Raw genomic sequence first — 72089 nt, forward strand, 5'->3', positions numbered from 1 at the left:
TCAGTGCAAGACTCGGAGAGGCAATAGAGGCTGCCGGAGGGCTCTCAGAAAGTCAGTATGGCTTTAGAAAGGCTCGCTCAACCCTAAATGCACTGGAAGCCGTGGATCGCATAGCCAGGCAGGCCATAGAAGGCAAAAGGTGGCTGGGATGAAATAAACAATACTGTTTGGTGGCAACTCTGGACATCAAAAACGCCTTCAACTCGGTATCCTGGAGCAGAATAATGGCCTCACTCGGGATGCTGAACATCCCAAAGTACCTGCAGGCGATTGTTAGCGACTACCTGAGCGACAGGTGGCTCCACTACGATACGGACGAAGGACCTCAACGCTACAAAATCACAGGAGGAGTGCCACAAGGTTCTGTCCTAGGCCCATTATTGTGGAACACCATGTATGATGGTATCCTGCGACTAAACTTTCACCATGGCGTAAACGTTGTTGGCTTCGCGGATGACGTCGCGGTCATAGTGGTAAAAAAGTCCATAGCCGAGGTAGAAATCTTTACGAACGCAGCAATCAGCAGGAAAAGTGAGTGGGTACAAATCGTGGGACTTGAACTGGCTGAGCAGAAAACCGAGGCGGTACTCATCAGCAGCAGGAAAAAAGTGGAAACGGCACGAATCACTGTGGGCGGAGCCCAAGTGAAGACGAAAAGGTCTATAAAATACCTAGGGGTCATGCTGGACACCAGGCTGTCCTACAGGGAGCACCTGCAGGCGACTCTTAAGAGTTACGATGGCAGTGTCCCGAATGATGCTTAACCATAGAGGCCCTAAATCCACGAGCAGGAAGCTACTGTTTAACGTATCAAAGTCGTCCATCATGTATGCAGCACCAATATGGGCCGAGGCGACAACAAAAAAAAGCTACACAAAGGGTATAGAGTCGGACTACAGAATAGGAGCTCTTAGGGTAGCCTCCGCCTTACGCACGGTCGCTACAGTGGCCATTCTAGTCATCAGTGGAATAACACCAGTCGAGCTCGCAGTTGTGGAGGCCAAGGAGAACTGAAAAGAGAGAAAAGTAGCTGATACACAGGCGGACCACCGCTTAGCAAAACTAAGGTCAAGAACAAAGTCCCTTGAAAACTAGCAGCAAAGATGGGATAGGGCAGAAACCGGCCGGTGGACGCACCGACTCATCCCCAATATAGCGGCTTGGGTAAACAGACCACACGGCGAACTAACTGACACAGGTGCTGAGCAGACATGGATGCTTTAAGGAGTATTTACATCGCTTTTGCCACGAGACAAGCCCAATCTGCGATGCCTGCGGAACAGTGGAAAATGCCGAACACGCACTAACCACTTGTGTCAGGTTTGGAGAAGAACGCCTAAGAGCTGAACAAATCCTGGGGACCCCGATCACAGTGGAGGGACTTGTACCTAGTATGCTGGAGAGTCAGGATAACTGGACAGCTGTATGCAGTCTGGCTGCGGAAGTCACGACTGAACTGAGACGGCTAGAACGCAGAAGGAACGAGAGGCCCTAAACAGGCCAGCCAGCCTTGCGAAGCAATGCTTCACGGCAGTCCCGCAAGTCTGGATATCATATGTATATTTATTTTTGTCTATGTATGTAATTTATGAATAAAAAAAAAAAAACATCGCTTACGTGGTCATCTGAATGGAAGTAGCATCTTGGAATTTGTATCGCTGCAATAATCGACAACGAGCGTTTCCATTGTGCCCATTTGGGTACGAGCTCGAATGGTAGGCGTTCATCCCAGTTGATGCTACTTCTTGTAGCAAGATTTTTAGCGCGATTGTGTAGCACGAAATAAATCCCAATGGCTCGTAGATTGACATTAGTACCTATAGTAACTCGCGCTTAGTTGGGGGCACTTCTTCTCCCAGTACATTGCGTTTCAGCCGAGCAAATTAAAAGTTGAAAACGAACTTGTCAGGCTCGGGCATCCAGTACAGACCGAGCACCTTTTCCGTGGCTGCAATTTCCACCTGTAGCGGAGAGTTTTTAGTGGCGTCCAGCTTGCGGAGGACTTCTTCCGAGTTTGATGACCAGTTGCGAATGTTAAAGCCGCCCGCCGCATGGATTTGTTTCACTTACCCGTCATTGTGGTGACGGCTTCAACGCTGACGTCGCTGTATAGGAAATCGTCCACGTAATTTTTAATGGCATTCGCGGCCGTTGGGTAGATTTTTTGGAAGCGCTCTGCATTGGCGTCGCGGATATAGTGCTTGATAAATGGGGCGCAATTAATTCCGAATGTAAGGGCGCTCATAGAGTTGAAGGTTGTCCAGCTTTCTCGCTTTGCTTGAGGAACTTGCGTTGCGGGCACTTAAGCCTGTTGAGTGCGTTCGTGTAACTATCGGGTAGTGGTGCGTTGGCATCCTTCCAGGGCAGACCGACTTCATGTCGTCCATCGTTGAAAACGCCAGTTTCCTACAATCGGTGGCTCAGGGCTTGACTATCCATTCCATGGCCGCAGCTACAAACGTGCACATTAACCCGCTCTGTTGCTGGTCCGCTTGAGTTGCAGCTTTGTAGTGTCCATCCTAGCCTTGTTTTCGACGCTATGGGCTGACTCCATGCTCCTTCCCATATCTTGAGGGGCACAGCCAAATGCCAATTGTTGGCACCGATGAGAACAGTGGGGCGAGCATTTTGATATGATTTGATTGGGAGTCCTCTTAGATATTGGAATCTTTGGGCGAGCTCACTCATATCGACTGATTGCGCGGGCAGGTTAAGGCGCTCTACGCTGTGTACATCCCTCAGCTTGAACTTAGATCCGGTGCGGGCGCTGGATATGTTAAGTGAGGCTCGTTCGGATGCGTGGTCGGTGTGCGTAGTATTGTTCGTCCACCTTAGGCAAAGGGATTGCCTGACGCCCTTCACGTTCAGTTGCTCGAAGACCTTTCTGTCGATAAGGGTGACGGAGGAGCCCTCATCTAGAAATCCAAATGTATGTAGTGATTGTTGATTGTAATGAATATTAATTGGAACAATGCGGAAATTTGTGGTTTCCATATGCCGATGAGTTTGGAGCAGTCCGTTATGGCGGTGAGGGACTTCGTCGGTGATGTCGGACGTTATAGCTGGCTGCAACGCGTCTGGTTGTAGCCCTCTATGAATCAACGGATGGTGGCTTTGACTGCAGCCCTTGATGCTGAACACTTTTCTCAGGAAGCACTGCCGACGATGCCGGTTTCGGCAATTATGGCATAGTTTATTGACGCGTAAACCGGGGCCATAGACTGGAACTCCGGGCAGTTATGAAGTTTGTGGTCCGCGCTTTGGCAAGCTATGCACTTGGCTCTGCTATCTTCGTGATCCCTTTCCTCCGTATGGTAGTGCAGAGTGGCGTTCCTCGTGTTGTAGAACGGCGTCGTAACCTTGCTGGCTGCCTTAGCAATTTCGTATAGCCATTCACTAAAGATCCGTACTGATGATGAGTCTTCGTTCCTGGCATACTTTGCCCACTGCAGCTTGAGTTGGTCCTTAAGTTAGCACGCTTCCATCGTCGAGTAAACGTTACGTACGCCTAGAGCGTATTCAATAAGCGGCTCTAGCTTGTCCCTGGGAGGCGGGAGTTGTTTGACCTTGTTGAGCACCGAGCGGAGAATAAGTTCGGGCCGCCCAAAGCACATTTGCAAAGTTTTTATGATTTCTGGCACCATTGCCGGTAGCATTAACTTGCTCTGGACTACATTCCTGGCTTGGCCCTTGAGGCTTGCTTGCAGGCGCATAAGATTTTCCGCTTGAGTGTAGCCTGCGCTCTCGGTACTGGTTTGGTAGCTACTGAAGAACAGTGGCCAGCTTTCGGGGTTGCCGTCTAAAGTGGGCAACTCTCTAGGGATCGCTTGGCGGGCAGGGTTTTGTGCGGCTCTTGGTGCGATCTGCGCGGACGGGGTTTTATAAGCTTGCCTGAACCACTAACCATACAACATATAGACTGGTCATTTCATACAACGAATTTGGTCACAAAATTTTTCACTCGGGGGGCCCCAGTGCTGGAATCGGCAGGCCCCGACACTTCGTGTGCCTTCGGGTTTTTTCGCTCTCGTTCTAATTCTTATTTTGACGCTCGCGCTTGAGTTCGGTCGTTCAGTCGCAGAGACGCGCATTTTGAAGAAGGTTGGACTGCGCTTGAATTGGGCTTTGTATGTATGCGTGTTCATGCATTCTCATACAGGGGTGCATGTGTGCGATCATTTCATTTCGATGCAGCAAGAATATTTTGTATTCTGCTACTTTTCAGACTTGGTACCCTAACAATATGGGCGTATTCACTATTGGGTTAATGATAAAAATAAGAATATTATATGTTATAGTATATTTTTAATATTTCAGCATATATTTCATCTTGGTTTACAAATTCAAATCAGTGGTAGCAAAAAAATATTTTGCATATATGTATGTATTCCAATTAATAGAAATCAATCTGCTGAGATAGGAACAGGGCACATCGCAGTCGGTGTCTGTGCTTAGTGGTTCAGAAAACTTCAAACCAAATCAGCTTTGGTTGTTGTTCTGCGAGCGGATGGTGCTTGCAGAGCCTACCGACGATTGAATTTTAGGGGTGGGTACAGAAACAAGAACGGCTGTTTGGCTTTTGTTTTGTTTACATTTTTTAGGACACTTGTTTTGAATGATATGTTTAATGAGTTTTAATTGATTTTTTTTTTGATTCGCAGTGTAATTTTGTTATTTAATGATCTAGTTATATATATTTTTATGTTTGCTTATTCTTGAAAGTCGCCGCTTGAATTAGTTACCGATAAATATACATATGTACATATAATAATTTTATAGTTTTAATCTTGGAAAATAACAAATTGTTTATCCACTATAAAGTACAGACAAAAAAAATTTGAAGTGATTTTCTTAAATTTATATTACTATTTTAAATCAAGAAGTAAACTTTTAATGATTTTTAATATAAAAAAAAAATTATAAAATTAATTATCATTAAACATAACATTCAAAACAAGTGTCCTAAAAAACGTTCTTGTTTCTGTACCCACCCCTAAAATTCAATCATACGCTCGCAGAACAACAACCAAAGCTGATTTGGTTTGAAGTTTTTTGAACCACTAAGCGCAGACACCGACTGCGATGTGCCCTGTTCCTATCTCATTAGATTGATTTATATTATTTGCAATACATACATACATATATGCAAAACATTGTTCTGCTACCACTGATTTGAATTTGTAAACCAAGATTAAATATATGCTGAAATATTAAAAATATACTATAACATATAATATTCTTATTTTTATCATTAACCCAATAGTGAATACGCCCATATTGTTAGGGTACCAAGTCTAAACAGTAGCAGAAGACAAAATATTCTTGCTGCATCGAAATGAAATGATCGCACACATGCACCCCTGTATGAGAATGCATGAACACGCCTCCATACAAAGCCCAATTCAAGCGCAGGCCAACCTTCTTCAAAATGCGCGTCTCTGCGACTGAACGACCGAACTCGAGCGCGAGCGTCAAAATAAGAATTAGAACGAGAGCGAAAAAACCCGAAGGCACACGAAGTGTCGGGGCCTGCCGATTCCAGCACTGGGGCCCCCCGATTGAAAAATTTTGTGACCAAATTCGTTGTATGAAATGACCAGCCTATATGTTGTATGGTTAGTGCCTGAACCCTACCAGTCCCACATGGTGGGTGTGTTTGTCGCCCCGTGCGTCCGATTGAGGTTGTGTTTGCAGACGGTTCTCGATTCGCACGCACAACACTTGTTGAGGTTATACACATGTGTGGTGGCAGTCCCGCGTTGTTCAAGTTGTGTGTGGGGTTGCTGAATGGTGTTAAAGCCGTGTCGTTAATTGTAGGCCATTTCTTACATGTCGTAGGAGTCCACTTGCCAGCCACCGTAGTGGTGTTCGTTGTCAGGGTGCAAACCATTCCTTGGGCTGTGCTTACTGTTAAGGTTATGTAACCCAGATCACTTATATGTATGTATTATGTCACCAAAGATTTTTCACATGGAACACTTATTCCTTGGCTAGTTGAGACGTTTTAAAGAATGTTGAGTTGCCTGGCTGGGAATACGCTTTTAACAGTGTTATTTTTACTATTTGGTGCGCTTTAAAACGTCGTCTCCGAATATCAGCAGCAAACTGTCGCTAGCTTTGCATGACTGTACGTCGCGGCCTCACATACACCAAAGCTCCGCAAGTAACGGTTCTGTTATGCAGCTGATTTTGAGATGGAATACCCTTTAATCAGCCTTATTGGTTGTTTTTAAAGTTAGGAAGTTGGGTTTTTTCATAGGTTTTATTTTTGACCAACCAATATAATTTACAGAATATTCTGCACGGATTCCGCCCGAAGTTAGCTTTCCTTTCTTGTTTTAAATTGGATTTTACCTTATAGGTATCATCTTATATGTATCCAAAGATTAGCTGGTAAAAAAATAAGGATACGATAATTGGCTCCTATCCAGAAAGATGGACCATAGAAAGCATTCTGTCTTAAATCCTAGAGAATGTACCGTGAGAAAAAATTTATATTTAAGCCGATACATAATGGTGCAAGTCAGAATGGCTCCAATTATTGACCCACCACTGCTTGCGAACATGTTAGCGTCTGTGGGGTTTGGTCGTGGGAAGGGGTTACGTAATTTCGATCAATTTTTACGGTACAATATACAGACGCACGCATAAGCGTTCAGATTTTGGCTTCACGTCGTTTCTCGTTCGAATTTCTTTAACGTAAACAGTGGCAGAATATCCGAATTTACCGGCCAGCCTCTCTTTACTGCACATCTGCCGTCTCGCTCGCACGATCTTCCTCGCGGCGACCGAAAATCTGGCGAATATCAGTGTGACCGACTAAACGAATAGAAAACAAGAGAGAACGCTATAGTCGAGTGCCTCGACTATTAGATACCCGTTACTCAGCTAAATAACTTAACATAAATGTGCCTTCTTGTATGTTTTTCGCCGCTCGAATTAGCACCTTGTCCAGCTGTTCCAAAGTCATCCGTTAGATGGCGCTATTGTATTTCGCCATCTACCCCAAAACATTGGTAACACGGGCCATGAAAGGCGGAAATGTAGGCGCTAGCCAGGCTTAAGCGTTTAATGGGTTTTTGGGCGTTAGAGTGGGCGTGGCAAACTTTTATTATGCCAATCGATAGGTATTGACGAAACAAATATATATCAATTAAAATTTTCAAAATAGCATCAAAACTGTGGCCACAGCTTGTGGCCTGTGGGCGTCAGACGGGGCGTGGCACCATTTTGAAACAAACTTGCGCTGCGTAGGAACTCCTAAAATCTACATGCAAAATGCCAATCTTCTAGCTTTTATAGTTTCCGAGATCTCAGCGTTCATACGGACAGACAGACGGACAGACGGACATGGCTAGATCGACTCGGCTAGTGATCCTGAACAAGAATATATATACTTTATAGGGTCGGAAACGCTTCCTTCTACCTGTTACATACTTTTGCACGAATACAATATACCCTTTTACTCTACGAGTAACGGGTATAAATATCACGCCATAACGTCGTTATTTTCCGTCTCTACGCTTTCTACTTAGATTCCTGGACGCGAAGTCACACATGTAGGAAAACTTCTGCGCGCAGCTCGTTCACTTGAGTTTCTCTCGCTGAGGCCACCAGAAGTGCGCCATAGACAAAGACAAGTATTAAATCTAACTAAGTCCACGTGTAAACTGATTGACAAACGGTACCAGAGTGCTACGCGGCTCAACGTCAACCTGTAAATTGTTAACCAAAATGAACAGTGCGAAACCATAGTCTGAGGTCAATTTTGTAATTATTTCTCGAGAACTGATCGGTTACAATCCGAAATGTTTTTCAGAATCCACCCCCACAATCGATATTTCACCCGGCGCAACGCCGCTACCCCAACTTAGCTAGGGGATGCAGCCTGGAAAGCAAAGCCCGTCGCACAGCTTGGTCGGCGGTAGTTTTCTTTTTCACGGTATTTGAATAGTTTTGCATAAATGTACTAGATTTCTAATAATAGTCTTAAATAGGCTGAAATATGTGGAAAGCTTCTTTTGTAAGCAGGAAGTGTGTGGAAGTTAGGGTTGTTAACATCTCACATATACATATAAGTCATACTCTAATCTACCCTGAAGGAATCATCGACGGCTTCATTGAGCCCAACGAACGCTTCGATGGATTTTCCCTAAGAAGTACCGCTTGTGAGTAAACCCTTAATGAATCTCTTATGAATATGTTTGTGCCTTAATTATTGTCGATGCGAGTCCCGCGATAGCTAAAACCCCTTGCGTAAATTCTTATAGTTTATAATTAATAATAATAATAATTTAATTAGTTAACTTTGGTTACGTAGAGGTTGAGTTGGAAATGATTTGAATATACATTTAAGAATAATCTTGAAGTATTGGCAATAAGTAAAAAAGACCAGTCTGTCCTTAGTTTGTCTAAAACAACCTCTAAAGGGTATGTTAGAGCGTACCGCGCTTAAACTATTAAAAATAAAAGAAAACTATGAAAAAATCTTGTAATTTATTTTCCGAATGGATCGTCGCCGGAACAACATAATGTCTGAGGATTATTAAACAATAATTTGTTGTCAGATAAGGGGTAATCTATTAAATGTACAGGTTAGAATTGATCGAGAGAGCCAAGGTCGTCGGGAATAGACCCTATAATGCTCGGAGTCCTCGAGAAGAGCAAAAGCCCGTGGAGCAAATGGAACACTGTGGTGTCCGAGCCTGGAAAATATAAACATAGAAACACCCTTGAAAAAATTTTGATAATTTTTATGTTATTCCAATACATACATTATTAGATTTTGTAGAAAATAGTTATGATAATATTTTGGGTACTTCGCAATCATATACCTTGTATTAGGTTCCTTAACTTCATCATCCAATTTTATATTTTGGATGGCAAACTTAAAAGTAAGTTTACACTTTGACGTTCCTGATCGGTCTAAGGAAACTATGAAGCCTTTAAATAGGTCTTCCATTGTTTTGACCCTGGACTCACTTCTTGTACGATGTTCCCGAAGACTACGAAAAATATTATATCGCGCTGTTTCCGACATCATCCCAATTAAAAGACCTTTTTAAAGACACCTTTTTGATTATGTGAGCGCGATGTCTAAGTTCTCAATGAAAAGAAGGAAGCATAATGCATCAAAAATAATAATCACATGCCTGGATAATGGCACAAACACTGTGCTAAATCTTTTGAAGATATCAACGTCCAAGCCAGTAAGTTTTTTTGTACACATTCAACGCGGTCGAATCCCCTTAGCCTTTTATCTTGCTACTCCATTGGTCTTAAAATGCTACTGCAAAAGGTGTGGCGTAATGGAATAACTTGGGACGAAGAACTGCCGAATACACTACTCGCCCTTTGGACCCAATGGAATACCGTACTACTACACGCAGGAGTACTGGAGTTTCCTCGATTCTATTGCAAATTGTTGCCGAATGCGGATCGGATTGACTTGCATGCATTCCTACCACCGTATAAAGCGAGGAGACGACAACGAAACTGTATTAGTAGCAGCCAAATTTAAAGTCGCTCCTTTAAAGCCCCTCTCCATTCCACGCGTGGAACTCTTGGCAGCAGTAATGGGAGTAGGATTAGCAAAAAGGATAATGAACACTCGAGGACTGAAAATTGATACAACAACATACTGGTTAGATTCTAAAACCGTTCTTCAATGGCTAACTATGGACCCCCGGATGCGTCATGCATCGTTGCCGATATCGTAGACAACACCAACCGCAACCAGTGGCGCTGGGTTCCAACAAGGAGAACGTCGCCGACTTAGCTACGAAGTTCTTCAAGACTCCTGATGCATCTAGATGGATCAATGGCCCACAATTTTTGGGACAGCCGGAAGCCAAATGGCCATGCCAATGAGTCGATTTCAACATCTGTACTGATCAATCTGAACTTCGTAAACATGGCTTCTTTTAAGAGAACTTGATCAGTTTAATTTTGCAGTGGAATATTTCTCAGATTGGAAACGGCTGTACAGAGCTGTAACGACCTTTTTCCTCTACATCCAAAGGCTGCGCGCAAAATGCAGCGGAAAAGGGCTACACAACTCTAAAATCAAAAACGCTGAAAATTCGTGGATATTTAAACAGTCTCAGGCAAAAGTATATTCGAATTAGATCAGCGCCCTGAAGTCCAATTTCACCATAGATAAATCCAGCCCATTAATTGGCCTAAGTGTCTACCTAGATGCAAAAGAGATCATACGTGTAAAAACCAGAGCAGATCGCTTGAATCCACAAGAAGACGCCATGATATTGCCCAAGAAGTGTAGGATAGCCTTTTTGGTCACGAAGGATTACCACGAGAAATCTCACCATATGCTCCACGAGACGACCATCAACTACATAGCACGTCTGCGAGTTTTGTACAAAAATGTTCGAAAGGCATGTCAAAAATGCAAAAACTCCAACTCGTCGCCACAAGTGCCCCAAATGGCACTGATACCAGCCACCAGACGCGCATGCTTTGAAATACCCTTCACCTATGATGGGGTAGACTATTTTGGCCAGATATTGGTAAATGTTCGTAGTCACAAGAAAAAGCGATGGGGAGTTATATTTACATGCCTTACCCTTAGAGCTTTAGACATATAAGTACCATATAAACTCGACGTAAGCTCTTGCATAATGTGTCTCAAAAACTTTATGGCGCTCAACTTCAAAGCCACAGAGAACGTAGTACAGGAAGAGCTCAGGAAAATAGACTATATATTACAGTACAATATGCAGCTATAAAGAGGCGTTTTAATTCACCAGCTGCACCCCCCATGGGAGGAGCGTGGGACCGACTAGTCCGATCAGTATGGACTGTAGTAAAATCAATCTACCCAGCAATTTATTTCAATGATGAAACACTCCGAACGGCTCTCATGGAAGCTGAAACCATCATCAATTCCAGACCATTAACCTTTGTGTCCCTAGACCGCCGTAACTTATATTGTCAAGCCTGTCGCCAAATCGAATTGTCCAGTTTTGCGAATTTGGCAGCACCAACAGAGTATGGTTTTGGATAACCCGATATTATAAGGCAAAATCGTTGTTAATCTTAAATAATTTGTTGCTTCTAATTGGGATTTTATTTGCCTAAAAGCAAAAAAACTCCCTAGCATTAGGATTTAATAAAAATAATCAATAAAGAAATTTAGGTCTAGCGGCCGAAATTCAAAGACAATCAAAATAATCATGAAGTAGAATAACACTTCAAACGACTTTGCGGAGAGAAACTCTGCCCTTGAATTCCGATTTCCTTTCCCCGATCATCCGTAAGTCTGGCAGTGACCCTGAAATTTGACTTCTGTTAGATCTTGCATTTCTTTTGTTTTCATCCTATTTACGGCGCGGCTACTTAAATAGTTTTCGAACAGTGGAACAGTTCCTGTGGAACTTTGTAGAGTTCCACTCGAATCCTAATGGTTCTCAAGTCGCTCCCCGGTATGCTGGTCGCAGGGTCGTGCACTTCTAGCGATGCTCTGCTCTTTGCTCGTAGGACTGACGTGGGTTCAGCTATACCTAACATAAAACAAGAAAATAAGTGCACTGTCGGAAACTAATAAAATGTACCTAAAATTGCTGTAATCGGCTATACCCACTGCTAAGTTACGCTAAGAGGAACAGATCTTCAAATTACATTTTATAGATTACCGCTTATCTGAGATCAGATTATTGTTTAATACCCCTTTATATACCTCATTATGTTGTTCCGTCGTCGATCCATTCAGAAAAGAAATTAAACGATCATTTCGTTGCGTTATACAGAGACTTCATAGTTTTCATTTATTTTTTTTTCGACTTTAAGCGCGGTACGCTCTAACATATCCTTCAGAGGTTGTTTTGGACGATCTAAGCACAGACTGGTGCTGTTTTCTTATTGGCTATACTTTAAGATTCATATGTATATTCAAATCATTTCAAACTCAAACTGTAGGTAATCAAACTTAACTAATTAAATTATTATTCAAGACTAGCTTTCGCGGGACTCGCATGGACAATAATTAAGTCACGAACATATTCATAAGAGATTCATTAAGGGTTTACTCACAAGCGGTACTTTTTAGGGAAAATCCATCAAAGCGTTCATTGGGCCCAATGAAGGTGTCGTTGATTCCTTGAGGGTAGATTATAACATGTCTTATAGGTATATGTGAGATGTTTGCAACCTTAACTTGGACGCACTTCCTGCTTACAAAAGAAGCTTCCCACCCATTTCAGCGTATTAAAACTATTATTAGAAAACTATTCAAATACGGTGAAAAAGAAAAACTAAAAACTACAAACGGGTAACCACCGACCAAGCTGCGCGGCGGATAATGCTTTCCACGCCATACTCCGCTGAGCATGCAAGTTAATTTCCAGGATAATAAAAACCCAACAAATAAGTTTTGAACGTTTGATTTATTCGGAGTTCAATTTGAGACCGATTTTATTCATTTAAAAATACCCTGATCTAAGCTGTGGGTTGGGGCAGCGACGTCGACGTCGCGGAAGAGACCGCGGTGGTGGCCTAGTTCTGATGGACCGGCTGAAACTGCAAGGTTTGGAGAATCGGCATTTTGGTATTGCGCTGTGGCTGTTAACCGGATGCGTGTGTTTATGTTATTGAACTTGGGGGTTCTTGGTGTGTTTATGTTATTGAACTTTCGGGCTCTTGACCGTTGTATTGAAATGTTGCCATCGACAATGTTGCAATATTTCTCGGAAAAAATGTAGAAATATTTCTGTGATTAACTCTCCCTCCTTAAAAACCTGCTTGTCCTCAAGAGGTGTTAGAAATGCGGAATATTATTAAATTCTGGTATTATTTTTTTAGGAATTGATATAATATTAGTTTTGTTGTGGAGGCGGTTCTTGGATATGTAGGTTTACTTTTTCTTTTCTGTGAATACAGTTTTTTAATACGATCAAAGCAAGAACAATGGCGCAAATTAATGTAACTGTGGCTATTCGGTTTATTGTAGAATCATTCTGTAAGGTTTGTAAGTGCTTTTTTTTTTTGATATGTAGAGCTTCCAATGAATTCGTGGGATTTCGGGTTTCATTATTACTTTTTCTTTGTTTGTAAAATTTTTTTCCATTTATATTTATAGTTTCGTTTAAAAATGTAACCATGAATGTTCCTCTGAGTTGATGTGAAATATTGTTTGAATTTAGGCTGCCGTTAAAGTCATTTAAGAGTAGTATGCCAACGTATATTTCCTCTATTGGTTCAATGTGGTCCGAGTTACTATAATCACACAGCGATTCCTTTCCCTGAGCTAGTTTTGAAATACATTTTGAATTACTTTAATTAACAATTTTTCCTTTTTAGAAATTTTGACATAGTTTGAAGTTTTACAATCATGATACAAAAAGTTCATTAGTTTCTAAATGTATTATTAATTGGTTTCTGATGACAGGCTTTAAAAGAAAATTTTCATAATTAGTTGGTTCGAGTTCAGGTATTTTTATTAAGTAAATTATGGTTGTTTTATTATGTAAGACAGACACATCAACAAATTCCAGTGTTTTCTCAATTGAAAACGAGGTAATGTTATTTTTCTGAGATATTTTATTTATTTCGTTAAGTTCAGGTTCGTTTAATAAAAGAGTATTAATTACGTTAATTTTAGCCCATTGTATTGTGAATTTAATGTTTCCTATTTCTTCTTTCATAAGTCTAACTTGCGTTTGCCAGCTCGACGCAATGTCATTATTAAAAAAAATTTATTTTTATACCCTTGCAGAGGGTATTATAATTTTGGTCAAAAGTGTGCAACGCAGTGAAGGAGACATCTCCGACCCTATAAAGTATATATATTCTTGATCAGGATCACCTCCTGAGTTGATATAGCCATGCCCGTCTGTCCGTCTGTCTGTCCGTCTGTCTGTTTCTACGCGAACTAGTCTCTCAGTTTTAAAGATATCGAATTCAAACTTTGCACACACCCTTCTTTCCTTTGCACGCAGTATATAAGTCGGAACGGCCGGGATCGGCCGACTATATCTTATAGCTGCCATATAACTGATTGATCGGGAATGCCATAACTTTGGTGTTTGTTAAGTTAGGAAGTTGGGACTTCCTATGGGTTTTATTTTTGCCCAATCAATCCGACATATCAAATTTCATAAGGATCGGCCGACTATATTCTATAGCTGTCATATAACTGAACGATTGGAAATGCCATAACTTTGGTGTTTTAAAAGTTAGGAAGTTGGGATTTTTTATGAGTATTAAGAATGCATCATATGAATAATTTTGGAGAATATAATTTGCAGAATATTCTGCAAGGGTATTTCAACTTCGGCTCCGCCCGAAGTTAGCTTTCCTTTCTTGTTTTGAATTGAATTTGCTAGCATATTGGAAGTGGTTGTTAAATTATTTATTCTGTCTTGAAGCTGATTATTCATAATAATTTGGTCGTTGTTATTATACCCTTGCAGAGGGTATTATAATTTTGGTCAAAAGTGTGCAACGCAGTGAAGGAGACATCTCCGACCCTATAAAGTATATATATTCTTGATCAGGATCACCTTCTGAATTGATATAGCCATGTCCGTCTGTCCGTCTGTCTGTCCGTCTGTCTGTTTCTACGCAAACTAGTCTCTCAGTTTTAAAGATATCGAACTGAAACTTTGCACACACCCTTATTTCCTTTGCACGCAGTATATATGTCGGAACGGCCGGGATCGGCCGACTATATCCTATAGCTGCCATATAACTGATTGATCGGAAATGCCATAACTTTAGTGTTTGTAAAGTTAGGAAGTTGGGATTTTCTATGGGTTTTATATTTGGCCAATCAATCTGACCGACCAAATTTCATAAGGATCGGCCGACTATATCCTATGGCCGCCATATAACTGATTGATCGGAAATGCCATAACTTTGGTGTTTGTTAAGTTAGGAAGTTGGTATTTTCTATGGGTTTTATATTTGGCCAATCAATCTTACCGACCAAATTTCGTAAGGATCGGCCGACTATATCCTATAGCTGCCATATAACTGAACGATTGGAAATGCCATAACTTTGGTGTTTTTAAAGTTAGGAAGTTGGGATTTTTTATGAGTATTCAGAATGCATCATGAATAATTTTGGAGAATATAATTTACAGAGTATTCTGCAAGGGTATATCAACTTCGGCTCCGCCCGAAGCTAGCTTTCCTTTCTTGTTTTTAATTAAATTATTGAGGTTACTTTCTATCATAACTAAATCTTCGTGATCTGGGTTACCTGCGATATATTTCTAAGCTGAGCCAATCATATTTATTGACCTAGCTTGACGGCTTTTTGTTGTTAAGGTAAGTGTGCTTAGAGCAGAAAGTGATTGAATTATTTCGTGTGTCAGAGTGTGATAATGTAAACTATTTTTTAATCTGTTTGTTGAGTGTTCTCTTATTTGTAATAGTTCAGTTTCAATCTGTTTTAAATTTATGACGTGAATTAATTTTATTGTTGATATCTGTCATTTTCCTATACCCTTATGAATTGTTATGGTATGTGCATCGGTATAATTTGTTATGTCGGTGGTCGCGATTGCCATTGGTATCAGCGTTAATAAAATCAACATCCTGTAATTACAAAAATGTCTCATTAAACAACGGTATTTTAGGGTTATGGGCCGATCACTCACGAACGGACTGATAACCCCAAGCGGACAACAGCTGTAAACGTTATAGGTAATCTTATTTATTATTATATATATTTTTTTTTATTTTTAAGTTTTTTAGTTTCGGACTGACGTGGACAAAAATTTCCTAAGTAGTTTTCGGACTTAGTTACTTTTGATATTAATTTTATGAACTACCCTTCCTGCTTCTGTTAAAATAGTTGTATTCCTGTTTTCTTTGACAATTTCTTTTTTAAAACGTGGGGATAATTTACAGCCTAGTCTGGTGTTTTGTTTTACAAATATTTCTTGTCCTGGTAGATATGATTTTATGGGTTTCCTTTCATTGTTGTGGTTTTCTAAATCTATTAATTACTTTTGTTTAAGTTTTTCTATGTTATCCTGCCTGCTTTTTATACCCTTGCAGAGGGTATTATAATTTCAGTCAAAAGTTTGCAACGCAGTGAAGGAGACATTTCCGACCCTATAAAGTATATATATTCTTGATCAGCATCACCAGGAGAGTCGATCTAGCCATGTCCGTCTGTCCGTCCGTCTGTCCGTCTGTCCGTCCGTTTCTACGCAAACTAGTCCCTCAGTTTTAAAGCTATCTGCTTGAAACTTTCCCAAAAGTTGTCTTTCTATTGCAGGTAGTATATAAGTCGGAACGAGCCGGATCGGGCCACTATATCATATAGCTGCCATATAACTGAACGATCGGAAATGCCATAACTTTGGTGTTTTTCAAGTTAGGAAGTTGGGATTTTCTATGGGTTTTATTTTTGGCCAATCAATCCGACCTACCAAATTTCATAAGGATCGGCCGACTATATCTTATAGCTGCCATATAACTGAACGATTGGAAATGACATAACTTTGGTGTTTTTAAAGTTAGGAAGTTGGGACTTTTTATGAGTATTAAGAATGCATCATATGAATAATTTTGGAGAATATAATTTATAGAATATTCTGCAAGGGTATATCAACTTCGGCTCCGCCCGAAGTTAGCTTTCCTTTCTTGTTTCATATTGTTCTGGGTCGGTATTAATATTTCTCCCAAAAAAATTGTCGTTACTGAATGTATTGTGTAATTTTATTCGTAAATGGCTCTGTCTAATAATTCTTCAAAGGTGTTGTATATTTGTTTGGTTTTAAGGCATCTCATTATTTCCGAAAGGGTCGAATGAAATCGTTCAATCTGTCCGTTAACTGAGCTTTTGTAGGGAGGAGCTTTAAAAATGGTTATATTTAACTGATCTCTCATCATAAGGGTAATAGATGCTGAATTAAAAGCCTTTTCATTATCCATTACTACAAACTTGGGTACTCCATATTAGAATATTATTTCGTGTAACTGTTTTTTAATGTCTTCGGTGGATTTGGATTTTATAATTTTTGCCTGTGCTAGTTTGGAAAATTTATCTATTGCGGTCAATACCAATTTCTTTTCTGCTGAAAAGACGTCAATGTTGATTATGTGTCTAGGGTATTCAGGAATTGGGGTTTCTTTAATTTCTGGATTGGTGGGATGTCTATCATATTTGCCTTCTTTACATACCCTGCATTGTTTGACTATATTGTTATTATACCCTTGCAGAGGGTATTATAATTTTGGTCAAAAGTGTGCAACGCAGTGAAGGAGACATCTCCGACCCTATAAAGTATATATATTCTTGATCAGGATCACCTCCTGAGTTGATATAGCCATGTCCGTCTGTCCGTCTGTCCGTCTGTCTGTCCGTCTGTCTGTCCGTCTGTCTGTCCGTCTGTCTGTTTCTACGCGAACTAGTCTCTCAGTTTTAAAGATATCGAATTGAAACTTTGCACACACCCTTCTTTCCTTTGCACGCAGTATATAAGTCGGAACGGCCGGGATCGGCCGACTATATCCTATAGCTGCCATATAACTGATTGATCGGAAATGCCATAACTCTGCTGTTTGTTAAGTTAGGAAGTTGGAATTTTATATGGGTTTTATATTTGGCCAATCAATCCGACCTACCAAATTTCATAAGGATCGGCCGACTATATCCTATAGCCACCATATAACTGATTGATCGGAAATGCCACAACTTTGGTTTTTGTTAAGTTAGGAAGTTGGGATTTTCTATGGGTTCTATTTTTAACCAATCAATCCAACCTATCAAATTTCATAAGGATCGGCCGACTATATCCTATAGCTGCCATATAACTGAACGATTGGAAATGCCATAACTTTGGTGTTTTTAAAGTTAGGAAGTTGGGATTTTTTTTGAGTATTAAGATTGCATCATATGAATAATTTTGGAGAATATAATTTACAGAATATTCTGCAAGGGTAAATCAACTTCGGCTCCGCCCGAAGTTAGCTTTTCTTTCTTGTTTTTTCTTTCATTTTGGGGAAATAACATTTTTCTGCAAGTTGGTTTTTGTTTTCTTCTGCATTTCTATTTGCTCTGTTATGTGTTTCTAATATTAATTCTTCCTGCTTATTTTCTTTTGTCAAATACTCTACTTTATTTTGTGTGAATCTGATTTTAATGGATCCGAAATGTTCCGGATAAATTCGCTGTATTTCTCCCATTATCTCTTCTGATGTGAAAATTCCATTTAGGATTGACGGATTTAAATGTTTTTTTAATATTTCAATAAGATCAATATTCTGAAAGTCTGGTCGAGTTATAACGTGTCTATGAAAGGTGGGGAACGGAATAGTAACTTTTTAGTCGGGGGGGTTTTCTTTGTAAATAAATATCTGATTCTTAAAGGCATTTATTGGTACTTCGATGCTGGGGATAAGGTTATGACCAGAGCTCAGCGCGCTGTGTTGTGTTGCTGTTAATGAGTTAATTTGGTTGCTTATGGGGATCCTAGACAAAGCATCGGCCACTATGTTTTCCTTTCCGGGTTTATAAAGTAATTCTTTATTATATTCGTCAAGATATGATTTCCATCTCTTGATCGCTATCCTTCCCTTCCAATTACAATCATGTGTAAGTGGTTCGTGGTCAGTATAGATTTTAACCTTGGTTCCACCGTAGAGATATCCTCTAAGTGTTTTTACTGCCCATGAAATGGCTAACATTTTTTTCTTTGCCGTTTCGTAGTTTTCTTCGGCTTGAGATAGTGTTCTAGATATGAAAGCTATAGGTCTGTCCATTTGTGAAAGTACTGCTCCGATTGCGTGATCGGAGGCGTCAGTTGTCAACACAAATTTCTCGTTAAAATTTGGATATTGTAATATTACGTCTTCTGAAATTAGGGTGCTTTTAAATTTATTAAAGGCCTGAATGGCTTCATTATTGAAGTGAATAGATTTCTTCTTCCTCGCCTCTAAGTAATGTGGTGAGTGGTTTTGCTAATGCAGCGTAGCCTATAATAAATCGTCTATAATACCCTGACAGTCCAAGGAAAGATCTTAATTCCTTAACGTTTTTGGGAATGGGGTAGTTAGCGATGGCCTCTATCTTTGTTGGATTAGTTTCTATTCCCTTATCTGAAATTACAAATCCTAAAAATTTAACTTTATTTTTGAAAAATACGCATTTATCCAATTGACATTTTATGTTAGTATTATTTAAGGTTTCAAATATTGTATCTAAATTTTTTGAATGAGATTGTGCGTCTGGACTGAAGACAATTATGTCATCGATATAAATATAACAGATTTTCCCTATGTGTTCCCTAAGAATGCGTCTAGTGCACGCTGAAAAATGGATGGTGCGTTTTTCTGTCCAAATGGAAGTCTTGTGAACTCAAATTTTCCGTTATTCACGGACAAGGCTGTCTTTTCTATATCGCTTTCTTTCAAAAGAATTTGATGGAATTTGATGGAGATCTAACACAGAAAACATTTTATTATTTCCCAGTTGTGCAAGAACTGCATTTATGTCTGGTATCGGGTATCTGTCTGCTACTAAGTAACACTATTTAATTATCTGTAATCTATTACCATTCTATATTTCTTTACATTGGAGGCATCTAATTTTTTTGGTACAATCCACATTGGTGAATTGTAAGGCGATCTAGAGGTTCGTATTATATTGGTTTCTAAAAGTTCTTTTATTTGTCGGTCAATTTCGTCTTTGAGTGCCATTGGATATTGATAAAATTTCGAGTAGACTGATGTGTCAGTGTTTGTGCGTATCTCAGCTTTCACGTTTGTTGTGATATTCGGGTATTTCTGAATAAGTTGGTTAAGATCTGATTTTTGTGTCACAGTTAGATGATCTGTCCGAGGAATAATTAAATTTACAGCTTTGAATTTTTTTCTTTAATATTGATTGTTTTCCCATTTTTTAAGTGCATAGATTTGGTATTAGTGTTAATTATTGCTCCTAAATTTTTTAAACTGTCGTTTCCCAAAATGGCATCAAATGTTGGTTGGTAATAAAAAATGTAATTATTGTATTAGGGTCGTTGAATAAATTGGCTGTATTGTGATGTGTAATTTTAATATTTCCGCTAACCGAGATGGCATCAAACGGGGATTTATTTTCTATAGGATTTTTAACGAATTTTGGCAAGATGTAATTATTGTTTGAACCGGTGTCAATTAATATTATTAAAATTTCTCCACTCCTCAGTTTGCATTCAAAATATGGCAATGAGGAGTTTGTTAGTCTAAAAAATGAAGGTAGGTATAATCATATTGGTATTCTTGGTCGGATTGGTTTTGGATTCAGAATATTCTGTTAGGGATACAGGATATTCATATTGTGATTCGTCCTGTTATTTTATGGTTTCGTTATATTCGTCAAGGGATGGTGTTTCATCTTCCACTTCTGAAGAAGTGTGAGGGGCTGCTTAAAAAATTTATACTTTATTCTTATTTATTGGATCTTCTCTATTACTTAAGAGACTAACAATAAGTTTTCAAATCTTAATCTATGTTACGTTAATTTATGTTATTGAAGAGGGATGGGAAATCATTTCGCTGTAGACGGGAATGATAGCTTAGCGGGTTGAGTTGTCTGGCTAGCAGGTTTGGGTGATTTGATAATCTGGCTTCATATTTAATTTTTCTGGAAACAATTTCTTCTTTTACGGGATTTATATCCAGGTCTCTCTGGATGTTTGCGTTGCGGATGTACCAGGGGGCTCCAGTTATTGTTCGTAGGGTCTTTGATTGTACTCTTTGAATAATTTCTATATTGCTGCTGCTTGCGTTTCCCCAGAGCTCGGAACCGTAGGTCCAGATCGGCTTTAAGCACGAGTTATACAGTAGTACTTTATATTCGAGTGGAAGGGGGAGCGGTAGTTCATGAGCCAGTGAAGGCTGCTGGCCTTTAGTTTTAAATGGGTCTTCTTTGCTTCTATATGCTTTCTCCAGGTAAGCCTCCTGTCTAAGTGTATGCCGAGATAGGTGACTTCGTCTGCTTGTGGAACCGGCTTGTTGTTTAGCGCCAGTGGTGGGCATTTCGACAGGTTGAGATGAGGGTCTGGCGGCTTGTTGGAATGTCTGCCGTGTAAAGGATGTACAAGATTGGACCAAGCACACTTCCTTGGGGTACTCCAGCTTCGATGTTACGGATGGTTGAAGTAAAGGTTTTACATCTCACGGTTACTAGATGAACAAGTAGCAGTTTTTCAAAATAGCTTTGATAAACATGGGAGCAGACTGATGGGACGGTACGAGAAAGGCTGGGATTTGTCTTTTCCTTGCTTCGGGATCATTGTAATGACAGACTTTTTCCATTGGTCAGGAAAGTAGCCCCATTTCAATATTGAGTTAAATATAAATGCGATGCATCTGACTGCGCATGCAGGTAATTCAATTATCATTTTTGGAGAAATAAAATCGTGACCAGGAGCTTTCTTTGGGTTTATATGTTCTTTAAAAGCCTTAAGTATTGTGCTGGTTTCAAGGGTAACTGGGGAGGACGGCGACGCTAGCGAGACATTCGGTAGAGTGAATTGGTTGGATGGCGGGTGAGGCTTGAAGACGTTTTCCAAGTGATGGGCAAAAGTGTTAGCTCTTTCTTCGTCACTGCGCGCCCAGGCACCTGTTTGTGATCGAATTGGCCAATCGGGATCTATTGGTGGTTGCATGTTTGGGTGAGCTCTCCATAGTGGGAATTTATTACCCGTCGGGGATAGTTTCGCAATGAGGCCCGTTGGGCCTGGTTCTTTTCGGTAGAGAGGGCCTTCGACAATTTTCGAGATGCTTCATTAAGTATTTTCTTAGTAGCTGGGGACCGATGAGCCTGCCAGTCTCTGCGGAGTCTACGTTTTTCAAGTAGGAGAGACTCGATCTGGATATTTGAGCGTCCAGTTCTTAGCGGGTTTGTGGATGAGGGTTCTGGCGTAGAATGTTTGGCGGCAGAGGACATTACGTCCGTGAGGTGTTTAAGCGACTTATCAATGTCAGATTCAGAGGAAATTTCAGGATCAAGTTCGATGTGTGCACTTACATATTTTTTGTACTTCAGCCAGTTTGTTTTGTTTGATGTTAGATGTTGGGGGCGTTCCAGAAGCTGCGGCTGTTCAGATAGACAGAGGAGAACTGGCGAGTGGTCCGATGTAAGCTCTTCTAAGGTTTTTACTTTTATCAGCCTGTGCGAGACTCTTCTAATAACAGCGAAATCGATAATGTCAGGTTGTTTAATTGGATCTGTGGGCCAGTATGTAGGCCTAGCTGGTGAGACAAAGTCAAGCGTATTACCAAGAGTGATGATGGCGTTGTATAACTGGCGGCCTTTGGGGTTGATAAGACGAGATCCCCAGTGGGGATTTTTTGCGTTATAATCACCGGCAGCTATAAAGCAGCGTCCTAGTGAGTTGTAGAAATTCATAAACTCTTTTTCTGCAATACTGAAGCGTGGGGGGCAATATATGGGCCAATTAGGTTTATACGTAGGGATGTGGCCTGCAGGTAGTTAGTAGCGAATGTCTCCAAGGGATGATGTTTTATGCGTTGTTTTATGAGTATACCGGTACCTCCGTGTGCTTAACCGTTGGAAGTTGGAAGTTGGAATTTTATATGGGTTTTATATTTGGCCAATCAATCCGACCTACCAAATTTCATAAAGATCGGCCGACTATATCCTATAGCTGCCATATAACTGATTGATCGGAAATGCCATAACTTTGGTGTTTGTGAAGTTAGGAAGTTGGGATTTTCTATGGGTGTTATATTTGGCCTATCAATCCGAACTACCAAATTTCATAAGGATCGGCCGACTATATCCTATAGCCACCATATAACTGATTGATCGGAAATGCCACAACTTTGGTTTTTGTTAAGTTAGGAAGTTGGGATTTTCTATGGGTTCTATTTTTAACCAATCAATCCAACCTATCAAATTTCATAAGGATCGGCCGACTATATCCTATAGCTGCCATATAACTGAACGATTGGAAATGCCATAACTTTGGTGTTTTTAAAGTTAGGAAGTTGGGATTTTTTTTGAGTATTAAGATTGCATCATATGAATAATTTTGGAGAATATAATTTACAGAATATTCTGCAAGGGTAAATCAACTTCGGCTCCGCCCGAAGTTAGCTTTTCTTTCTTGTTTTTTCTTTCATTTTGGGGAAATAACATTTTTCTGCAAGTTGGTTTTTGTTTTCTTCTGCATTTCTATTTGCTCTGTTATGTGTTTCTAATATTAATTCTTCCTGCTTATTTTCTTTTGTCAAATACTCTACTTTATTTTGTGTGAATCTGATTTTAATGGATCCGAAATGTTCCGGATAAATTCGCTGTATTTCTCCCATTATCTCTTCTGATGTGAAAATTCCATTTAGGATTGACGGATTTAAATGTTTTTTTAATATTTCAATAAGATCAATATTCTGAAAGTCTGGTCGAGTTATAACGTGTCTATGAAAGGTGGGGAACGGAATAGTAACTTTTTAGTCGGGGGGTTTTCTTTGTAAATAAATATCTGATTCTTAAAGGCATTTATTGGTACTTCGATGCTGGGGATAAGGTTATGACCAGAGCTCAGCGCGCTGTGTTGTGTTGCTGTTAATGAGTTAATTTGGTTGCTTATGGGGATCCTAGACAAAGCATCGGCCACTATGTTTTCCTTTCCGGGTTTATAAAGTAATTCTTTATTATATTCGTCAAGATATGATTTCCATCTCTTGATCGCTATCCTTCCCTTCCAATTACAATCATGTGTAAGTGGTTCGTGGTCAGTATAGATTTTAACCTTGGTTCCACCGTAGAGATATCCTCTAAGTGTTTTTACTGCCCATGAAATGGCTAACATTTTTTTCTTTGCCGTTTCGTAGTTTTCTTCGGCTTGAGATAGTGTTCTAGATATGAAAGCTATAGGTCTGTCCATTTGTGAAAGTACTGCTCCGATTGCGTGATCGGAGGCGTCAGTTGTCAACACAAATTTCTCGTTAAAATTTGGATATTGTAATATTACGTCTTCTGAAATTAGGGTGCTTTTAAATTTATTAAAGGCCTGAATGGCTTCATTATTGAAGTGAATAGATTTCTTCTTCCTCGCCTCTAAGTAATGTGGTGAGTGGTTTTGCTAATGCAGCGTAGCCTATAATAAATCGTCTATAATACCCTGACAGTCCAAGGAAAGATCTTAATTCCTTAACGTTTTTGGGAATGGGGTAGATAGCGATGGCCTCTATCTTTGTTGGATTAGTTTCTATTCCCTTATCTGAAATTACAAATCCTAAAAATTTAACTTTATTTTTGAAAAATACGCATTTATCCAATTGACATTTTATGTTAGTATTATTTAAGGTTTCAAATATTGTATCTAAATTTTTTGAATGAGATTGTGCGTCTGGACTGAAGACAATTATGTCATCGATATAAATATAACAGATTTTCCCTATGTGTTCCCTAAGAATGCGTCTAGTGCACGCTGAAAAATGGATGGTGCGTTTTTCTGTCCAAATGGAAGTCTTGTGAACTCAAATTTTCCGTTATTCACGGACAAGGCTGTCTTTTCTATATCGCTTTCTTTCAAAAGAATTTGATGGAATTTGATGGAGATCTAACACAGAAAACATTTTATTATTTCCCAGTTGTGCAAGAACTGCATTTATGTCTGGTATCGGGTATCTGTCTGCTACTAAGTAACACTATTTAATTATCTGTAATCTATTACCATTCTATATTTCTTTACATTGGAGGCATCTAATTTTTTTGGTACAATCCACATTGGTGAATTGTAAGGCGATCTAGAGGTTCGTATTATATTGGTTTCTAAAAGTTCTTTTATTTGTCGGTCAATTTCGTCTTTGAGTGCCATTGGATATTGATAAAATTTCGAGTAGACTGATGTGTCAGTGTTTGTGCGTATCTCAGCTTTCACGTTTGTTGTGATATTCGGGTATTTCTGAATAAGTTGGTTAAGATCTGATTTTTGTGTCACAGTTAGATGATCTGTCCGAGGAATAATTAAATTTACAGCTTTGAATTTTTTTCTTTAATATTGATTGTTTTCCCATTTTTTAAGTGCATAGATTTGGTATTAGTGTTAATTATTGCTCCTAAATTTTTTAAACTGTCGTTTCCCAAAATGGCATCAAATGTTGGTTGGTAATAAAAAATGTAATTATTGTATTAGGGTCGTTGAATAAATTGGCTGTATTGTGATGTGTAATTTTAATATTTCCGCTAACCGAGATGGCATCAAACGGGGATTTATTTTCTATAGGATTTTTAACGAATTTTGGCAAGATGTAATTATTGTTTGAACCGGTGTCAATTAATATTATTAAAATTTCTCCACTCCTCAGTTTGCATTCAAAATATGGCAATGAGGAGTTTGTTAGTCTAAAAAATGAAGGTAGGTATAATCATATTGGTATTCTTGGTCGGATTGGTTTTTGGATTCAGAATATTCTGTTAGGGATACAGGATATTCATATTGTGATTCGTCCTGTTATTTTATGGTTTCGTTATATTCGTCAAGGGATGGTGTTTCATCTTCCACTTCTGAAGAAGTGTGAGGGGCTGCTTAAAAATTTATACTTTATTCTTATTTATTGGATCTTCTCTATTACTTAAGAGACTAACAATAAGTTTTCAAATCTTAATCTATGTTACGTTAATTTATGTTATTGAAGAGGGATGGGAAATCATTTCGCTGTAGACGGGAATGATAGCTTAGCGGGTTGAGTTGTCTGGCTAGCAGGTTTGGGTGATTTGATAATCTGGCTTCATATTTAATTTTTCTGGAAACAATTTCTTCTTTTACGGGATTTATATCCAGGTCTCTCTGGATGTTTGCGTTGCGGATGTACCAGGGGGCTCCAGTTATTGTTCGTAGGGTCTTTGATTGTACTCTTTGAATAATTTCTATATTGCTGCTGCTTGCGTTTCCCCAGAGCTCGGAACCGTAGGTCCAGATCGGCTTTAAGCACGAGTTATACAGTAGTACTTTATATTCGAGTGGAAGGGGGGAGCGGTAGTTCATGAGCCAGTGAAGGCTGCTGGCCTTTAGTTTTAAATGGGTCTTCTTTGCTTCTATATGCTTTCTCCAGGTAAGCCTCCTGTCTAAGTGTATGCCGAGATAGGTGACTTCGTCTGCTTGTGGAACCGGCTTGTTGTTTAGCGCCAGTGGTGGGCATTTCGACAGGTTGAGATGAGGGTCTGGCGGCTTGTTGGAATGTCTGCCGTGTAAAGGATGTACAAGATTGGACCAAGCACACTTCCTTGGGGTACTCCAGCTTCGATGTTACGGATGGTTGAAGTAAAGGTTTTACATCTCACGGTTACTAGATGAACAAGTAGCAGTTTTTCAAAATAGCTTTGATAAACATGGGAGCAGACTGATGGGACGGTACGAGGAAGGCTGGGATTTGTCTTTTCCTTGCTTCGGGATCATTGTAATGACAGACTTTTTCCATTGGTCAGGAAAGTAGCCCCATTTCAATATTGAGTTAAATATAAATGCGATGCATCTGACTGCGCATGCAGGTAATTCAATTATCATTTTTGGAGAAATAAAATCGTGACCAGGAGCTTTCTTTGGGTTTATATGTTCTTTAAAAGCCTTAAGTATTGTGCTGGTTTCAAGGGTAACTGGGGAGGACGGCGACGCTAGCGAGACATTCGGTAGAGTGAATTGGTTGGATGGCGGGTGAGGCTTGAAGACGTTTTCCAAGTGATGGGCAAAAGTGTTAGCTCTTTCTTCGTCACTGCGCGCCCAGGCACCTGATTGTGATCGAATTGGCCAATCGGGATCTATTGGTGGTTGCATGTTTGGGTGAGCTCTCCATAGTGGGAATTTATTACCCGTCGGGGATAGTTTCGCAATGAGGCCCGTTGGGCCTGGTTCTTTTCGGTAGAGAGGGCCTTCGACAATTTTCGAGATGCTTCATTAAGTATTTTCTTAGTAGCTGGGGACCGATGAGCCTGCCAGTCTCTGCGGAGTCTACGTTTTTCAAGTAGGAGAGACTCGATCTGGATATTTGAGCGTCCAGTTCTTAGCGGGTTTGTGGATGAGGGTTCTGGCGTAGAATGTTTGGCGGCAGAGGACATTACGTCCGTGAGGTGTTTAAGCGACTTATCAATGTCAGATTCAGAGGAAATTTCAGGATCAAGTTCGATGTGTGCACTTACATATTTTTTGTACTTCAGCCAGTTTGTTTTGTTTGATGTTAGATGTTGGGGGCGTTCCAGAAGCTGCGGCTGTTCAGATAGACAGAGGAGAACTGGCGAGTGGTCCGATGTAAGCTCTTCTAAGGTTTTTACTTTTATCAGCCTGTGCGAGACTCTTCTAATAACAGCGAAATCGATAATGTCAGGTTGTTTAATTGGATCTGTGGGCCAGTATGTAGGCCTAGCTGGTGAGACAAAGTCAAGCGTATTACCAAGAGTGATGATGGCGTTGTATAACTGGCGGCCTTTGGGGTTGATAAGACGAGATCCCCAGTGGGGATTTTTTGCGTTATAATCACCGGCAGCTATAAAGCAGCGTCCTAGTGAGTTGTAGAAATTCATAAACTCTTTTTCTGCAATACTGAAGCGTGGGGGGCAATATATGGGCCAATTAGGTTTATACGTAGGGATGTGGCCTGCAGGTAGTTAGTAGCGAATGTCTCCAAGGGATGATGTTTTATGCGTTGTTTTATGAGTATACCGGTACCTCCGTGTGCTTAACCGTCCGGGTGGTTGGTCGCGTGGAATATATATCCGATGATATGGAAGTAGTTTTTATTAGTTAGATGGGTTTCAGAAAGTAGCATGATATCGATATTGTGGCTGTTTAGGAACTGTAGGAGTTCGTTTTTGTGCCGGGAAACGCCGTTTGCGTTCCAGAAGCATATTCTTAAGGAGTCCATTTATACAGACTTTTGTTTGATCAGCAGTTCCATTAGAAGGCTCTGGTTTCGCAGTAGTTCTTGAAGGGAACTTTGAATCGTCATCATGACGTTTGCAAGAGTAGCTAGTGTAGATTCTAGACCGCTAAGTGTTTGTGGGGGAAGAGTTTGGTTTTGCTGCGTAGAAGGTTGAGTTGTTGTTTGGCCATTTTGGCTTAAGAGCGGAAAATCATTTAGGTTTGGTATGGGTGGCTGTGGACGCAATGCTGCAGGCTAGGCGGAAGATGTTTGTGAGATTGCAGGGTAGCGGAGTGCGTTGGCAAAGGAGACACCAGGAGTGGTTGTTGATGGGGTGAAGAAGTTTGGTTGAGCAGAGTGTTGAGCGGCGAATGGATTACTGCGTCTCTGATTTAGGCGGCTCTTGAGTTCTTTGTAGACGGGACAGCCCCGGTAGTTGGCAGTATGATTTCCCCCACAGTTAATGCATTTCCTCAGAGTAGGGTCTTCTTTGTTTCCCAGGCATGCTTCAATGCAATGCAAATCTCCACAGGCGACACAAACTGGTCGCAGGGTGCAGTAGGTTCTTGTATACCCGATTTTGCGGTTCCTCTGCGGTGATTCTTCGGTGAAGGAGATATTGCAGATTGTAAATAGGATGCACTGCATTTTTCTTTAGAGGTTTTGTCTCTGGGGCCAGCTCAATCTTAAACAGTGGTTGAGGAATTTTATCCCTGTTTACTATGTTCACGATGTGCTTAACGTCGAAGCCTTTTTCCGTGAGGCCTTCAGCTATTTCTGCTACCGCAACAGTCGATTCTATACCTTTAAGTACAACTTGTAGGCCTTTCTTACTTTTTAGTTGGTAAGTGTAGTAATTTATAAGCTCATTGTCGAGATATCTTGTTACAGAACGGAAGTTGTCTTCGTTGTTAACCTGGAGTTTTGCTTCTAATATGTTTCCTCTTTTTAGGGTGTTGATATAGAAGTGATTAGGCCCGATTACTTGTTTAAGCTTATTGATCAGATCGACACTGTTGTGTTTCCTAATATATATTGGCGGTGGCTTTACAGCTTTCATGACTTGAGGCGCCCTTGTCTTCTTCGGTCTCGCCAAGTATGGCAAATCGGTTTTCGGATGTTCGTGTGTTGTCTAAAGTGTTCGGTACTTTTGGCAAATTTGAGTTTACTTTTTTTTGTGGACTAGCTTTCTTTTTATTTGTACATACCGATCGATCCCCGTCTGTACGAGAGTATTATTCGTAAGAGGGTCAGTAGAGCTGAGTTTTGCTTGTGGTGTTGAGATAGGCCACTGGGTAGCCGCAGACGTTAAAGTTGTTGTTGTCGTTGACGTTGCTGTAGTAAGAGAGGGTACAGTGCTGGCGGTGCAACGATGAGAGAGAAATGTGACGGGCATTGTGAACTCCACGACTGAGTAACGGCAGCGCTGCTTGAGCATAAAATCGCTGGTGACAGTGAGCGGGCTCTTTCGGTAGCGGTCAGTGACGTTGATTTTGTTGTTGCCTCCGATGAGTCAATTGAAATGTAAGCATTATTTGTTGCCGCTTGAATATTAAAATTTCTTGATTTTTTACGGCTTCGTTTAGAGGCATTGGTGGTCTTTTACCAACTTCAAAACGTATGGGTTTGTTCATATAATTAATATGTTTCGATTGCATGGTCCTGTCGATGTCCATGGGTTCTGGTCGTGGTAATGGCTTTACAGCCAAAGGTCGAGTCGGAGGAAAGTTTCCTGAAGGTCGTACTGCAGTATATTGTGGGACTGGTGGAATTTGATTGTTATTGTAGAACTGGGTTCGTATTTGATTAAACATATTATTATTTTGTCTAGGTGGAACTAGAGGATTTTGATACTGGTTATTAATGGGGAATGATCACTGTGGCCTGCTTGGCTGTGGTCTGGTTGTTTGTGAATGTGGTATGTTTTGGGAAGGCACGTTTCTAAATCCGGATTGTTGCCCTCTATTAACTGCATGGTTTGCACGGAACGCTTGGTTCTCTAACTTTAAACAAAGATGTAAAGCTGAAGGAAGATCGGTTGGTTCCTTCATACCGAGAAGACGAGATAAATCTCCGCGAAGTCCGGGCACAAAAGTTTTTAAGGCTTTGCCCCTATACATTTTCGTCATGAGTTGTTCGGCTTCCATTCCTAATTTCATACATCCAAGAATAAGCGAATAAGAATAAGCGAAAGGTGTTTGTAGACTGACTTATGAAATTTCTCTACTGACTGGTGAGCACCCTGACATAGAGTTGTCATTTGGTATTCAAGAGTGCCTAAATCCCGCTTATCTGTGTAGTGCAAAGTTAGACATTTAGAAATGGCATTCCAGTTGAGTGGAGTATTATAAGATTCTATCGCAGTGTCTGCGTTTCCCGTGATTTTATTACGTATGGTATGTAGAATCCCAAAATACTTAGATGTGCCTACAGTGTGTTCATATGTTTTAAGAACTCTATCCACACCCTTTTTCCAAGAACTGAATTCTGTTGGCTTGCCAGAAAATTCCCTTAAGCTTTAAACGATGTCTGGTACCCTATCCAAACCTTCGAGGTTAGCTCGATTTTCATAGGAAATTTCCTGATTTGGAATCTGTGCAAAATGGAATCTTGTGTTTTGATCTTGTTATAATAGGACCGGTAATTGTTCAGCCATTATTTGTCTGACTGCTTCTTGTAACTCTAGTGCTGCCATATTGTCTCTGTGTTCCTGATGTAATTCCTGTCTATGAATTTGTCTTTGATTTTGAACTATGTTAGCTTGATGTTGTTCTACCTGATTTAAATGATTATTTTGAAGTTGTTCTGGCTGATGTTAAGGTTGTTCTTGAGGCTGTAAATCAATGACGGGTGGTCGTATAACATTATGCCGATTGGCCATAGGAGATTTTTTCCATTGGTCTGTTTTACAATAAAAAGGGTTGTTAAGAATAATTCTTATGAATATTAAGTTTCAAAATTAATTATTATTTTTTTTTTTATAAGATAAGGAATGAATGTTTCATTTGCTTTAATTAATTTTGTAAATTTAATTGGAATTTTAATTTATTAGTATTAAAAATGTTTAATCAAATTTAAATCACTTAAATACTTTAAAATACTTTATTCAATTTGTATTTAAAAATGGTTATTAATTAAAAAATTTTAATTAAATTTAATTTTAAATTTTAGATTCACTTTAAATGGAATTTAAATTTTAGAACTTTAACTTTAAAATTTTATTTTAAATTTTTAACTTTTGATTTTTATTAAAATTTTTTCTTTTAGTGTAGAACATTTTTCGCTTTTATTTTTGGTTTAACTTTTGGTTTGGTTGCCTTCACTTATTCACTATTTCACTTAACTTATTATGATGTGGCTACACCTACTGGTAATCCGGATGTCTTCCTTTTTGTTTCCTACTGGGGATCCTGCGAGTCACATTTAAGTAGAGGTTGTCCTGCAGGCGTACCTGACAGTACTTGTAGTCCAACGATGGATCAGTAAACTTGTTTTTCACCGACCCGTTACCGTCTTCAGCTTTCAAAATTAATTGCAAAGGAGTCTCTCTGATTTCAGGTTTAATGTTTGGGCCAACGGAGTCGCACAAAAAATATTTTAATTATTTGCACTAAAAGGAACTTAATCGTTTTTCCTCGCGTTGGTCCCTGTTCGGGCGCCAGTTAATTTCCAGGATAATAAAAACGCAAAAAAAGGTTTGGAACGTTTGATTTATTCGGAGTTCAATTTGAGACTGATTTTACTCATTTAAAACAAGAGAGAACGCTATAGTCGGGTGCCCCGACTATCAGATACCCGTTACTCAGGTATAGGGAGTGCGAGGGAGATGGAGATAGAAACTTTGATCACGCATAACTTTTTAACGAATGGTCCGATTTGAAAAATTTCTTCTACATTTCGATAGGTATTGATAAACACAATAAAACTGCATTTTAACTTTTTCGAAAAATTTAAATTTTTAAAATCGTATATAAGCGATTGTGGGCGTTAAAGGGGGCGTGCATGCAAAATGCCAATCTTCTAGCTTTTATAGTTTCCGAGATCTCAGCGTTCATACGGACGGACAGACAGACGGACAGACGGACATGGCTATATCGACTCGGCTAGTGACCCTGATCAAGAATATATATACTTTATAGGGTCGGAAACGCTTCCTTCTAGCTGTTACATACTTTTGCACGAATACAATATACCCTTTTACTCTACGAGTAACGGGAATAATTAACAAGCAACATTTCTGCCCACGCTGTATGCTGGCCCTAATACCGAGAAACGATCACATTTCGGTGGTGGAAATTGGTATATTGTATTCGTGCAAAAGTATGTAACAGCTAGAAGGAAGCGTTTCCGACCCTATAAAGTATATATATTCTTGATCAGGGTCACTAGCCGAGTCGATATAGCCATGTCCGTCTGTCCGTCTGTCTGTCCGTCTGTCTGTCTGTCCGTATGAACGCTGAGATCTCGGAAACTATAAAAGCTAGAAGATTGGCATTTTGCATGCAGATTCTAGGAGTTCCTACGCAGCGCAAGTTTGTTTCAAAAAAGGTGCCACGCCCCCTTTAACGCCCACAATCGCTCATATACGATTTTAAAAATTTAAATATTTCGGAAAAGTAAAAATGCAGTTTTATTGTGTTTATCAATACCTATCGAAATGTAGAAGAAATTTTTCAAATCGGACCATTCGTTAAAAAGTTATGCGTGATCAAAGTTTCTATCTCCATCTCCTCGCACTCCCTTTACCTGAGTAACGGGTATCTGATAGTCGGGGCACCCGACTATAGCGTTCTCTCTTTTCTTTAAACTCTGCGTACGTAAGGATATCTTCTTGGAGCATTTTACAAGTTTTGTTAAATGATTTGGATTGATTATTTCTAAGCCTTTTGGAGTATAAGAAAATCTTGGTCATCGTGAAAGTATATTGCGCTCTTTTTTGTGCATAGATATTCTTTGATGATATCTTTTGCGAAAGTATTTGTCATTTCTTTGTACTCCCTCTCAATCTTTCCCACTCCTATTTTTTTATAACTGTAATTTACTCTCTATGAACTTCTGGTAGACTTTTTTGTTTATTTCTCTAACTCTCTCTCTCTCTCTCTTGCATGCTTTACATTTCATTTGTTTATGCTTAAAGTTGTTATGTCGCACAAGCCACGCTCAGTCGATATAAGATTTATTCTCTCGTGCTCTCTTTATTCTATTTAATTCGTGATCGCGCGCTCTTATTTTTTGTGTTTTGTCCCCTTGTGGTTTTTGGGATTTGATTTTTCAAATCTTATTATACCCGTTACTCGTAGAGTAAAAGGGTATATTGTATTCGTGCAAAAGTATGTAACAGGTAGAAGGAAACGATTCCGATCCTATAAAGTATATACAGTATGTCAATAAAGTGTTTTGACATTGGAAAAAAATGCAATTTTTCAAGTTTCTATGTTATAAAAAGTAAGTTTGCAGCGTTTTTTCATGTATTTTAAATTTTATTATGATTATGGTGATATCTTAGAGCTAATTTATGAACAAAAATAACAAATTTCTTCAGTTAATTTACTTAAAAATAAAACAAAACAAATAACTTCAGTTTTAGAACTGTCAAGAAAGTGTTTTGACAAAACTATAAATTGATCTTTTTTTCTCAAGAGAAGCATGTTAATATTTTGTGTGGCCACCTTTGGCAGCGCAAACATCCTCCAACCGCGATTTCATTGAATATATAAGTTTTTCCATATCCAATTTCTCCGGAATCTTCGCCCATTCCTCCAGTATGCAGGTTTTCAGTTGATTTTTGTTTTTGGGGCTTCGTTTTGCCACTTTCTTCTTTAAATATGCCCAAACATTCTCGATCGGATTTAAGTCTGGACTCTGCGCTGGTGTATCCAGAACTTTTCCGCAATTATATAACAACCACATTCTCACTGTATTTGCCTTATTTTTAGGGTCATTATCTTGATAGAAGGTGAATTTCGGTTGGTTTCCATCAAAAAATCCAAATTTCTTTGCACTGCTCCAAAGATGTAACTTTAATATATCCAAAGAATTCGTTGCCGACCGTACCTATAGGTACAGTAGGCACCGTTCCTGGTTCTCAGCCTTGTGAGGTTCAGACTGCTGCTGGGGAGTGTAAGAAACTTTCAGTTGTTCCACAAAGGAACCAATTATTTGTTTCTAGATTTACCCCAGATACCACATCTGAGGATGTTTTGGAATTTATACGTGAAAAATTCCCATCCGAGGATATTGCAGTTGAACAATTTTGATTTTCATACGCTCGTAGGATATCGTCTTTTAAAATATTTGCTCCGCCCGATGTGTTTAATGTGTTACTTTCTGAAAAATTTTGGCTTTATGATGATTTAGTAATTAAAGAATTTGTTCTCAATAAGCCGAGAACAAATAACAGGGTTCCACTGTGCCAAAAAACTAAAAAAGTTTATTTTTGGCGTATCAAAATGTTAGGGGACTAAATATGAAGCTACACAAGCTTTATGCTGACTCCTCTGCATTCACTGAAGATTTTTTGGCTTTTACGGAAACTTGGCTAAAACCAGAGATATCTGACTCTGAAGTCAAATAACTTTAATATTTGTAGGACCGCGGTGTGCTGATTGCCGTTACCTCTAGCCTAATATCTGAAAGAATTCTCACTAATACCCCAAACGAAATTGAATTTGTAAGTGTGCAAGTTTCCTTGCCATCTTTATCTATTTTTGTTACATGTTCTTATATTCCACCTGGCTCTAATCTAGTAATTTATGAGCACCAGCTGTCCGCAATATAATCCGTACTATCCCTTCTTTCTAACAGAGACCTTTTGATTGTTTTGGATGACTTTAATCTACCTGATATTTCTTGGTCTCCTCCCACTTACTCACTTGTCGCTATACCTTTATCCGCCCATGATTTTGTAGATGGCCTTTTAGAATTATCGTTACAGCAAGTAAGCTTTATACGAATTTCATTAAATAGACAATTAGATCTTGTGTTTGTTTCAGACCCGTCTGAGGTCACGGTATGTAGAATTGATGCTCTTGTTGTACCTGAAGACCGATATCATCCAACAATGGAATTGACAATTTGCCTCCCCTGCTCTGATACCCTCTCTCCTTTAGTGTCGCCAACTAAAATTAGATGTTTTCGTCAATGTGACTATAATAAAGTTAACGATATGATTTCTCATTATAATTGGACAGACTTGTACAATTGTACAGACATTGAAAGTGCCACCGAACAATTCTATATAGTGATAAATACTTTTTTTAATGAATGCGTTCCTGATAGGTTTCCTTCAAACCTAAACAGGCCTCCTTGGTTCACCAATGCGCTTAAAAGACTTAAAAACCTTAAATCAAATACTTATAAAAAGTATAAAAAATCGGGTAAGCCATCAGATTTTTCGAAATATGTAGTGGATTTTTCAAATCGGACCATTCGTTAAAAAGTTATGCGTGATCAAAGTTTCTATCTCCATCTCCCTCGCACTCCCTTTACCTGAGTAACGGGTATCTGATAGTCGGGGCACCCGACTATAGCGTTCTCTCTTTTCTTTAAACTCTGCGTACGTAAGGATATCTTCTTGGAGCATTTTACAAGTTTTGTTAAATGATTTGGATTGATTATTTCTAAGCCTTTTGGAGTATAAGAAAATCTTGGTCATCGTGAAAGTATATTGCGCTCTTTTTTGTGCATAGATATTCTTTGATGATATCTTTTGCGAAAGTATTTGTCATTTCTTTGTACTCCCTCTCAATCTTTCCCACTCCTATTTTTTTATAACTGTAATTTACTCTCTATGAACTTCTGGTAGACTTTTTTGTTTATTTCTCTAACTCTCTCTCTCTCTCTCTTGCATGCTTTACATTTCATTTGTTTATGCTTAAAGTTGTTATGTCGCACAAGCCACGCTCAGTCGATATAAGATTTATTCTCTCGTGCTCTCTTTATTCTATTTAATTCGTGATCGCGCGCTCTTATTTTTTGTGTTTTGTCCCCTTGTGGTTTTTGGGATTTGATTTTTCAAATCTTATTATACCCGTTACTCGTAGAGTAAAAGGGTATATTGTATTCGTGCAAAAGTATGTAACAGGTAGAAGGAAACGATTCCGATCCTATAAAGTATATACAGTATGTCAATAAAGTGTTTTGACATTGGAAAAAAATGCAATTTTTCAAGTTTCTATGTTATAAAAAGTAAGTTTGCAGCGTTTTTTCATTTATTTTAAATTTTATTATGATTATGGTGATATCTTAGAGCTAATTTATGAACAAAAATAACAAATTTCTTCAGTTAATTTACTTAAAAATAAAACAAAACAAATAACTTCAGTTTTAGAACTGTCAAGAAAGTGTTTTGACAAAACTATAAATTGATCTTTTTTCTCAAGAGAAGCATGTTAATATTTTGTGTGGCCACCTTTGGCAGCGCAAACATCCTCCAACCGCGATTTCATTGAATATATAAGTTTTTCCATATCCAATTTCTCCGGAATCTTCGCCCATTCCTCCAGTATGCAGGTTTTCAGTTGATTTTTGTTTTTGGGGCTTCGTTTTGCCACTTTCTTCTTTAAATATGCCCAAACATTCTCGATCGGATTTAAGTCTGGACTCTGCGCTGGTGTATCCAGAACTTTTCCGCAATTATATAACAACCACATTCTCACTGTATTTGCCTTATGTTTAGGGTCATTATCTTGATAGAAGGTGAATTTCGGTTGGTTTCCATCAAAAAATCCAAATTTCTTTGCACTGCTCCAAAGATGTAACTTTAATATATCCAAATACTGCTTAGCATCCATTGTGTTTTCAATGAAAGCTAACTCTCCCATCCCTTTGCTCGAAATGCAGCCCCAAACCATGATGGACAGTTTTCCAAACTTAACAGTCGGAATAATATTTTTCGTCTGTAAGGCTGTTAAAGGCTTCCGCCAGACTCGGGATGGTCCATCATTGTAGAATAACATCATTTTCGTTTCATCACAGAATATGACATTATTCCAAAAATCCATTGGCTTCTCTACGTGCATTCTGGCAAACAAAAGCCTCTTTTCGATGTTTACTTTCGAGAGCAATGGTTTCTTACGGGCTACGCGGGATGTGTAGTCGTTCCGTTTTAGCAGCTTTCGGACGGTTTCGTGGGAAACATCGACATTAATAGTCTCCTTAAGACCGCTTGCAATGGATCTGAGTGAAACTTGAGGGTTTTTGGCCACCTGCCTCAATAATTTTCGCTCATCTCTGTCCGAAACTTTGCGAGGCCGTCCTGTTGCTGGCTTGGGACCCAGTCTTTCTTCCTTATTCGCTCTATTTATAACGTTGTAAATCGTTTGTCTAGAAACGGAAAACATTTCAGAAAGTTCCTGGACGGTTTTGCCGATCTGGTAGTTATAATATATCAGCTGAACGACATCGAGAGAAATTCTTTTGCCAGGCATTTTATTTTACTCAGTTAAAACTTGTCGCGCCGAAAATTACTACAAAAATGACAACGGACGCATTGGGCAAAGAGCATAGCTGAACATCAAAGCTCAATTCTAACGGGATCTGTACTAAAGCGATCTAAAACTTTACTTTCAGTTAATGTCAAAACACTTTCTTGACAGTGTGTAAATTGAGTAGTATTTCTTTTTTTGTTTTTTGTTAATACTATATAAATAAACTAAATAATTTTTTTTTAAATATTAGTTCTTAGATATCACCATAATCATAATAAAATTTAAAATAAATGAAAAAACGCTGCAAACTTACTTTTTATAACATAGAAACTTGAAAAATTGCATTTTTTCCCAATGTCAAAACACTTTATTGACATACTGTATATTCTTGTTCAGGATCACTAGCCGAGTCGATCTAGCCATGTCCGTCTGTCTGTAAGTCTGTCTGTCTGTCCGTATGAACGCTGAGATCTCGGAAACTATAAAAACTAGAAGATTGGCATTTTTTATGTAGATTTTAGGAGTTCCTACGCAGCGCAAGTTTGTTTCAAAATGGTGCCACGCCCCCTCTGACGCCCACAAGCCACAAGCTGTGGCCACAGTTTTGATGCTATTATGAAAATTTTAATTGATATGTATTTGTTTCCTTAGTATTGGCCTAATAAAAGGCCAACTCTAACGCCCAAAAACCCATTAAACGCTTAAGCCTGGCTAGCGCCTACATTTCCGCCTTTCTTGGCCCGTGGTACCAATGTCTTGGGGTAGATGGCGCAATACAATAGCGTCCCCAAATTTTATTTTGGTTTGAAAGACCCCTTTGCAATGCAACGGCCTCCACGTGGTGTTCCCTGGGTACCGATTTTAACATAAAAATCGGGAGCTAATTCGAGCGGCGAAAAACATACAAGAAGGCATATTTATATTAAGTTGTTTAGCTGAGTAACAGGTATCTAATAGTCGAGGCACTCGAATATAGCGTTCTCTCTTGTTTTTTATTTGCTTTAAACTTACAATGGCTCTTGTCTGTTCTAAGAAAAATTTTACTCTTGCGTCTTCAGCTAAAGACCCTTTTCTTTTTTGCTGGCTCTTCAATGCGATGATGCACGTTAAATGTGCAGGATTTACTGGCAGAGTTAAAGATTTCATTGATCTTAATTCTGGTCACATGTGGTCATGTCCTGCAAGGAAATGGTAGTTGAGATGAGCGGCTTTATGAAGCAGACTCGAGACAGCCTATTGAATATCTCAGGAGCTTTTCAACATCTCAATGAGGGGTTCGATTCCGTCTGTGCCCAGTTAAATAATACCAAAATATTAACCGAGTCGCCTAAACGCAAAAAAGCCAGTTTTACCGCAGTTAATACGATTGTGGAATCCACCCCAAATCCGAACTTGGTAGCAGCAGTTTCTATTGACACAGGAGAAAATGAACCAACTGTGCCTATGGATACAGCTAGTTCGGGTGGAGTCCCTGTTTCCAGAATAAAATCTACAGTACTGGCTAAGTCAAAGAATTCGTTGCCGACCGTACCTATAGGTACAGTAGGCACCGTTCCTGGTTCTCAGCCTTGTGAGGTTCAGACTGCTGCTGGGGAGTGTAAGAAACTTTCAGTTGTTCCACAAAGGAACCAATTATTTGTTTCTAGATTTACCCCAGATACCACATCTGAGGATGTTTTGGAATTTATACGTGAAAAATTCCCATCCGAGGATATTGCAGTTGAACAATTTTGATTTTCATACGCTCGTAGGATATCGTCTTTTAAAATATTTGCTCCGCCCGATGTGTTTAATGTGTTACTTTCTGAAAAATTTTGGCTTTATGATGATTTAGTAATTAAAGAATTTGTTCTCAATAAGCCGAGAACAAATAACAGGGTTCCACTGTGCCAAAAAACTAAAAAGTTTATTTTTGGCGTATCAAAATGTTAGGGGACTAAATATGAAGCTACACAAGCTTTATGCTGACTCCTCTGCATTCACTGAAGATTTTTTGGCTTTTACGGAAACTTGGCTAAAACCAGAGATATCTGACTCTGAAGTCAAATAACTTTAATATTTGTAGGACCGCGGTGTGCTGATTGCCGTTACCTCTAGCCTAACATCTGAAAGAATTCTCACTCATACCCCAAACGAAATTGAATTTGTAAGTGTGCAAGTTTCCTTGCCATCTTTATCTATTTTTGTTACATGTTCTTATATTCCACCTGGCTCTAATCTAGTAATTTATGAGCACCAGCTGTCCGCAATATAATCCGTACTATCCCTTCTTTCTAACAGAGACCTTTTGATTGTTTTGGATGACTTTAATCAACCTGATATTTCTTGGTCTCCTCCCACTTACTCACTTGTCGCTATACCTTTATCCGCCCATGATTTTGTAGATGGCCTTTTAGAATTATCGTTACAGCAAGTAAGCTTTATACGAATTTCATTAAATAGACAATTAGATCTTGTGTTTGTTTCAGACCCGTCTGAGGTCACGGTATGTAGAATTGATGCTCTTGTTGTACCTGAAGACCGATATCATCCAACAATGGAATTGACAATTTGCCTCCCCTGCTCTGATACCCTCTCTCCTTTAGTGTCGCCAACTAAAATTAGATGTTTTCGTAAATGTGACTATAATAAAGTTAACGATATGATTTCTCATTATAATTGGACAGACTTGTACAATTGTACAGACATTGAAAGTGCCACCGAACAATTCTATATAGTGATAAATACTTTTTTTAATGAATGCGTTCCTGATAGGTTTCCTTCAAACCTAAACAGGCCTCCTTGGTTCACCAATGCGCTTAAAAGACTTAAAAACCTTAAATCAAATACTTATAAAAAGTATAAAAAATCGGGTAAGCCATCAGATTTTTCGAAATATGTAGTGGCTCGATCTATGTATCTCAATCGATGTAAATTTTTCAACTTTGTTAATGCCAAGCGTAAGTCATCGGCATTGCCTTCATCGGAACGTCTAAACTCAACGGAGGCATCGACGGATTCTGAAGCATGGTTTTGTTGAGCGAAGATCGACCACCACCAACCTTCTTGAATTGTCATCATTGTATTAAATGGATTTCAGAAAAAAATGCAGACTGACGTTATATATACTGATTTTAGTAAGGCCTTTGACTCCGTCAACCACACTCTTCTTTTATTAAAATTAGATCTGCTTGGGTTTCCTGGTAATCTATTGGATTTCAACTTACTTGAATGGTAGGACTCAGAGGGTTATATTCAAGAATGCTGTTTCAAAATTGATCTACGTGACATCTGGAGTGCCTCAGGGAAGTCATCTGGGCCCTTTGTTGTTTACTTTGTTTATCAAAGATCTTCCCTCTATCATAATGTATGCTGATGATGTTAAGCTTTGTTTATCATATAATGATATAGCGTCGGGATTTAATTTACAGTCAGATATTGATTGTTTTCATGGATGGTGTGAGTACAACCTTTTAAAGTTGAACTACCTTAAATACAACGTTATGACTTTTTATAGGGGTACTCCTACGTTTATCAGTTTCTTTCTTGAAAATACGCCAATCGACCGTATATATTCAGTTGCCACACAATGTCCACTGTTAACAAAGCCATGAGAGTTCTTGGGTTTATAAAGCGTTGTTCAAAAGAATTTACCTCCCTTGTGCGTCCTATTTTGGAATATTGTTCGTCGGTTTGGAGATTACTGTTGCTTAATTTACCTACACTTGCTAGTCGTAGAACAATTCTTGGTACTTTTTATACCCTTGCAGAGGGTATTATAATTTTGGTCAAAAGTGTGCAACGCAGTGAAGGAGACATCTCCGACCATATAAAGTATATATATTCTTGATCAGGATCACCTCCTGAGTTGATATAGCCATGTCCGTCTGTCCGTCTGTCCGTCTGTCTGTCCGTCTGTCTGTTTCTACGCGAACTAGTCTCTCAGTTTTAAAGATATCGAATTGAAACTTTGCACACACCCTTCTTTCCTTTGCACGCAGTATATAAGTCGGAACGGCCGGGATCGTCCGACTATATCCTCTAGCTGCCATATAACTGAACGATCGGAAATGCCATAACTTGTTTTTAAAGTTAGGAAGTTGGGATTTTCTATGGGTTTTACATTTGGCCAATAAATTTTACGTACCAAATTTTATAAGGATCGGCCGACTATATCCTATAGCTGCCATATAACTGAACGATCGGAAATGCCGCAACTTTGGTGTTTGTAAAGTTAGAAAGTTGGGATTTTCTATGGGTTTTACATTTGGCCAATCAATTTGACGTACCAAATTTTATAAGGATCGGCCGACTATATCCTATAGCTGCCATATAACTGATTGATCGGAAATGACATAACTTTGGTGTTTGTAAAGTTAGGAAGTTGGGATTTTCTATGGGTTTTATTTTTGGCCAATCAATCCGACCTACCAAACTTCATAAGGATCGGCCGACTATATCTTATAGCTGCCATATAACTGAACGATTGGAAATGCCATAACTTTGGTGTTTTTAAAGTTAGGAAGTTGGGATTTTATATGAGTATTTAGAATGCATCATATGAATAATTTTGGAGAATATAATTTACAGAGTATTCTGCAAGGGTATATCAACTTCGGCTCCGCCCGAAGTTAGCTTTCCTTTCTTGTTTTATTCAAAATCTTATAAGAGGTGATATTGATTCTGCAGAACTTGTAAACCGCCTAATTTTTAATGTTCCTGTTAGACTTACACGAAATTATATTCCTCTAAATTTGCAACGATGCACATCAACTTTTTGTCTGCACGACCCTTTTCGCGTTCTATGTAATAATTATAACATCCTTTATCATTTAATTTGCATTCCAACTTCTATCCTGTTATTAAAAACTAATATGTTAACTCATTTGCTTTACTCTTAATTGTGCCTTTTATTTTCATTTGTGTCTTGTCTTTATTTAATTTATGTATTTTCCTCGCGAACTCGAATTTTTTGCCCAAATTGAAAATGGGACCCCGCGCGTAACAAGCACGTGCTTGGTGTCGTTGGGCCACTTGTTTGTACTGCTCGAAGAGCATCAACGTCCATCAGTAAGTTAATTTGATTTTTAATTTATGAAAATAATGTTGTACATCCCCGATTTCTTCGTTTCTTTTTATAAATTCAATGTTTCTAGAAAAATAATTAATTGGTCTTTCAGTTATTGAAATGTAATTTTGATTATCTTTGTGTTCCATCTACGCTGTTAGCAACTTCTCCTAACAAGTTTTCTTCTATTTTAACCCTTGATATTGCATCAGCTACATAATTTTCTTTTCCTGGCAAATATTTTATTTGATAATCGAATTCATTTAATTTAATTTTCCATCTTTGTAATTTCATGTTTGGTTCTTTTATGTTACTCAACCAAACTAATGGTTTGTGATCACTTAAGATTTCGAAAGGTCTGCCAAACAAGTATGATCTGAAATATTTTGTAGCCCATACGATAGCTAGAAGTTCTTTTTCTATTGTATAATAATTTTTTCGAGTTCTTTCAATGTTCTACTGGCGTAACATATTGGTTTATGATTTTGTGATAGGACTGCTCCTATGGCTATATTGCTAGCATTTTTTCGAATGCCTCTACATATGTTTATAATCTTGCAGAGGGTATTATAATTTTGGTCAAAAGTGTGCAACGCAGTGAAGGAGACATCTTCGACCCTATAAAGTATATATATTCTTGATCAGGATCACCTCCTGAGTTGATATAAGCATGTCCGTCTGTCCGTCTGTCTGTTTCTACGCAAACTAGTCTCTCAGTTTTAAAGATATCGAATTGAAACTTTGCACACACCCTTCTTTCCTTTGCACGCAGTATATAAGTCGGAACGGCCGAGATCGGCCGACTATATCCCATAGCTGCCATATATCTGATTGATCGGAAATGCCATAACTTTGATGTTTGTAAAGTTAGAAAGCTAAGATTTTCTATGGGTTTTATATTTGGCCAATCAATCCGACCTACCAAATTTCATAAGGATCGGTCGACTATATCCTATAGCTGCCATTTAACTGAACGATTGGAAATGCTATAACTTTGGTTTTTTAAAGTTAGGAAGTTGGAATTTTTTATGAGTGTTAAGAATGCATCATATAAATATTTTGGAGAATATCAACTTCGGCTCCGCCCGAAGTTAGCTTTCTTTCTTGTTTTTCTTCAATGTTAATTGTGGCTCCTTTCTTTAATTTCATGGTCATAGGTTTAACTACATTTGCAAAATTTGGTATAAATTTCCCATAAAATCCACACAGTCCTAAAAACGATTTTATTTCCTTTGGAGTTTTTGTTATGGGGAAATTTATAATGGCACTGATCTTTTTTGGGTTTGGTTTTATACCTGTGGTAGTAATTAGAAATTCTGTATCTTTTTTCAAGAATTCACATTTGTATAATTGTAATTTTAAATTTGCGTCGCGTAACTTTTCAAATACTTTCCTTAGTGATAAAATATGTTCTTCCAATGAAGTGGAAAAAATTATTATTTCATCTAAATAAACCAAGAAATCTTTATAAATTAGTTATAATAAATTGTTCATATATCTTTGGAACGTAGCGGGAGCATTTTTGAGCCCAAATGGCATTCGTGTATATTCGTAATGGCCATTTTTTGTTGAAAATGCTTTTTTAGGGATTGATTCGGGATCCATTTGAATTTAATGGCATCCTTTTGCTAAATCAATTTTTGTGAAATACTGAAATCTTCCCAATTTGTCTAATATTTCGTCCATCCTAAGTATTGAAAATTGATATTTTTATCCCATTTAAATTTTAGGAACCATCCAGATGGGTGAACAGTAAGGAGATTTCAATTTACAAATTATTCCCTCTTCCATCATTTCATTCATTTGTTTGTCGACTTCTTCGTCGAATGTTTGAGGTTATTTATAAGGTTTCTTATAAATGGATCCTCGTGTTTGGTTTGAATGCTATGTTTAATTGTACTTGTGAAAGTCAAATTTTCGCCGTTGAATTCAAATAAAACCTTTTTCAAACATTTTTTTCTTTGTTTAAGTGGTCTAACCGGAATTCATTGCATACGAAGTTCATTATCAATGGCGAAATTAAAAAATTGATCCTCATATAAGGATGGATTAAGGCTTTTTATTGCGGTCTTATCCTCTTCAATCTTTTCTTTTGGAGATGTTGGATTAAGGCATTTTATTGCGGTCTTATCCTTCTTATCATCATCACCATACATGACAATTAACTTATCTTCACCTAATGTTACTGTTTCCTTTTCAAAGTTTATTTTAACTTTACATCCTGTTAAAAAATCCCTTCCTATTAGAACATCATAATTGTTCGAAAATGTATGTAAATAAAATTTTTTGTTATATTGTACAAATTTTACTTGGTTTTATTACTACACTCTTTTTATACCCTTGCAGAGGGTATTATAATTTTGGTCAAAAGTGTGCAACGCAGTGAAGGAGACATCTCCGACCCTATAAAGTATATATATTCTTGATCAGGATCACCTCCTGAGTTGATATAGCCATGTCCGTCTGTCCGTCTGTCCGTCTGTCCGTCTGTCTGTTTCTACGCAAACTAGTCTCTCAGTTTTAAAGCTATCGGATTGAAACTTTGCACACACCCTTCTTTCCTTTGCACGCAGTATATAAGTCGGAACGGCCGGGATCGGCCGACTATATCCTATAGCTGCCATATAACTGATTGATCGGAAATGCCATAACTTTCGTGTTTGTAAAGTTAGGAAGTTGGGATTTTCTATGGGTTTTATATTTGGCCAATCAATCCGACCTACCAAATTTCATAAGGATCGGCCGACTATATCCTATAGCTGCCATATAACTGATTGATCGGAAATGCCATAACTTTGGTGTTTGTAAAGTTAGAAAGTTGGGATTTTCTATGGGTTTTATATTTGGCCAATCAATCCGACCTACCAAATTTCATAAGGATCGGCCGACTATATCCTATAGCTGCCATATAACTGATTGATCGGAAATGCCATAACTTTGGTGTTTGTAAAGTTAGGAAGTTGGGATTTTCTATGGGTTTTATTTTGGCCCAATCAATTCGACATATTAAATTTCATAAGGATCGGCCGACTATATCCTATAGCTGCCATATAACTGATTGATCGGAAATGAAATAACTTTGGTGTTTTTAAAGTTAGGAAGGTGGGATTTTTATGAGTATTAAAAATGCATCATATGAATAATTTTGGAGAATATAATTTGCAGAATATTCTGCAAGGGTATTTCAACTTCGGCTCCGCCCGAAGTTAGCTTTCCTTTCTTGTTTAATTCTAATGATGTAGACTTTTAATTTTTCATTGTTAATTTCAAGATCCCCAAAATTTTCGTTCATTATATTGATAGATGAACCTGTGTCTACCATGGCTTTAAGAAGTTTACCTTTTATGCCTACTCTAATATAGGAGTAAAAGTTTCTGGCTCCGAGGCTGTTTGCTGACAATTTACATCCATCCCATTCTGTATGCTATCGCTTTCTCTTTGTCTCTTGACAGGTGTACTTGGAGAATTATTGGACGTTGATGCTTGGTAATTTTGAGTTTTGAGCTCTGAATTGGGCTAGAGAATTTCTAAATTCATGATAATAACGATTTTGATTTGCTGAGGACTGAGGAACTGTTGAATTATTTGAATTTTGATTTGAATTTGAATGACTGTTAAAATTATTACAGTGTCTTGCGTAATAAATTGAATTATTCCATTGATAATAATAGTTTTGGTGGGTATTTCTCGAATTCCTGCGATTATCGTGACGCACAGACCTACAGCTCTCAAAAGGATCTGCATCGCAATGTCCTAATACCATTGCTGTTTCTTTTAAATTATTAATTGTGGAAATATCCCTTTTTGACTATGCATTAAATAATCTATCAGGATGTTTCCTTTCTATACATATTTGAATGGTTTTATTTAATGATGCTGTATAAAGTGATTTATCAGTGGGGTCTGTCTCTAATTCTAATTTATTAATCATATTTGCGGATTTACGTTATAGCTCGCTTACGAACTTACTGATGCTTCCTTTGTAAGTCTTCTGTTTTTTGATGTTAACGAGATCTTCATATGGCCTATGGTCCTTGAATTCTCTAATTAAGGCCAGTTTTGTAGAAATCCAGTTGATCGTCTTCTCTTCGGATAAAACAGCTTTAGCAGCGTCCACTATAGTTCTCTCTATAGCTTCGTAGATGATGTGTGTTTGACGAGCGTCCTGAATATATCCGCCTAGATCAGCGGGAAGAAAGACAATTCTTTTATCTGACCAATCAATTGGTTCAGATGGATTTTGGATATCTGAGGTGGATTTGCCATTTTTTTTTTTTTTCAATAAGTTCTTGCAATACTTAACTTTTAATATTGAGATTGACCGAATTGGATTTTATTTTGTTTGCATAAGTTTTGCAATATTGCACTATTAATAATGAGATTGGCTGAATTGGATTTTCAATTGTTTACGCACGACGATTTCACTTGAAATCCTACCGACTGCGGCAATTAAATATTCGTACCGTAAGTTTATTATAAAAAAAACTTCATTTTATTTTAATCAAACCGATAAAATTTTATTTTGTATTTGGAAGATTACCGACCTGATAGTTAGAAGTCTCAAACTGAACTCGCTCCCTAACTCCTACTTTATTAACGATCAAACTTCGCTTCTGAGCTTTGGAGCTTTTTAATGTGTGGCTAATGTGTGGATAGTCAGATCAGCGGCTCGTTCTAATTGTTTAGTCTTTAGTCTGAAGTTTTTATTAGGTTTCGATTTCTCTGAGGGTGTCTTAAAGTAATGTCTACGTGTGTAAGTATGTGTGGGTGTGTAGACATGTACATAGAGGTTTGTGGTGCTATGTCACTCCTCCAACCTTTGAATTTGGCCTGTCCTCAGGTCGATAAATTTGGATATAAGAAAATATTATCTTCTACGTTTATCGTAGGTTGATCGTTTACATTTTCTTGGCTTTTTGGTGTTTCTTCCTTTGATTTTAGATATTTTACAATTAGCTTTCTTGGTATATTTATACCCGTTACTCGTATAGTAAAAGGGTATATTGTATTCGTGCAAAACTATGTAACAGGTAGAAGGAAGCGTTTCCGACCCTATAAAGTATATATATTCTTGTTCAGGATGACTAGCCGAGTCCATCTAGCCATGTCCGTCTGTCCGTCTGTCTGTCCGTCCGTATGAACGCTGAGATCTCGCAAACTATAAAAGCTAGAAGATTGGCATTTTGCATGTAGATTTTAGGAGTTCCCACGCAGCGCATGTTTGTTCAAAATGGTGCCACGCCCCCTCTGACGCCCACAAGCCACAAGCTGTGGCCACAGTTTTGATGATATTATGAAAATATTAATTGATATGTATTTGTTTCGTCAATAAATATCGATTGGTCTAATAAAAGTTTGCCACGCCCACTCTAACGCCCAAAAACCCATTAAACGATTAAGCCTGGCTAGCGCCTACATTTCCGCCTTTCATGGCGCCATCTAACGGATGACTTTGGAATTAAATTTCTATTAAAGGAAATTGCGATGGTTTTCATTTGTCAATACCAAACTATATCCCAAGTACTATGCAGATCAAATCAAGTTAGCCAAATTGGAGGTCTGAGTCAAACAATGGCATATGTGTGTATGCTGGTGCAGGACAAAAGCTGCCTCCGCTAAAGCAGCGCTGGTGCTGATGCTCGTGCTGTAAAGCTGCCAGCATTAAGAGATCGCCGAATTCAAATTGATAATTTGAACTTATTGTCCTTTTTTCCTGTGGTCACTATAATTCACATTATGTTACAAAAAAAAAAAAAACATACAAGAAGGGTATCTAATAGTCGAGACACTCGTCAAATACTGTTTACGCCGCTCTCCCCTCTTTTAAACTGCCCGCGCTTCCCTCGTAGCGAATGCCCACTCGCCCGCACTGGATGCTCGCGACTCCAGGCTCTCCCGCTCTCCCGCACTGGACGCGTGCGATTCCAGGCTCTCCCGCCTTCCCGCTCCCGGAATCTCTCCACTGCGCTTTGAAACGCAGCGCTTAATTAGGTTTAAGTTAGTCTTTCATTGTCTCAATAGTGAAATACCTCGCCCGGCCGGTCCGCGTTATAACACGAAAAAAGTTCATCGAGTCTTTTTGTTCCTTTCTCGCGATCGTCGAGTGTTTTATCAATCTATTCCACAGCTTGCCACCCGGCTACGTTCAACAGCCGCAACGCCCGACGAAGCTGCCTTCCATCGACAAACACCCGCGACGCCCCAAATCTTCATTTTTTGGTCCTTCGAGCCGGATAAGTGCCAATTTATTAATTTTTTTATTAACTGCCGGTCGACAGTCAGCCATTCGAAGAACATAATTCGTTTGACTTTCTGTACGATTTGTCTAAAATCCAAGTCCGATTTAATCCGACGACGGCAGTTAGTAAATTACAATTCCAATTCCGTCTTTCATTTCTTCGTTCTCTTTTAACGTGCGGCCATATTGCCGATTTTCTAATTCCTTTTCGTGTGCATATTGATGTACAAAATTCATATTCGCATTTGGCCGTACATCCACTAAATATACATCCACCATCAAATCGAAGAAAATAAAAAATATAAATCCAAATTAAAGTGTGCAAATAAAAAGTCAAGCGTACAGTGAAAAATAAATTAATTTAAAAAAAAATTCAGTGAACAGTGAAAAATAAATTAATTTCAAAATGGAGTTCCAATTAATTTTCCACAAAAAAGTGAAACAAAAATTAAGTGTTCCGCCAATTTCGGCCCACAAATATTTTTGATATTAATTTTTTATTGTACATCCGCTGTGACAATATTTGCTTACATTATTAAAAATGCAAATACATTCCACAATAAATCGAAAATTTACAACACATACCCGCCGGCCAAATTTACAATAAAATTTTCCGCCATATTGATTACATATATTACATCCATATTACATATATTACATATTTCATATATATATACATACTTACATTTATACATATTTTTCTACATAACTACACCAAAATTCCGAAAGCTCAAGTATTTCCGTCGGCCATCCAATAAATATATATTAAATAAATTCCTAAAGCCGACGTGAAATAACTTTTGTGTCTCAGTGTGTTTTTCTTAGTTACATATTTTGGGCACTATCCATCCATACATCTACACATACACGCGAATTGCAGTACCGCAAAAAGCTCGATAATCCCGCGCATTCCAGCGTCACCAATACACAGCCCGCAAAAGTTCGGGCAGTTGTTTTTCAATCATCCCATAAATAAATTCCAACAAAATTAATAAACACCAAGTTCAACTCCAATAAAATTAAACAAATACTGAGAATTACTGCCAGTTCCAAAAAGAAAAAAAAAAGGGGAGAAATATAAAATACTGTCGCCATCGCGGAACTAGTGGAATCAATTTATTAATTTATTGATTTATTAATTTGTTTCTTCGGTTTCACTTTTTTTACAAAAAAAAAAAAACTCCCTTTCCAGTATTTTTTTTCTTATTTATTGAGCTTGGTAAATCTGCATATATATCGATACTCAATTTTTTCTTTTGGGGATAAAAAAGAAAAATTCGAAAAAAATACCACCCGCATACCACTGAAAGGTATTATTTTTTGTTTTTTTTTTGTCTCCGAATATTTTTAAAATAAAGAAAAACAAAACCAATAAACTCCAAACACTGCCGGGGACATCCAATCCCATCCTAATTCGGCCAACTACCCCCTATAAAATACTAAACGACAAATACCTCATCAAATACAGTATTTTTTCAGTATTTTTTATTTTGTGGTATTTTTTGGTATTTTTTTCCATTCTTGCTCCATCGTTCCACCAAAAGCCTGGGGAATATTTTAACCATAATTCAGCCACGCATATCGACTATTGTCGATACCCTATTTCCACCGGTCCATAAGTGGGTCCGTAATTGTTTCGCTGATTTTTGTCCGAAATATCAGCGCGCACATTCCATCCTAACAACATCCTAGTTTGGTATGTCCAGGAAAAGTTCCAACAAACTATCCCCTGTTCCATCACCGAAAATACCAAAAATCACGGTAAGGACGCCCACACCTAAAAAGGTCAAGACGCCACCTCCCAAAAAGGCTCCTTCTTCCATCGAAAGAACCACGCGAGCCAGCACAAAAATGGTTGCAACGGCTGCCGACCTCGCTATGAGCCAGTTTATTGAAGTCTCGGATCGACTGTCCGAATTGGAATCGCGAATAAATATTCCCTCGGCGGTCCCTCCTACGTTATCCGTCCTCAATATTCGCCGAGACGAAATCCGAGAGGTATGGGTCCGAATCAAAAAAGAATACGATGCCTGTACCGCATGCCTTGTAGCAGCCGGAGAAGGTGCAGCTGACAGCTTGCCAGTCCTCAAGGCTAAGTACGGGTATTGCTACAGCGCGTACGAATGGTGCGGCGCCCAGATAGCAGATATGATAGCGCAAACTCCGCAACTTCCGCAACCTCCCCCAACGCCAGCTGATCCTTCTCAGACATACATTCCGTCAGGCTGCCGGCTTCCGCCGTGCGATACCGAAGTTTTTACCGGCGACTATCTTCGTTGGCCAACCTTTAGGGATCTCTTCACGGCAATTTATATCAACAATCCCAGACTCACTCCTGTCGAAAAATTATTTCACCTTAATGCTAAAACGAGTGGCGACGCTCACAATATAGTTTCAAATTCACCCCTTACTAATGATGGCTTTCGATCAGCGTGGGATAACCTCACTGAGCGTTTCGAAAAGAAGCGATTGTTAGTTAACAGTCAATTAAAGATACTTTTCAATGTACCGTCCGTCACACAGGAGTCTGGGTCAGCTTTGAAAGAACTTCAAAGTACCATCCAGGGTTGCCTTACTGCACTAGAAATGTCCGGTATTCAGGTCGAAACTTGGGATTGCCTCTTGGTGTATATGTGCTCGTCCAAACTCCCAAAGCTTACGCTTTCCCTATGGGAGCAGTCCCTCCATAACAAAGCCGAGATCCCTACGTGGCACGAGCTTAACGTTTTCCTAACGGAGCGTCACAGGACACTAGAAGCCATAAATGATGTTCGACCATCAGGTTCTAGTCAGACTCAGCCCAGGGCATCCACTTCCAACTCGGCGTCTCGAAGAATAAATTCATACGAGACAAGGGTAGCACCTAGGCAACCTAGAGGGTGCGATCTCTGTAATAGAGAGAACCATCCTGTACGCACATGCGCCAAATTTCTCCAGATGACGGTCGACCAACGCATCGCATATATAAAAAGAAAACAGCTGTGTTTAAACTGCTTTGCGCGGACACATCAGTTGCGCGACTGCGAAAGCGCACATAACTGCTTCACGTGCCGCGGCCGCCATCACACCCTCCTACACCGAGGCAGCCCATCCCCAGCGCGCGCAAATCCAATGCCAACGCCCAGATCCAGACCAAATACTCTCGGTCCCTCGGCTGCCAGTGGCACGCAGTCAACGCTTCAGAATTATTTTGCGGCAGGCACTAGGTCAGTCCTCCTAGGCACCGCTATAATTAATATATGCCATCGAGGTTCCAATTTCCAAGCGCGAGCCTTAATAGACTCGGATCTGAGGCGACCTTCATCACTGAGCGCCTTTTCAACCTGATTAAACTGCCGTTCCAGGTTATTCGAGCACAGGTCTCAGGACTTAATCAAACGGTCTCCGCTGAGACCAAAAAGATCTGTCAATTCACGATCCGTTCTCCGACCCGGCCTAGCTTGCAGTTAAACACCACTGCCTACGTGCTTCCACAAATAGCCGGAAATCTTCCTTCATGTCCGCTTCCGCAACATTTCCTGCGAGACCTTCCCGAACTTCCGCTAGCGGATCCAAAGTTTTATGAGAGCGCACAAATAGATATTCTAATCGGGGCCGATATACTTCCATCCATTCTACTAAGCGGTACCCGAGCGAACATCTGTGGCTCGCTTCTCGGTCAAGAGACCATTTTCGGCTGGATTCTAACAGGACCAGTACCCGCTCCGAGGCATGATCAAATATCATCCTTTTCCACGCAAGTTGCACACACGTATGAAGCTTCTCTCGATAAACTCCTCACCAAATTCTGGGAGGTGGAGGATCTGCCAGTAAAAGTGGCAAAAGAATCCGACGTGTTTTGTGAGGACAATTTCCTTCGGACCACCACAAAAGACGAGACCGGCAGGTATGTCGTGAGTCTTCCTTTTCGAGATCCTGAGAACATTAATTGCTCCTTAGGACATTCCAGATCCCAGGCGCTGGCTCAATTTTTAAGAAACGAGCAGCGGCTAAAAAGGGACAGTACGTTAAAATCCAAGTACGACTCAGTTATTCAAGAATATCTCGACCTCAATCACATGAGAGAAGTCCTTCCTACCCACGATTCAGCATGTTACTACCTGCCACACCATGCAGTGTTAAAACCGGAGAGTACGACCACCAAGCTTCGAGTGGTATTCAACGCTTCCAGCCCCTCAGACAATGGGGTCAGCTTAAATGATATCCTTCATGCTGGCCCGGTCCTACAGTCCGATCTAACCATCCAGATCCTGAAGTGGCGATATTTCCGATTTGTGTATAGTGCTGACATCGAGAAAATGTACCGGCAGATCTGGGTAGATCCGAAGCAGACAGCGTTCCAACGTATCTTATTCCGCGATAGGGAAGGATACTTTCGAGATTTTGAGCTAAAAACTGTTACGTTTGGGGTCAATTGTGCGCTGTTCCTGGCAATTCGGGTTCTGCAACAGCTAGCGACTGACGTGCAACTAACCCATCCAAGGGCGCGTAAAGTTATTCGTGGTTGCATGTATGTCGATGATGTCCTTTCGGGAGCTGACTCTGCAGAAGAGGCTCACCTCACCATTCGCGAGTTGCAGAGTGCCCTCGATTCGGCTGGTTTTCCATGGAGGAAATGGACCTCCAACCACAAAGAAGTTCTGGCTCATATCGGAACTGATCATCTTTTAACTGCCGATTTCCTCGAAATAGATACGGAAAGCACGGCGAAAACTCTCGGAGTCCGTTGGAAAGCAACATCCGATGAGTTTTTCTTCGCCCTCCCCGACCTATCCACCGAAGCTACACTCACAAAACGGCATGTTCTCTCCCAAATTGCGAAGCTGTTTGATCCAGCAGGCTGGCTCGCTCCTTTCGTGGTCTGTGCCAAGATTTTCATGCAGGAGATCTGGCTGCGTGATCTAGGGTGGGATGATGAACTTCCAATTGAACTGTGCCAAAAGTGGCGTGATTTCCTTAAAAGCTACTCAGTCCTAGATCAAGTCCGAATTCCCAGATGGGTTTCCTTCCGCCCAGAATTCCGAGTGGAACATCACGGATTCTGTGATGCCTCTCAAAAGGCGTACGGTGCTGCGATCTATGTGCGCGTCGAGATGGGGCACACGACGCTAGTGCATCTTCTCACGGCCAAGACGCGCGTTGCGCCAGTAAAAACTGTGTCGCTTCCCAGACTAGAGCTGTGTGGAGCTCTATTGCTATCCGAGATGGCCGAATCCATCCTCCCCCATATGCCGATGCTGTCCTCGAAACTCCATTGTTGGACCGATTCCACGATTGTGCTTCCATGGCTAGCCAAACCAGCATTCCAGTGGACAACGTTCGTTGCCAATCGGGTATCAAAGATCACCCAGTCCACAGAGGCAGCCAATTGGTCGCATGTTCAATCCGAACACAATCCAGCTGACTTGGCCAGTCGGGGCGTGCCATTACAAGAACTGGTCGACAACTCCCTTTGGTGGCATGGGCCCACTTGGTTGCAAAAGCCACGAGATCAGTGGCCTGCCCAAAGCACCGATTTACAGGTGACCGAAGTGGAAAGGCGTCCTGTCAAGGCCCATGTTGCGTCCAGTCCGACAGAGGAGATCCTTGATCGCTTTTCCAAGTTAAATAGAGCTCTACGGGTCTTTGCGTATGTCCACCGTTTTGTCCAGCGATGTAGGAAACAGTCGCCGATTCCGGAAGTCCATCTAGAAGCCCAAGAACTTGTCGCCGCTGAACGGCTCATGGTCATTAGCACTCAGCGCAGATATTTTGCTAATGAATATCGCTGCTTGAGTCAAAAGCGTCCTGTGTCCGCGACAAGTTCCATCCTCTCCTTGAACCCCTTTCTAGATGAGAAAGGGCTTATAAGGGCGTGCGGCCGAATAACGGCCTCCGAAAATTTGCGATATGATGAACGACATCCTATAATCCTCCCGTACGAATGTGCACTCTCGCGACTACTGGTAAACTTTACGCATCTCATAACGTTGCACGGAGGTAACCAGTTAGTCGTACGTCTCACCCGGTCAAGATATTGGGTTCCGAAAATAAAGAACTTGGTAAAGGCCGTTATTAACTCCTGCAAGGTCTGCGTTATCCATAAGAAGCGATTGCAAGTTCAGATGATGGGAAGTTTTCCGAAAGAGCGAGTCTCTTTTTCCCGGCCATTCACGTACACAGGGATGGACTACGCTGGCCCTTTCGACATAAAAAATTACACAGGCAGAGCTTGCCTAATTACAAAAGGGTATGTGTTGGTTTTCGTGTGTTTCTCTTCAAAGGCCATCCATCTAGAGCCTACATCCGATCTGACGACCGAGAAATTTCTCGCCGCTTTCGCTCGGTTCGTATCCAGAAGAGGTTGTCCCCGTCAAGTGCAGTCCGACAATGGGAAAACCTTTGTCGGCGCTGCCACCCTGCTCTCCCGAGATTTTCTACAAGCCGTAAAAGAGTCTGTGACTGATGCGTATAGTCATCAGCAGCTCAACTGGCAATTCATTCCTCCGGGGGCACCCCATATGGGAGGCCTGTGGGAAGCGGGTGTCAAAAGCTTCAAAACCTTGTTTTACAAGTCCACCGCTACTCGAAAGTACACTTTTCAAGAACTTTCAACCCTCCTAGCGAAAATTGAAGCTTGTCTAAATTCCAGACCGCTATCTCCTATGTCTGAAGATCCCACTGATCTCTTAGCATTGACACCAGGGCATTTTCTAGTCGGCGGACCTCTTCTGTCCATACTGGAACCCGAATTAAAAGGGGAATCCAAGTCCATTGTGAATCGGTGGCAACACTTAAAGGCGCTCCATCAACAATTCCAAGCTCGATGAAAAGAGGAGTATCTCAAAGAGCTCCACAAGCGTAACAAGTGGCAGTCCCCGACCGCGTTGGCGACATGGTAGTCGTCAAGGAGGACAATCTGCCCTCGAATGAGTGGCGCCTTGGCAGAATCGACTCTGTCTTTCCGTGGGCTGACGGCAATGTCCGTGTCGTCAGCATTCTCACGGCACGCAGGATTATCAAGCGTCCCGTGACCAAGGTGGTTCTTCTGCCAGGAGAACACTCCAACCGTCTTCCTCAACCAACATCCTCCACATAATTCCCCAACAATCCTCGCCATCTAAGCAGTTTCAAATCATCTTTTTTTTATCCATTACTCCCTACCTACCTGTGGGAAGCGGGTGTCAAAAGCTTCAAAACCTTGTTTTACAAGTCCACCGCTACTCGAAAGTACACTTTTGAAGAACTTTCAACCCTCCTAGCGAAAATTGAAGCTTGTCTAAATTCCAGACCGCTATCTCCTATGTCTGAAGATCCCACTGATCTCTTAGCATTGACACCAGGGCATTTTCTAGTCGGCGGACCTCTTCTGTCCATACTGGAACCCGAATTAAAAGGGGAATCCAAGTCCATTGTGAATCGGTGGCAACACTTAAAGGCGCTCCATCAACAATTCCAAGCTCGATGAAAAGAGGAGTATCTCAAAGAGCTCCACAAGCGTAACAAGTGGCAGTCCCCGACCGCGTTGGCGACATGGTAGTCGTCAAGGAGGACAATCTGCCCTCGAATGAGTGGCGCCTTGGCAGAATCGACTCTGTCTTTCCGTGGGCTGACGGCAATGTCCGTGTCGTCAGCATTCTCACGGCACGCAGGATTATCAAGCGTCCCGATACCAAGGTGGTTCTTCAAAATTTCATTCGTGTCTGTTTTGAGCCAAGTAGAAGTTTTCATTTTCAAAAGATTCTCAGAATTTATTTTAGTTAAGTCATCGTGTTTTAATAATTTAAGGTTAAATATACTGTTCGATGACATCATAAGTCAACATTAATTTTGATTTAATTATTATTATTGTTATAAATAACTTCGTTCATGCTTATTAATAATTTGAATTCTTTGCCAACTTGTTATATTTAATTACCCCACACTGTAATCATATGCTTATGTTTTGAATTCGCCTTACGCTCTTTTATACATGCAGCTTACACATGTACATACATACATATTTCTCTTTGTAATCTCGAAATCGAACATTAAAAATCAGTGCATATTAGAGATCGAAACAAGTCGAACGTTATTCTATTCTAATAACTCTGCATTCGGCAGAGTCCGCACATTTTGGCGACCGTGACAGGACTCTGCATTCGGCAAGTCCCACCATAAACCACTTCGAATCATTCCCTCTGCCTTCGGCGGAGAAATAGATTCCATCAACGCCAGAATAATTGGTGTATTTCGGCACGCAGTGCAGCTCATCGGAGTATTGGCAGTACGTTTGGCATCAGCGTTGGATCTCCGGAAGCATCGTTGGATCACCGGAATCTTCGCCACTGGATCGTCGTGGATACCTGAATACAGGGTATGCGCATCATAACCGTCGCAAGTACAGATTTGGAGACCAAAGAACAGCGGCACAAAGAGGACGAAAAACTGTAAGCTAGACTCGCAAATGCAATCGCGGTTTTGTCATTCCACTCTGAACCAAAAGGCATTGCCCATATACACACATACATACTTGTGCAGCTGGTCTGCAAATAAAAAAGCCAAAAATTGAGTTATTTTCCCAAGCATCGGAGTGTTTTGTTTTCTCCCTTTGAACCAAAAGGCATTGCCAACATATTTGGAATTGCTTCACTCAATAATTACTCCACAATTAGTTTTCGCTAAATAAATCGTTGCAAAAATGGCTGATACTCAACTCATGTCTTTAAGACAACAAAGTTTGTCTGGCCCCGCGCTGAGTGTTGTGGCCCCTTTTCAAGTGTCCGAAATCAATTATCCAAAGGCGTTAAAGCAGTTAAAGGAGCGTTACGATAAAAATGTTTTGATTTTCATAGAGCACATATCTAGCTTATTTGATATTCAAATTATGAAAAGATCTGATACCGCAGCTCTTCGTTGTATCTTGGATACCGTCTCCGCGCTGCGTGAATCGTTGTTGTCGTTAGGAACAGAAGCAGATGTTATGAACGCAATACTAATTCATCTTGTTTTATCTAAAATTGATGCAGATTCGAAATTATCGTACGATCGGGTTCAAGAATACGAGGTGTTGCGTACTTGGGAGGATTGTTATCGCAGTTTAAGCCGTCATTGTCAATTTTTGGAGAGCAACGTTAAACGAACATCTGATGAGAAGCCAAAGGAAAGGCCCACGCAGAATAGAAGAGCATTTGTTACGGCACAGGGTGGTTGTAAAAAATGTTCTGTTACTTATCACTCTCTCAATCAGTGCCCTTCATTTGGTTTACTAGACTGGCAGGATAAATTGAATTTCGTCAAGCAATCCGCTCTGTGCATAAATTGTTTGCGCACCGGCCATTTGGCGAGCAGATGTCCAAGTAGATCTCGTTGCCGCGTTTGTCAAGGCTTACATCATACTATTCTGCATAGAACTGCTCATCCAGAGCAACCAACACAAATTGTCTCCCACACATCTCAGCAACAGCGGGAACCCACACATGCTGTTTCCATGCTTTCGCGTCATTCGAGGCGCGCTTTAATTCCTACGGCAATAGTATTGATTAAGGATAAGTTCGGAATATTTCAGCCAGCCAGAGCTTTGCTTGACTCAGGCTCTGAAATAAATTTCATCTCTGAAGAGTTGGCCAAGCTCCTTCAGCTCAGATTCGAGAGACAGAAGTATGACATTTCTGGCATAGGCGATGTCAGAACGCAGATGAGATTCTCGGTCTCAACAACTATTCGATCACGATTATCTGTAAATGAATGGCATTTACAATTCGCTGTAGCCAAGACAATATCGCTTAATCAGCCAGAGCGATTCGTTGACACTTCACAATGGAACATACCCTCAGAGATTGACCTTGCAGATCCAGGCTTCTACATGCCTCACCGGATTGACCTACTTATCAGCACACAAGAGTTTTTTGATTTACTTTCACATGGCAAAATTTCTTTAGGTCCAGGCCTTCCTTGCCTGGTCAATACTGCACTTGGTTGGATCGTTGGCGGAAAGGTTTCTGATATTCCGCAATCCCAAGTCGTAACATGCAACATGGCACGTTCTACGGAGCTGCAAGGTGCATTAGAAAGGTTTTGGCTAATCGAGGAGTTTGATTCGCACGATCAAGGTTTCACCGCAGAAGAGCAGGAATGCGAACGACATTTTGTGGCAAACACAAGGTTTCTCACATCTGGACGAGTCCAAGTTTGCTTGCCATTTAAGGAGAATCCTTGCAAAATGAACGGAGGTTGAGCCGCAACCCGTTGTTAAAGGAGATGTACGTTCAATTCATGAGGGAATACATAGATTTGAATCACATGCAATTGGCATCTGATTTCGACTCTCAAAAGACCCATTATGTAATCCCGCATCATGGAGTCCTGAGATCAGAAAGCAAGACTACCAAGCTGCGTGTTGTGTTTGATGCATCGTGCAAAACAACGTCGAACCTTTCTCTGAATGAGTTGTTGATGATTGGCCCAAGCATCCAGCAGAATCTTATCCTAAGACTTCTTGCCTTTCGCTTATATCGTCATGTACTTGTAGCTGATATCTGCAAGATGTATCGCCAGTTTGAAGTATCACCAGACGATCGTATGTATCAACTTGTTCTCTGGAGAGAATCCTCAGCTGCGCCTTTAGAATTGTTTCAGCTCAACACTGTCACGTACGGCATGTCCTGCGCACCATTTCTAGCAATCAGGAGCTTGAAATATATTGCAGATAAGTTCTCAAATCAGTTTCCCATCGGAGCAGCCGTACTTAAAGAAGATATGTACGTCGATGACCTCCTTACTGGAGCAGACAGTGTCGAAGAGCTTCATCTCAAAGCTACAGAGGTCACCAGCATACTTTCTAAGGCTGGATTAGAGCTTGCAAAGTGGAACACAAGCAAAATAGAAGGCAACGGAGCAGAGTTTCAATTTAGGGTTGATACCAAAGATGTTACGAAGACTTTGGGCATGTCGTGGCAACCAAAACTAGATGTGTTTTGTTTCAGGTATACCCTACCTACAATCTCTGTCGTCACCAAGCGGAGCATCGTTTCACTTGTAGCTCACCTGTACGATTTGCTAGGGCTCGATGCAAAATATTGGTCCAAGAGTTGTGGATGCATCGTCTAAACTGGGACAATCCACTTCCCCCTGAGCTTCAATCTCAGTGGAAGCGAATAGAAGAAGATTTGCACAATCTTCAAACCATCGAAGTTCCAAGATTTATTAACTCGTCACCTAAAAATCTATCGGAAATACACGGATTTTCAGATGCATCGCAGCGAGCTTATGGCTGTTGCCTATATCTACGAACATACATAAACGGAGAGTTCAAATCAATGCTAATCATCGCCAAGTCTAAGGTGGCCCCAATAAAAGCAATTTCAATTATTGTGTCAAACATGGGCCAAGATTAAGCATAAATTCTAAAAATACATTGATAGTTTTTTCTTTTGGACAGATTCAAGAATCGTTCTACAGTGGCTTACCATGCACTCGTCCAGGCTAAACTGTTTCGTCGCTAACCGGATTTCTGAGATGCAATCAACCACGTCAAACATCACTTGGAGGCACGTTCCGGGCAAGGACAATCCCGCGGACATAGTTTCAAGAGGCTGCGCAGCGTCCGAGCTTATGGAAACTATATGGTTTCGTGGACCAAGCTTCTTACGTCAAGACTCATCTGGATGGCCTCAACCAGTACCAAATTCTCAGGACACCAATGAAGAGTTGGAGCTGCGAAAAGCAACAGTCCTCACATGTACCGATAGTGGAAGCAAGGAAGATGTATTCGATGAAGTTATCAACAAATTCTCATCCTATCGGCGCATTTTGCGAGTCATAGCTTTTGTGTTGCGCGTCTTTAATAGAATCAAGGTCAACAAAAAGGTGAACTTAGTCGATGTAATTCATACACCAGCAACTGAATTGCAATAAGCGTTCAAGCACATCGTATCACATATTCAGCAGAAGACCTTTTTCAACGAAATCTAGCAGCTAAAGGAAAACAGGATTTTAAAACCCGAATTTCAGAAACTAAATCTGTTCCTAGCAGCGACTAACGGATCAAACGGTTCGATAACACTATTACGTGTAGGGGGCCGCTTAGTTAAGGCGCCCATTTCACTCGATGAATCATTGCTTCACGTTGAAATTTGTTGAGTATCTCCACCGGCATCACATGAACGCTGGACCAAAGGCTCTCATTGGAATCCTGCGACTTCAGGCTTGGATTGTAAACGCCAGAGAAGTTGTGCGAAAGATTGTACGGCGCTGCACACACTGTTACCATTATAAGCCTCGTTTAATGAAACAAATGATGGGATCACTTCCAGTTGATCGCTTTCATTCACAACGACCTTTTTTTGTATCTGGAGTCGACCTATGTGGACCATTTTCCACATCATACCGCATTCGAAGCAAGGTGCCATATAAAACATACATGGCTGTGTTTATATGCTTTTCGTCAAAAGCAATCCACACAGAACTCATTTTCGATCTATCTACTAATAATTTTATTCTCTGTTTAAAGCGCTTCGTCAGTCGCAGAGCCATCCCACTACGCATTTATTGTGACAATGCAACTAATTTCGTCGGTGCACGATCGCAGCTCGAGGACTTTAAGCAGCAGCTATTCGACGAAGCCAACACATTAAATTTGCAGAAGTTCAGCAGCATCGTGGGATTCGAGTTCAAGTTCATCCCTCCGCGTGCTCCCCACTTTGGCGGCTTGTGGGAGGCCGCAGTGAAGTCCATGAAGAGCCTAATGATGAAAAACTTGGGCAACACTGGGCTAACGTACGAGGAGCTTCAAACGATTGCAATCGAGTCGGAGGCAATCTTAAACTCAAGACCAATGGCACCCCTTTCCGAAGACCCAAACGATGGAGAGGCGCTTAGCCCAGCGCACTTGCTGATTGGGTCCTCTTTGATGTCCGTACCGGAGCCTTCAATTGACGAGAGCAGACCATCTTATCTTACGCGGTGGCAGCGCGTAACGTATTTGAAGCAGCAGTTCTGGGAGCTATGGAGGCGTGATTATTTACACACGCTTCAGGAGCGCTCCAAATGGCTCAAACCCCACGCCAACATTCGAATTGGCCAAATGGTGATAGTTCACGAGGATAATACACCTCCCCAGGAGTGGATCCTTGGTCGCATCACCAACACGCATGTCGGAGCTGATGGACGAGTACGAGTGGCCGAGATCAAGGTGAAAATTGGAACCATTTGAAGACCCATCTGTAAGATAGCGCCCCTGCCTGAGCAAACTGGTGCTTGAATACTCCTTGGATCATTCAACGGGCGGAGAATGTTCGATGACATCATAAGTCAACATTAATTTTGATTTAATTATTATTATTGTTATAAATAACTTCGTTCAAGCTGATTAATAATTTGAATTCTTTGCCAACTTGTTATATTTAATTACCCCACACTGTAATCATATGCTTATGTTTTGAGTTCGCCCTACGCTCTTTTATACATGAAGCTCACACATGTACATACATACAAATTAATATTTTTATTTATCCGGTTAATGGTGAATCGCCGTCAGTACTCGGCGACTTCTCTTCTTCTTCTCTGGCGGACGACAGGTCCACTGTTGATTGTTGGCCGGCTGGCCGAAGGTGTCCCAATGATGAATTAGGAGGATTATGTTGGAAGGGTGACTGCCCTTCTTAACCTGCTGGCCTAGAGACTCAGTCAGTTTGTAAATAATAAAATGGTTAACGGCGGTTGCCGGAGTTATATTGAACGAGCTTGTGCTCTTTATTCGGTGAATATCAAAATTGAACTGAACTTAAAGCTAACATAAAAAGGGACACATAGCGGCCACTCCAATGGGTAGTGCTTGCCGGCTATGCACGAGCTTCCGGCCATACGCTGTGTCAGCAATTTGGCCGGAGCGAGCTTTCGGGCGATCGGTCATTGCCTTCGCCCGGTTAACTTAGTTAACTACTCCCCCTCAGGATTAAGGCCGCCCTCGGCCGACCCTATTTGGGCGATCATATCTGCTATCTGGGCCGTAGCTCTCCTGGCCTGGATGACTCGCCGATAGGTGAAACCGACGCAGATCAACGCGCAGCATATTGCTCCTGCCACCAGTACTATCTGATGTGAATGATAGTCGTTGATATTCTCCCCGACTCTCTTGATGTGTTCCAGATTACGCTCACTCAAGCGGTGAAGGTACGGAAGACTGAGGATGTTGTGCTCCATAGTAATATTCAGGGAGGGCGAGCTGGCTACTCCTGGGACCCTCTTCTGGGCCCTGTCATTGTTGACATATCGGGTTTCATTAACCATGGCACTCTCAGTAAAGGTAATGAGATGCGTGCCTCGTACATGGATGTAAGTGCCATTATCCACACTGACACGTGCCGGACGTTCGTTTACAATTATAATGCCTTCATCTACGTGAGTAATTGGATGTAGATCGCTGTGCTGGATGTCACAGTGCGCTATGCCTCCAACGTGGAGCTCTTGCGCGCACGACCTTCTTAACGCCAGCTGGCAAAATGTGGCTCCAGGTGTTGTGGAGCAATTGTTGACCGTGCGAATTGCTCCATTGCAATCAGATATTATTTTGTCCTCCAGCCTGAGCATCGTGTCATGATGGGACACGGGGAAAACAGTAATTTTAATACACGACGACTTAATTATTGGAAATTTGATGACAAAATACAAAAAGTTATCGGACTGTAATATTTTAACGGAAGCAACGGACAATAAGTCTTTGATGGGGGTATCTGTGGGCTCTTCTATCCATATATCTTCTAGGTCTGCATGATCTAGTATACTAGGGCTCACAATGTTGGCCTTAACTAGAGCTATCGCTAGTAATACATTTTGCAGCTCCATACTAATCATTCTATTTCGGGATAATAACATCTCATAAAGATGCCCCGTGTCAACTTGGGTTCCCTTGGCTGACCTCAGAAGTTGGTTGACGGTGGTAGTAATATTATTAATTTGGTCTTGTACTTTACTATTGATGTTTATCTGCCTATTGTTTGCATTTATTAACTGAAATTCATTAAATTTAATTTTTTCGAAATCCTCTGCATCTGGCGTACCCGCCACTACCTTTAACGCCACTCCTAGGAAATCCAAACTCCTAGCTACCCTATGGTGGATGCTCAACGAGTCGAGCAGGTCACGCAGATGAGCGACATCGACACTCAAAAGTTTCTGCATGTGTGACTGGGGAAACATGCTGGTCATGCCATCCGTTTCTTCCACCACGCGCCTATATTCCGAGAGATTCGCCGAGTGTGTAACGAACGCGAATTCTTCCCAAACTAAAATTCTACCATCAATGATGGGAATATATTTGGCCTGTGAGTAGTCCGAGACGTGCCCCGATGTTACGGTAAGCAGGACTAACAGGGATACGAATGCGAACCTGTAATATTGGATGTATTGTAGTGTTTGTTTAAAATATTGTAGCCCACCACCAAAGCATAAAGAAAAAAGCACAATTATAACAAAAACTTATACCAAGTGAATAGGGGTTAGAAAATATGGAAAAAAAACTAATGCCAAGTGGCTATGGGTGAAAAAATGTGGAAAAGAAAACTTACGCCAAGTGGCTAGGTGTAAACAGTAGAAAAAAATGAATTATTATCTAATGTTGTCCTTGTGGACCACCCTCCCCTTAATGAGGACCGTGGTCCCCAGGTCCGCTTCAACAGCTTTTTCCTCACACAGTGGTGTGAGTTTATTGACAAGCCTTCGGTTGGACTTAACCAAAACTTTCTCGCCGACTTCGAATGTTCTGCATTGTCGGGAGGCATTTTCCCTGGCCCTGAGCGTGTTTTGTGCCCTAACGATCTTATTCTGGACGTCCGTCTGTGGGTCGTCTGAGTGCTTTTGCACGATGTCGACCGGCCGTTTGTCAACGACAGAGTGAATTGATTTATTATATTTGGCGGTTGCCAATAAAATAATTTCCACAGTATCGGTTATCCCCTTGTCGATCTTTAGGCAACGAGCAAGCTCCAAGAGGGTGCTGTGAAAGCGCTCTACTTGCCCGTTTGAGACGCTATGAAGTGGTGGGGCATTTGCAATGCTAACACCAAAATGGTTGTCAAGCATGGCTGAGATAGTGTGCGAGTTTAACGAAAGTTCATTATCGCAATAGACTACTCTAGCCCCAGGGAAAAAGTTCATGATTTGGAGTATGGCCGGTTTAAGATCCTCGATTGTCCTGGAGTGGACATGTTGCACAACTGCAAACTTCGAAAACTTGTCGATGCAAGTGAGGAAGTATTTCTTGTCTGTGGAAAAGATGTCGATATGTAGTAGTTCTCCCACATGAGAGGGGATCGGAGTCTCGCCTAGCTCATGCTTCTTTGGGTGCCTATCGTACTTGGCTTTCGCACATGTTTTGCAGTTTGCTACAATCTCGGTGGCTAGCTTGGCCATCTTTGGAAAGTAGTACTCGGAGAGTATCTGCTTAACATTTTCTTGGGCCGATCTGTGAGCCCTGTTGTGCTCGACGGTGAGGATTTCCCGTCTCTCAGGAACTGCAAAAATATCCGTTACACGATTTTTGCAATGCCAAAATTTGGTGGCTGGAAACTGCCGAACCAATTCGTCCTGTATCATTGCCAGCGTGTGCAAGTCACAATGAATGGCGTTTACGCCTTTAGGAACGATTATATCCGCGAGTTCATCAAGTAAAGACGGAAAGCGTGCCTCCTCCAGAGTTATCTGGTTCTGGAAGCAATTTAAAGGCTTGTCCGTGGTTTCAATGGTATGGGTTAGCGACAGCACACTGTGAATTGTGGCCGCGCTAGAAAAAGCTTCTTCCTCTTCCACAACGTTAAGTTGCTGTCTTGAGAGGGCATCCGCAACGAGATTATCTTTACTGGGCTTGTAAAAAATTTTAGCGCCGGACTCGTCGATGCGGGCTTTCCATCGTTTGATCTTCGCATTCGGATTGGACTCCGATACTGCGAAGGTCAACGGTTGGTGATCAGTAAAGATATTTATGTCTTTTACTGCATATAAATAGTGGCGTAACTTGGCCAGCGCCCAAACTATGGCTAACAATTCACGCTCGTTAGTGGCGTAATTAACTTCTCTGTCCTTTAGGGTTCTCGAGATCATGGTAATGGGTCTTCCCTCTTGGGATAGTACCGCGCCAATGCCAAATGCCGAGGCATCCGTCGTTAGATCGAATGCCTTTTTATAATCAGGGTATTTGAGAATGACATCCTCTGAAGCCAGAATGTTACGCAGCTTTTGGAAAGCCAGCCGTTGGGGCTCGCTGAACTGCACCTGGATGTTCCTGGATCTGTGTCTGCTGACACTTCCAAGTTCCCCTTTCAGGATATCAGTGATGGGCCTAGCTATAGACGCAAAATCTTTTATGAAGCATCTATAATAGCTGGCCAAGCCAAGGAATGATCTGACCTCGAATATGTTCTTAGGCTCTGGGAACTCCTGAATGGCTTTTATTTTTTCTGGGCCTGTGGTAGTCCCGTTATTGGTGACTATGAACCCTAAAAAGCTAACGCTTTTCTTGAAAAATCGTGACTTTTCTGTTGATACCCTCATATTTGCATCGTGTAGGCTCTTGAGAACCCAATCCACGTGCCGGATGTGGGAGTTTTCGTCCTCCGAAAAGACGATAACATCATCAACATAGACATAGCAAAATTTGCCAATCTGCTCTCGCAGTATGTCGTCAATTGTTCTTTGGAAAATGCTGGCTGCATTTTTTAATCCAAATGGCATTCTGCGAAACTCGTACTTTCCTCCGTTAACGGAAAAGGAAGTTTTTTCACGGTCGCATTCTGCCAGCGTGATCTGATGATAGCCGGACTTCAAGTCCAGGGTTGTGAAATACTTGGCCTTGCCTAAGTTTCCTAATATCATCGAGATGTTCGGCATGGGGTATCGATCGGGTATTGTTTTCTCGTTTAGTTTGCGAAAATCCAATACCAAACGCATTTTCCGCTTGCCAGTTTCGTCGGTGCCCTTTTTATCTACTACCCATATTGGGTTATTGTAGGGGGATTTCGACTTTTGGATGATGCCATTTTTTAGCAGATCTTGGATTTCGCCATTGACAAAATCAGCTGCCCCCATTGGATATGGGTAAAGTTTGGCATAAATGGGCTTCTCATCAACAGTTCTGATGGTGGCTACCACCGACGTATTGTAAGATAGAGCCTCGTTGGGGTCAGCGAAGGTTTTTTTTCTATCGCTGAGCATTTTCAAAAATGCTTTTTGGACCAAAGGTGGTGCGTCTGAGCAATCCACCTCAGTGAAATTTACATCGGGGCAAGTATGGAAATCAATTTTCTCTACTTCCGTGCCCCATTTGAGCTGGCCGGAGGCCAGACAAAGTGACGCCCCTGCCTGCTTTAAAAGGTCGAGGCCGATTATTCCATCAAAGGAAGACAAATCTGGTAAAATGAAGAACGTGGCCTTCAAGTTGAAAATTGACACGAAGCATTTCTTCGTGATTTTGGTGACTCCATGGATCGAATGAATCGTGAATGGAGTTTCTACCGGGCGGACGCCTTTCAGTCCTTCATGTGGTCGGATGAAATTTTTGGCCGCGCCCGTATCGACTAGGAGTCTCATGTCTATCCCCGCTACTCTTCGTCTGATGACGGGTAGCAGGGATTTTCCCCTAAAAAATTGATGGCGTCCGAGTCGTACTCGCTGATGGCATCGTCAACAATTTCTTGTGCCGCGCTAGAGGCAGCTGTGGTGTACGTATCACCAGTTTTGTCAGCGCCCTGGGCAATGTGATTTACCCCTTGCCTTTTTTGTGGGCGCGACTTGTCGGATGTCGCCGGCTTCCTATTCTGGTATGCCGGGGCCTGTGATGGCTTAAGCATCCTAGACAATGATGGATCCACTTCCATGGGTTCTGGAGTGTCTCCCTGGTGCCTATCGCTGCGTGGAGCAGGGTGTACATGTGCCTTGTGTTGCTTAGTAAAATGGGGATTTTTACCGCCACTATATTGGGAATTAGCATGAGGGGCGGCCTGCGGACGCTCTTGCGCCTTAGGAAATTGTTTTTTCTCCCTGTCTTCCTGGCTTCTTGCAAATGATGATGCAAAGGTATACCTATCATGGTTCGCCTCCACCTCTTGAGCCAAGGCAAGTGCTGATGGCATGTCTTTGGGCTTCGCCGCGAAGAGGACGTCAGTGAGGCTGCGTTTTAATCCTGAGATAAATACGCGAAGGGCATCATCACGGAATTTTTCGCATAAAACTCGTGCAGCCGAGGCTTCGTATGTCATGGTCGCCTTGTTGGTGAGGAGGGTGAGCTTCCTTTCAACCTCGTCATAATATTGTAGAAGCGAGAGACTCCCCTGTCTGAGGGTGCCCATCTCCTGCTCTATGACATGCATTGTCCGCTTGTCACTATAAGTAAAGTCGAGTCGATTTATAATCGCGTCGAAATTAAGCACTGTGCCAAATGAGGATAGCACTGCATCAGCCGGTCCCCTTATTTTGCTCCTAATTATAATAACTGCCTGATAATGGCGTGAACTTCCTACGAAATTCTTAAAAATATAGTATGCGCCTACTGCCGCCTGCCGCCAGGAGACGTATGTTTCCTGGGCACCCGAAAATTCGGGCAGGCATTTGACGGCGTCTAGTGGCTCATTACAAATGACGGTGTTATTAATGTCTATGGGTGTATAAACTTTAATCTGAGGAGCTACTGTTGGGGCAGGTGCGACCTGCATCGCCGCCACTTGGTTGGCCAGTTGTTGGATAGTCTGGCGCAACTCATTCTCCCTGCGCTGGCTGTCCTGTAGGGCATGGTTGACGGCAGCGTCTACTACCGCCTTTATTTGATCTGGGTTAAATGCCATGTTTCTGGCTGAGGGAGTGCCGACGATTACACTTTTCGGTGTAAAAGTTTTTGCCGGCCCTTCAGTCTCTGATTCAGAGTCACTGGGGATCTAGTTGCTGTTCCTATATTGTTGGAATGGGTTGCTCATATGGAGCCGTGCAAGCTAAATCGGCCCAGCGATTTAATGCATGCTCAAGCGGTCTTGCCCACGAATATAGCGAGGGGGCCGCGGGGGCTGAGATGCCGCTTGGTAACGATGGACGAGAGCTCGTTGGAAATTGAGCTGTTGCCTCGCCAAGTAGTGACAAGGAGAGGGGGATCACGGGGACCGGGTCTCTGCTATGGCAAACAAAAATATAAACAACAAAAATTGACACAGTAAAGATCCGCGGTGGCTAAACTACCGCTCTGAAAGACAAAGAAGCGAAGCTAAACAAAATCGGAGTACAAACGTCGCGGTGTCGAGTTCGAGTGTCGTAGTGGAGTGGGTAAGCGATGGAAACAAAAACAAACCCAAGACTGTTGCCAAGCTAACACAAAGAATTTAGGTGTAAGCAAAAAGATGACTACATATAAGGGGTAAATTAAATGCACAAATTTAAATGAGGCAGTATCCGTCGCCAATAAAAATATATCAATAAATGCACAATTAATAAATTTATTTCCCGGCGGCGCCTTTGCGTCTAGGCTGGGTATTAAATATGTAATCTGGTAGTTATATTGGCGATAATATTGGGCACCAAGATATTTATTGAAAGAATTTTTTTTAAAAAATGCAAACAATGAAAAACACAAATAATATCACATGTGATTACACCAATAAAATTGTCAGCCAATTAGTGAGTATGTTTATTTATAAAAATGTTAACACGAAACTCTAATACAGAGCTGCAGAAAATATAGCGTATTTAAATATTTTACCAATGCAGATGCCGGAAAAATTTTTTGGAACAGAAGTGCTCACTTACATGATTTCCCGACTTAGATGGGTAATTTAACGTGGGCGCCAATTAATATTTTTATTTATCCGGTTAATGGTGAATCGCCGTCAGTACTCGGCGACTTCTCTTCTTCTTCTCTGGCGGACGACAGGTCCACTGTTGATTGTTGGCCGGCTGGCCGAAGGTGTCCCAATGATGAATTAGGAGGATTATGTTGGAAGGGTGACTGCCCTTCTTAACCTGCTGGCCTAGAGACTCAGTCAGTTTGTAAATAATAAAATGGTTAACGGCGGTTGCCGGAGTTATATTGAACGAGCTTGTGCTCTTTATTCGGTGAATATCAAAATTGAACTGAACTTAAAGCTAACATAAAAAGGGACTCATAGCGGCCACTCCAATGGGTAGTGCTTGCCGGCTATGCACGAGCTTCCGGCCAGACGCTGTGTCAGCAATTTGGCCGGAGCGAGCTTTCGGGCGATCGGTCATTGCCTTCGCCCGGTTAACTTAGTTAACTTACATATCTCTCTTTGTAATCTCGAAATCGAACATTAAAACTCAGTGCATATTAGAGATCGAAACAAGTCGAACGTTATTTTACCCGTTACTCGTAGAGTAAAAGGGTATATTGTATTCGTGCAAAAGTATGTAACAGGTAGAAGGAAGCGTTTCCGACCCTATAAAGTATATATATTCTTGTTCAGGATCACCAGCCGAGTCGATCTAGCCATGTCCGTCTGTCCGTCTCTCCGTCTGTCCGTCTGTCTGTCCGTCTGTCTGTCCGTCTGTCTGTCCGTATGAACGCTGAGATCTCGGAAACTATAAAAGCTAGAAGATTGGGATTTTGCATGTAGATTTTAGGAGTTCCTACGCAGCGCAAGTTTGTTTCAAAATGGTGCCACGCCCCCTCTGACGCCCACAAGCCACAAGCTGTGGCCACAGTTTTGATGCTATTATGAAAATTTTACTTGATATGTATTTGTTTCGTCAATACCTATCGACTTGCCTAATAAAAGTTTGCCACGCCCACTCTAACGCCCAAAAACCCATTAAACGATTAAGCCTGGCTAGCGCCTACATTTCCGCCTTTCATGGCCCGTGGTAGCGCCATCTAACGGATGACTTTGGAACAGCTGGCCAAGGTGCTCAACAGAGTCAACGTTAATTCTCGATAAGGATTTCTATTAAAGGAAATTGCGATGGTTTTCATTTGTCAATACCGAACTATATCCCAAGAACTATGCAAATCAAATCAAGTTAGCCAAATTGGAGGTCTGAGTCAAACAATGGCGTATGTGTGTATGTATGTAAGCATATACATATGTATGTATTTACATTGTACACAGTTGCAATTGCCCGGCAAAGATAACTCCTTTCAAAGAAAGCTATTCGCTATACCCCTTACTCGTTTTGTGCAAACACTTAGACTTTAATATACATAATACTATTTAAGAATGTATGTGTTTAGCCAATATAAGTATGTATGTTTAATATTCCTAGTCAATTTATTGCACTCAAAAACATAAACATAAACACAGCTGCTGGTGCAGGACAAAAGCTGCCTGCGCTAAAGCAGCGCTGGTGCTGATGCTCGTGCTGTAAAGCTGCCAGCTCTAAGAGATCGCCGAATTCAAATTGATAATTTGAACTTTTTTAGCTGAGTAACGGGTATATAATAGTCGAGGCACTCGACTATAGAGTTTTCTCTTGTTCTATTCTAATAACTCTGCATTCGGCAGAGTCCGCACATATACCAAGCCTGGTCAACTGCATTCCTAACTCAATATCTTCTATATATTCTGTAAAATGTCGTAAGTTAAATATTAAAACGTTAGCCTGTTTTTCTCTTTCATGATCTACTTTAAATTTATTAATAACCTTTTTTTTTTTTTTAACATTTGCATTTTATTTATTGGAAATTCTCTGAATTGAGACTAACAATAAGTATATAGAATCTTAAATTAAAAAGTTATCTGACAGTCAAGGTGACTGGCGCAAAAATTTAGGGGCTCTAATAACTATTGCTGAGCTGGAAGGTCATTGCGTTGCAATCGGGTGCGGATGGAAGCCCTGGCTAGGCCCCTGGCGAGCTGGTTTGGATGAGAAGTTAGCTTGGTGTGGTAGGACGCTTTTTGTTTTGATATTTCATCTTTTACGGGTAGAATGCCAAGATCTCTGTGGATGTTGTCGTTCCGAACATACCAAGGTGCCCCAGTGATAGTTCTCAGGATTTTTGATTGTGCTCGCTGAATAATGTCGATGTTGCTGCTGCTCGCGTTTCCCCACAATTCGGAGCCGTAGGTCCAGACTGGCTTAAGCGTTGAATTGTAAAGCTGGACCTTGAAGTCCAGGCAGAGGGGGGAGCGCGCGTTTAAAAGCCAATGGAGACTGTTTGATTTTAGTTTTAGGTGAATTTTCTTAGCTTCGATATGTCTCCGCCATGTAAGTCTCCGGTCTAGGTGGATGTCAAGGTACGTTACATCGTCAGCTTGTGGAAGTGGCGTGTTATTCACGGTTAGCGGGGGACACGTTTGTCTGTTAAGAGTAAACGTTATGTGTTTACACTTTTGCGCATTTATTTTTATACGCCAGTCTGATAACCACCTCTCCACTACAACGAGATGATCAGCTAGTAGTGCTGTTGCCTGAGTTGGGCATTTGGACCGACTTATGATCGCGGTATCGTCTGCGAATGTAGAAGTAGTTAGCCGCTCGTTCGTGGGAATATCTGCGGTGTAGAGGAGAAATAGAGTTGGACCAAGGGCGCTACCTTGGGGAACTCCAGCCTCTATAGCGTAGTCATCGGATGTTGTGGTGTTGCATCTCA

General features: G+C 40.7%; 1 pseudogene; it reads left to right on the plus strand.

Annotated features, from left to right (window-relative positions):
• The first annotated feature begins 9802 nt into the window (after window positions 1–9802).
• Window positions 9803–55194, plus strand: LOC123037277 (annotated as a pseudogene).
• The last annotated feature ends 16895 nt before the right edge of the window (window positions 55195–72089 follow it).

Source organism: Drosophila rhopaloa, unplaced genomic scaffold (genome assembly GCF_018152115.1).
Source record: "Drosophila rhopaloa isolate 14029-0021.01 unplaced genomic scaffold, ASM1815211v1 contig_155, whole genome shotgun sequence".
Lineage (NCBI taxonomy): Eukaryota > Metazoa > Arthropoda > Insecta > Diptera > Drosophilidae > Drosophila > Drosophila rhopaloa.